The sequence below is a fragment of the Triticum aestivum genome, chromosome 7D (genome assembly GCF_018294505.1).
Source record: "Triticum aestivum cultivar Chinese Spring chromosome 7D, IWGSC CS RefSeq v2.1, whole genome shotgun sequence".
In the NCBI taxonomy this organism is placed as follows: domain Eukaryota; kingdom Viridiplantae; phylum Streptophyta; class Magnoliopsida; order Poales; family Poaceae; genus Triticum; species Triticum aestivum.
In genome coordinates this window covers 570,010,614-570,081,919 of record NC_057814.1, presented here as the reverse complement: position 1 = coordinate 570,081,919, position 71,306 = coordinate 570,010,614, and the positions used below count along the sequence as shown (strand labels likewise).

The following is a 71,306-nucleotide window of genomic DNA, read 5'->3' as shown; positions in this document are numbered from 1 at the left end:
CAACAATTATCGGTCAGTTTTGGTTGAGCCTAAGTTTTTGCTTCTTCACATGATATGTGCTATGCTTGGAATGTCATTTTATTTTGTTTTGTTGCTGTTTGAATAAAGTACTTAAGATCTAAAAAAATGAGAAAAAGTCTTCACATAGCTACCTAATTATTCAACTACTCATTGATCTTCACTTATATCTTTTTGGAGTAGTTTGTCATTTACTCTCATGCTTCACTAATATTATTTTGAGAGTCTTATAAATAGTATGGCAATTGAATTTAGTCATAATATGATGGGCATACAAGAGGGATATAATAAAAACTTTCATATAGAGCATTGAATATATGAGAAGTTTGATTCCTTGCATTTGTTTTGAGATATAAAGATGGTGATATTAGAGTCATGCTAGTGAGTAATTGTGGATTGGTAGAAATACTTGTGCTAAGGTTTGTGATTCCCGTAGCATGCACGTATGGTGAACCGTTATGTAATGAAGTCGGAGCATGATTTATTTTTTGATTGTCTTCCTTATGAGTGGCAGTTGAGGACGAGCGATGGTCTTTTCCTACCGATCTATCCCCCTAGGACGATGCGTATTAGTACTTTGCTTTGATGGCTAATAAATTTTTGCAATAAGTATGTGAGTTCTTTATGACTAATGTTGAGTCCATGGATTATACACGCTCTCACCCTTCCACCATTGCTAGCCTCTCTAGCACCGCGCAACTTTCACCGGTGCATTAAACCAAGCATATACCCTTCCTCAAAATAGCCACCATACCTACCTATTATGGAATTTCCATAGCCATTCCGAGATATATTGCCATGCAACTTCCACCGTTCCATTTATTATGACACATACCATCATTGTCATATTGCTTTGCATGATCATGTAGTTGGCATAGTATTTGTGGATTGGCCACCGTTCATATAATTTATACATGTCACTCTTGATCATTGCACATCCTGGTACACAACCGGAGGCATTCATATAGAGTCATATTTTGTTCTAGTATTGAGTTGCAATTCTTGAGTTGTAAGTAAATAAAAGTGTGATGATCATCATTATTACAGCATTGTCCCATGTGAGGAAAGGATGATGGAAGCTATGATTCCCTCACAAGTTGGGATGAGACTCCGGACTTAAAAAGAGAGGCCAAAGAGCCCAAAAAAAAAAGAGGCCAACGAGCCAAAACAAAAAAATGAGAGAAAAAGGGAGAAGGGACAATGTTACTATCCTTTTTCCACACGTGTGCTTCAAAGTAGCACCATGATCTTCATGATAGAAAGTCTCCTATTTTGTCACTTTTATATACTAGTGGGAATTTTTCATTATATAACTTGGCTTGTATATTCCAATGATGGGCTTCCTCAAATTGCCCTAGGTCTTCATGAGCAAGCAAGTTGGATACACACCCACTTAGTTTTCATTCTGAGCTTTCATACACTTATAGCTCTAGTGCATCCGTTGCATGGCAATCCCTACTCACTTGCATCGATATCAATTGATGGGCATCTCCATAGCCCATTAATCTGCCTAGTTGATGTGAGACTTTCTCCTTTTTGTCTTCTCCTCACAACCTACACCATATTCTACTTCACCTATAGTACTATATCCATGGCTCACACTCATGTATTGCGTGAAAGTTGAAAAGGCTTGAGAACATTAAAAGTATGAAACAATTGCTTGCCTTGTCATCGGGGTTGTGCATGATGAAATATTTTGTGTGATGAAGATAGAGCATAGCCAGACAATATGATTTTGTATGGATAACTTTCTTTGGTCATGTTATTTTGAGAAGACATGATTGCTTTATTAGTATGCTTGAAGTATTATTGTTTTCATGTCAATATTAAACTTTTGTGTTGAATCTTATGGATCTGAACATTGATGCCACAATAAAGAAGATTATATTGATAAATATGTTAGGTAGCATTCACACTTCATAAATTCTTTCTTTTATCATTTACCTACTCGAGGACGAGCGGGAATTAAGCTTGGGGATGTTGATACTTCTCCAACGTATCTATAATTTATGAAGTATTCATGCCATGTTTGTAACAATTTTATATGGTTTTGGTATGATTTTATTAGAACTAACCCGGACTGACGTTGTTTTCAGCAGAACTACCGTGGTGTCATTTTTTGTGCAGAAATAAAAGTTTTCAGAATGGGCTAAAAATTTACGGTGATTTTTCATGGACCAAAGGAGACCCCCGAAGCATCGGAGCTGGACCTGAAGAGTCCCAAGGAGTCCACAAGCCAGGGGGCGCGTCCTACCCCCAGGGCGCGCCTTGAGGGCTTGTGGGCCCCTCGGGCACCTCCCTGACTTGTTTCCGACACCAAAAATTCTTATAAATATATAAACCTCCGAAAAGAATCCTAGATCGGAAGTTCCGCCGCCGCAAGCCTCTGTCGCCACAAAAATACCAATCGGGAGCCTGTTCCGGCACCCTGCCGGAGGGGGAAACCATCACTGGAGGCCATCTTCAACATCCCGGCGGCCACCATGATGAGGAGGGAGTAGTTCACCCTCGGGCCTGAGGGTATGTACCAGTAGCTATGTGTTTGATCTCTCTCTCATGTTCTTGATTTGGCACGATCTTGATGTACCGCGAACTTTGTTACTATAGTTGAATCATATGGTGTTTCTCTCCCTCTACCTTCTTGTGATGCATTGAGTCTTGCTCTTTGAGGTTTCGTTATGTTGGATTGAGTATTGGATTTGAAAACACTTGATGTATGTCTTGTGATGGGATATCTGTGGTGACAATGTGATGTTCTATTGATTCACTTGATGTATGTTTTGGCTCTCAACTCGCAGATTCCCGAGGTGACATTGGGGTAATCTATGCATAGGGGTTGATGCACGTTTTCGTCCTACGTTCTTTGATAGAAACTTTGGAGTGATTCTTTGTTGCACGTTGAGGGATTGTTATATGATCCAATTATGTTATCATTGTTGAGAGACTTTGCACTAGTGAAAGTATGAACCCTAGGCCTTGTTTCCAAACATTGCAATACCGTTTTTGCTCACTTTTACTACTTGCTACCTTGCTGTTTTTTATATTTTCATATTAGAAAAACCTATATCTACTATCCATATTACACTTGTATCACCATCTCTTCGCCGAACTAGTGCACCTATACAATTTACCATTCTATTGGGTGTGTTGGGGACACAAGAGACTCTTTGTTATTTGGTTGCAGGGTTGTTGACAGAGCATCTTCATCCTACGCCTCCCACGGATTGATAAACCTTAGGTCATCCACTTGAGGGAGAATTGCTACTGTCCTACAAAACTCTGCACTTGGAGGCTCAACACGAGTCTACAAGAAGAAGGTTGATTTTTGTCTTATTGTGTTCTGAGGCTTGAATGAGTAAGATGCCATCCTATAGAGCAATCTTTGGAAGAACAGACCTATATTAGCTCGACTGCTGGTCACAGTTATGTGATAGGGTGATCTGCAGTAAGCTCGTGAATAGGTCAGGAGTGTGACTAATATGCTCCGCCCAAGGGGTCAACATTCGGCAGCCTAGTACCAATAAGACATTTAGTGAAACTTCTTTATGCAAACTAACAATTCAAGACATAACTCATTGTTCAGTTGTGAAGGAGTGTGGCTACTTGCTATAGGTGGATGTTCAACCTTAACTGGTCTCCACTGAAAATAATGGTATATCAAAACAGTGTTTGGAATAGAGGACAACACTTTGGGCCTTTGAGATCTGGTGGGGTATTGTTGAAATACAGGGTGGGTTTTAGGCCTATCCATCAATTTTAGACAGATCTCTAAGTGCCCATGTGGGTGTCATGGCTAGGTAGTGGGAAGTTTAGTACCACTTCGCTAATGGAGAAAGTTTTGGACCTCTTTTAAAAGGGATCCTCTTCCACATGCTATTGGATCTTGAGAAGAGGAGTGGTTCCCGTGCACTCCTCCTTCGCCACCCGCCTCGCTCGCCCGTGCGTCATGTTTCGTGATCAAGCCGAGCTCACACCTATGTCATGTGTGCGCTTAATTTTTGCCGGTCAAGAACGGATAATTATTTGGTCAGTAGTTACAATTCATTAGCGGACGCTCCATGAATCTGAGTGGATCGTGGATTGTTGCCAACTCGGACATGGGTCCAGCCCACATTTCCCTACTTGAATGCGCCTATATATTGGATGTGTCGGCAAACCTAGTCGTCACCCAGATCATATCACATCTGTCTCCTCGCACACACCGCCCACCGTCGTTCCTCTTGTGGCTATTGCTTCCGGCGATCCCATCCCGTCCACCACGTGCGCGGCTCAATGGGAGAGCAGGCCTCCGGAACCCTTCCCTTTGCGGTCCTGCACCGGGAGAAACCCAATTAGATTTTTGGGGAGTGTCTCATGCATGATTGCTCGCGGCTATTCGTCTTCGTCCACTTCTTTGTCTACGTCCTCATCGCCTTCTTAATCAACATCTCCACTGAAGCCGAGAAGCTCGCTGCCAAGAAGAAGGCCGTCGAGGACGCCGCCGCCACCGCCGTGGCTTCTATCTGGCCGACTGAAGGGTATAACTCGTTTAGGGCATCTCCAAAGCTGATCCGCAAATGTCCCCGGTATATATCTGTTTTTATGTCTGGACGTGGACCGCGGACATGACGCGGGAGGGAGTCATCCAAGGCTAAACACAAAGTATCCATTTGGGAGGAGAAAAAGTAGATGGGGATCATGCATGTGGTGAGATATTTATGATTTAGTGTCCGGTTGAGAGGAGAGAGAGAAGAGGGGGGGAGGGCATGCATGTGCGGCCGGGTGGAGAGAGAGAAGAGGAGGATTATGTATGTGATTGGTCAAATGCATGTCTAGACTCCATCAAAGCCCCCACGTTTGTCTCTTGGATACCGGAATCTGTACGTCCGGACTGCTAAGCTGACATACACAGGTCCCTGTTGAATGACAAAAATGGTCCGGACACTGTGGTCTGGACATATATTGAAGGTTTGAGGGTCCGCTTTGGACATGCCCTTATCATGCTCCTGTTTATTTTTGTGTTGGCCGTACTTGCTATTTGTGTGGATATTTCTGCAATGTGTGTAATATGTGCTTACGTGATCAAATATCAATATGTGTTTAATACTGTTAATGGCATGCTCATAATTTATTTTTGAAATATAATTTAGAAAAATTGCTAACATACTCAACAGGGAGGTCAACTCGAGTTTCACCCAAAGAAAAAATAAAGTCCAGTGCTCCTTGACTACCGCACAATCAAGTAATGAGAAGCCGAGACAAACTAATCGACGACAAGCTATGTAGCTGCATGGCCAGGCCATTGATCAAATGGCACGGCGCAGCTAGCACGTTGGCGGTCTGGGGAGTACTACAGCTGTCTAGAACGAGCTGGCGGCCGGCAACGAGGATGGCGAGAAGGATTCTTCGGCCGCTGAGCTCATAGTGGTAGTGATCTTCCTCCTCTTCACCAGGAACCGCTCCAGCGACCTCACGACGCCCTGCCCTCTCTTCACCTCCACGTCTTCCATCGCCCTCTTCGCCGTGCGTATGATAGCCCGCCCCTGTCCCTCCGCCGTCCCGCCTGCCTCGCCGCTGCTGCCCATCGCCGCCGAGCTTCTCCGGCAAACTATCTCTTCTCAAGAGAGAGGGGACCTGCTATTAGCTAGGGAGAAAGAAGCAAGAACGCCGTTGATAGGTGGCTGATGCAGGCTAAAAATTTTTAAATAATACATTTTTTATTAAATTACAGAAATATTACGCTGAAAAAAGAATTTTCAAAAATAATACACCGTTGGCCCGCTGCAGGCCGACTGAGCCCAGTCAGCCCACAGCAGGCCGACTGGTGGCCCATCAGCTTGCTGCTGGCCGATTGGGCTGTCGGCCACCAGATCAAGCCCAGTCGGCCTGCAGTTGGCCGACAGGGTCCAGTCGGCCTGCAGTTGGCTGATAGGCCTGCAGTGGGCCGACTAGGCTCAGTTGGCCTGCTGTGGGCCGACTGATGCATGCCACCATTTTTTTTCCGAATGATCGCTTGTTTTTTTTGTGCCACCCGTTTCCCGCCACCCGTTTCCCGTCACCCATTTCCCGCCACCCGTTTCCCGCCACCCGTTTCCCGCCACCCATTTCCCGCCAACCCTTTCCCGCCATACCGCAGTCGTTCTTTCCCGCCATTTTCTCCTCTCTACCTATAAAACCCCCTTCAGACGGAGGTGGATAAGCATTGCAGTGTGGTGTAGTTGAGATGTCCCATTATCCTTTCGATCGTAGTTTTCACCCTGGGATGAGCAGGACTCTTCTGAGGCTAGCTACCGATTTCAGGATGGATAATAGGATAGTTCCATGGGACGAACTCACCGGTAGTGACACCATAATGAATGAGTTGGCTCACCAATTATGTAGGTCTGGGTGGCCTAAAAGGACCTATGAGGAGGTACGTAAAGAACTTCTTAGGTTGCATGACATGTGGAAGAAGGTAGTGGTGCCGAAGAGTGAAACTTTCAGAAGGATTGCAGCAAATAATCCATGTTTATGGACTGAGGAGAGAGAGGACGAAGATGATATCTTCATGCCGCCGCTTCCGGGTTCTGCATCGTCGAAGGGCAAGAGTTCTTCATCATCGAAGGGCAAGGTTTCTGCATCGTCGAAGGGCAAGAGTTCTTCATCGTCGAAGGGCAAGAGTTCTGCATCGATCGAGGATGACGATGATGACTTCATGTAGTTTTTATGCTGTATGTTGTGAGTTCAGTTACGTACCATTACCAATTAGATGTAGTTCTATCTAGTTGTTTGTAATGTCTCGTTGAATGAATATTATGTTCTATCTAAATATGATGTTGTAGTTCGGATAACAGAGTACTAAAATAGAGTAGGCATATGTCTCGTACATAAGAACATAGTCATTTGTCTCATACATAGAATAGACATTAGTCTCACACAGAAATAGATGGTAATGTCTCTACTGATAGATAGAAGCGTCAGTGACGACGTCTGGCCTGGCGGAGAGGCGGATCTCGAATGACAAATTCATCACATATAACTCGGTTTCCTGTAGCAATGCAACTCAACAACCCTTTTCCATTCCCATTCGCTCAGCATTTCTTGAATCTTGCCATCATCAGTTATGTCAATCAATTTTCTTTCCCCAGGGCCATCTGACTGCTTCCTGCTGACGTAGTACACAAAATCGTCTTCCTTCAACCCTTGCTTCAACATGAATTTAGTCTTCAACCAATCAAAAGTGAGGTCCACTTCACTAACTTGCACAACACTTGGAGAAAAGCCTTGGACATGAACAATAGGGCTAAGCACCCACTGAGTACCCTTAGCCATCTGCAACACACAAATCGCATTGAGTACCTAACCTACCCCTTAGCCATACTACCGGAGCACCTACGAAAAATAAAATGTGGGCTGAAATATACCTTTGAAGCGTGCGTGCGAACGAAGAACGACGAACGGCGGCCACCAAACTGCCGGTGCTCCGCTTCCAACGAAGAACGACGAACAACAGCTTCACCTCCACCACACTGCCCCAACTTCACCACCACCACACTGCAATGCTTATCCACCTTCGTCTGAAGGGGGTTTTATAGGTAGAGAGGAGAAAATGGCGGGAAAGAACGACTGCGGTATGGCGGGAAAGGGTTGGTGGGAAATGGGAGGAGGGAAACGGGTGGCGGGAAACGGGTGGCGGGAAATAGGAGGAGGGAAACGGGTGGCGGGAAACGGGTGGCGGGAAACGGCTGGCGGGAAACGGGTGGCGGGAAATGGGAGGAGGGAAACGGGTGGCGGGAAGCGGGTGGCGGGAAAAAGTTGGCGCGAACATATGGCGGGAAAGGGTTCTTCATCATCGAAGGGCAAGGTTTCTGCATCGATCGAGGATGACGATGATGACTTCATGTAGTTTTTATGCTGTATGTTGTGAGTTCAGTTACGTACCATTTAATTTAGATGTAGTTCTATCTAATTGTTTGTAATGTCTCGTTGTATGAATATTATGTTCTATCTAAATATGATCTTATAGTTCCGATAACAGAGTACTAAAATAGAGTAGGCATATGTCTCGTACATGAGTACATAGTCATTTGTCTCATACATAGAATAGACATAAGTCTCACACAGAAATAGATGGTAATGTCTCTACTGATAGATAGAAGCGTCAGTGACGACGTCTGACCTGGCGGGGAGGCGGATCTGGAATCGGGACCCATCCCAACCTGTCGGGTGCCCTAATGTGACGAGGAGGAATCTCAGACTCTCCCTGGTCATGCTGTGTATCCTGTGTGGGGCCTGGTGGAGGATTCGAAAACATGTTCATCCACTGGGTGTGCTGCGACATCTGAGACTGTATGTTGTCCTCGGGATGTTGATCACTCCCCCACGTTGAAGGAAATATGCCCTAGAGGCAATAAAAAAGTTATTATTTATTTTCTTATATCATGATAAATGTTTATTATTCATGCTAGAATTGTATTAACCGGAAACATAATACATGTGTGAATACATAGACAAACAGAGTGTCACTAGTATGCCTCTACTTGACTAGCTCGTTAATCAAAGATGGTTATGTTTCCTAGCCATAGACATTTGTCATTTGATTAACGAGATCACCTCATTAGGAGAATGACGTGATTGACTTGACCCATTCCGTTAGCTTAGCACCCGATCGTTTAGTATGTTGCTATTGCTTTCTTCATGACTTATACATGTTCCTCTGACTATGAGATTATGCAACTCCCGTTTACCGGAGGAACACTTTGTGTGCTACCAAACGTCACAACGTAAATGGGTGATTATAAAGGTGCTCTACAGGTGTCTCCAAAGGTACTTGTTGGGTTGGCGTATTTCGAGATTAGGATTTGTCACTCCGATTGTCGGAGAGGTATATCTGGGCCCACTCAGTAATGCACATCACTATAAGCCTTGCAAGCATTGTGACTAATAAGTTAGTTGCGGGATGATGTGTTACGGAACGAGTAAAGAGACTTGCCGGTAACGAGATTGAACTAGGTATCAAGATACCGACGATCGAATCTCGGGCAAGTAACATACTGATGACAAAGGGAACAACGTATGTTGTTATGCGGTCTGGCCGATAAAGATCTTCGTAGAATATGTGGGAGCCAATATGGGCATCCAGGTCCCGCTATTGGTTATTGACCGGAGACGTGTCTTGGTCATGTCTACATAGTTCTCGAACCCGTAGGGTCCGCACGCTTAAAGTTACGATGACAGTTTTATTATGAGTTTATGTGTGTTGATGTACCGAAGGAGTTCGGAGTCCCGGATGAGATCGGGGACATGACGAGGATTCTCGAAATGGTCGAGACGTAAAGATCGATATATTGGACGACTATATTCGGACTTCGGAAAGGTTCCGAGTGATTCGGGTATTTTTCGAAGTACCGGAGAGTTACGGGAATACGTATTGGGCCTTATTGGGCCATACGGGAAAGAAGAAAAAGGGCCTCAAGGGTGGCCGCACCCCTCCCCTTGGTCTGGTCCGAATTGGACTAGGGAAGGGGGGCGCCCCCTTCCTTCCTTCTCTTTTTCCCTTCCTCTTTTTCTATTCCATATGGGAGGTGGAATCCTACTAGGACTAGGGAGTCCTAGTAGGACTCCACACTTGGTGCGCCCCCTCCTAGGGCCGGCCTCCTCCTCCCTTGCTCCTTTATATACGGGGGCAGGGGGCCACCCCAGAGACACAACAATTGATCCTTGATATCTTTTAGCCGTGTGCGGTGCCCCCTCCACCAAATTACACCTCGATAATATCATTGCGGAGCTTAGGCGAAGCCCTGCGTCGGTGGAACATCATCATCGTCACCACACCGTCGTGCTGACGAAACTCTCCCTCAACACTCGGCTGGATCGGAGTTCGAGGGACGTCATCGAGCTGAACGTGTGTAGAACTCGGAGGTGCCGTACGTTCGGTACTTGATCGGTCGGATCGTGAAGACGTACGACTACATCAACCGCGTTGTGATAACGCTTCCGCTGTCGGTCTACGAGGGTACGTGGACAACACTCTCCCCTCTCGTTGCTATGCATCACCATGATCTTGCGTGTGCGTAGGAAATTTTTTGAAATTACTACGTTCCCCAACACACGTATCATGTGATGCCGACATAGACGCCTGATATCCATAGGCTCCTACGCGATGGAACGTTTCATCATGAAGAATGAGGTCGCGTCAATTAATATTGAAAACAATAAATATGAAGACACATACCTGCTGGCTGTGACGTCTGCCCCGGCTCAAACACGAAACTGGACGAGGGACCGTGCTGCTGTGGCTGTGGAGATAACACGAAGCTCGACGAGGGACCGTGTTGCTGTGGCTGTGGAGAAAACACGAAGCTCGACGTGGGACCATAGTGCTGCGGGTGCCACGTAGAACTGCCAGGTTGGTCAGGACGTGGTGGCCTGGTTGTCGGCTGATGTGCTAGACGTGGACGTGGTTGATGTCGGTGCATGGAGTGACGCGGCTGCTCCTGCTGGTGCTGAACAACATCGGTTCTCCGGGTGCACGTGATAGCCTCGTACACAGTCCGTATCTTATTCTGAATTCTTTCCAAGAAGGGCTGTACCACTGGACGATGATGAAGAAGAGGTCCAGACGATAGTGATCGTCCAAAGGTGGTCACGTCGTCGTAGAGTTCGCGTATCAAGGTAGCCTGCAAATTTCCATGACGATTAATAATGTCTGTCTCTTGCACGTCAAAGTATGTGACAACATTACGTAAAGAAAATATATCTTACCGCGTACTGCCTAGAGCCCGAAGTATCATAGCTCGGGTACATATCCGACGGAGTAGGATCCGGTATCTCCTCTGGGTGGGAGTACTCAACAATGTGTAACCGTGTTCCGGTCATGTAGCGCCGCAAATAGAGATTGAATTCATCGAGATCGAAATTGTGATTCTCGTGCCATAGATTTGTGTTTGCTGTCTCCCATTCTATAACATACGGCTCTAGTCTAACTAGCCAGTCAGCAGTTGTCCTGTTCATGCCCTTCCTTGTCGTCCTAAAATTGTGGTGTGTGTTCAACAATTACCTAAAGCTTCGAATGGAGTACTATGAAAGATAATGCAACATTGAAAAACTGGTTAATACCTGTGGATGTGTGCTGGCACCGGGTTCTCTATAGGGGGAGGTAGCTCCAACTACAGAAGACCAAATTGCCTCATAACCCTCTGTTGTGCCATCTCCTCGACGAAGACATCGAAGATGATCTTAGATTTTGTCATCCAGTAATCTCGGTCCCTTGTGCATAGCACAGACATACCAGCAGGGTATCTCGCTTGTATGGCTGCTTCGTGTAGGGCTGCCAGATGACCCCGGTGTACGCATCGAACTGCTCGTTCAATGTTGTGTATGCCTTCCTGGTCTGATCACTAGCAAAGCGTCTCTGCAGAGAAGAAAAGTTAGTAGCCGCTAGCATCGAACTATCTCTTGTGCAGAAAAAGTTGCATTAAACTACAACACGGTGCATACCTCGCGACGAGTCCAACACAGACCGAAAGTAGGCATGTCGATGCCGTCAACATCAAACATGGCGTCTATAGGCTCATGAACACGTACATCTGGTCGCCCTATAGAGAACCTCTCCCACGAACACAGCTGTAGGACGCGACCAGACGCGCGAAAGGTAAAAGGCCGGCCCATTTCAACCTTCATCAGAGAACTTTTCAGTTAGTGTCTCCCATTTCAACCTTCTCCATGTGTGTCATGTAGCAAAGACCACCTCTCCAGAGGCTCATGCTCTATCCACTACTGAAGGTTTTAATCGACCTCCCGAGCCTTCTCCTAGTACCAGGTGGGTCAAAGCCTGGCAGGTCACATAGCCCAACAGGCTCCTCCTCCACGGCCGCTGTTCCTGTTGCCAACTGTGCAGCTACTGCTTCAACATGTGCCCTCACCGCTGCATCTCTTGCAGCTTTCCTGTCCCTCACGTGTCTCTGCGTGCACACATTAAGTCTGTCGCGTATCAAATTGTACTTCCATAACTGGTTCTGCTTGCAGAGTTTTTTGAACAGATTCATCAGGTTCTTATTTCTAAACTGCGAGAAGAAATTAGCCCCCAGATGGCGCATGCACCAACGGCTCTGCAAGTCCTGCCATGGAACTTGTTCCTCAGGGCCTGGGTTTGTCAGTGTCCTTATCGCACTGAGTATACCTGCATGCCTGTCATGAAGGATGCACACATTGGGCTTCTCCTTCACAACTGATATTTTCAACTGCCTGAAGAACCATGTCCAACTTTCAATGATCTCACTCTCCACAAAAGCAAATGCCAGTGGGACGACTTGATTTTGGCCGTCTTGACCTATGGCTGTCAGGATCTGACCCTTGTACTTGCCTGTGAGAAAAGTACCGTCAACACATATCACTGGTCGGCAATGCCTGAAAGCTTCGATGCATACACCGAAAGAGAAGAAGAGACGATGCAACACCCTCACAGTTGGGAACTCTGGCATGAACATGTCTTGGATATCGATATAGGTGCCTGGATTCCGCTGTTGCAGGGTGTGGAGGAGGTGGACAACAGAGTCATATGCATCAAAATAAGAACCAAATCTCCTCTCAAGCGCTGCATGCTTAGCCCTCCAAGCCTTGCCATAAGAAATTCTGTACTTGAACCTGGCGAAGACTTTACTCTGGACTGCCTTCACTTCCATAGCTTTGCCCTGCACTATCTCATCGTAAAACAATCGAGCAATAAGCGTGGATGAAAGGTTGGCATGATCTTGAGGGATGTAGGGAATAAGACAAGTGTGATTAACTAAGTCACTTATCACCCAACTTGTGCCATACTTAGGGAGAAAGCCGTGCACCCTGGCGGGACAATCTGCGTTCTTGCATACCATTGTCAGGAATTTCTGACTGGACACCTGAGCTGTGAAAACCCTTTGCGTGGACATTGCCCAATTAATTATTGCATCCTTCAGGGCTTGCTTGTTCGGATACATAGCACCCGTCGCAATATTGTTCTGGTGATATTGCCAGGCTGAATCATGTCCATCATTCACGGTCATTGCAGATGATAAGTCATGATTCCACCATGCAGGATTCGGGACCTCCTCTGCATTTTCTTCTTCATCTGACTCGTCAGAATCATCGGCATGACCCCTTTCAACATCGGTGTCTTCTTCTTCCATCTGGTTCTGCATGTGCCCATCTACCTCATCAGCGTCCACCTCGCCATTGTAATCATCATCGGCATTTCCTCCTTCTACCTGACTACTCTGCCCTGGTTCATAACCATAAGCATTTCCTCCTTCTACCTGACTGCTCTGTCCTTGTTCGTAACCATAAGCATTTCCTCCTTCTACCTGACTGCTCTGTCCTTCGTAGCCACCCTCGCCTTCATGTGCAGTGACCTCCTTCACGACGGGAAGCACTAAAGCAACAGGATTGCATCCCCTTCGTTCACAACCTTGTAACCACCGCACCCAATCGGAGTCTCCCTCTATTGGCCTCAAATAAAAGTAAATTTTTGAACTTGACCGTGTCCACAATGCATGAACACCGACGGTGTGTGTTTCAGTATCAAGACCTAAACTTGCCGCAATCCATTCTTTCAACTGACTAACAGACCATGTTTGTGGTGCGCTCATTGCCACCTCTATGTGAGTAAATTCACTCAGATCTGCTCCCAACTCATTTGTTTGGACAGTACCAGGACCATAGTAAAATCTCAATTTCACTACATCGGACATCTTGACTCACCTATTTTTTTTCAACAACAAAATACAAGTATTAAGCAACAACTTATTATCCCCACTAACAAATATTAGACATGCCTATATATTACCAGGACCATAGTAAATTTGACGATCAATATAATTTAATCTATGTGGACGATTATGATGAGTTGCTTGACTCTTGTTTTAATAATAATATAATAATAGATTATAGTTACGGTCCGTAATATAACCGACAAATATGATAATTCGGTTTATTTAAATAAATAGGCCCATGTTGATGTATTTTTTATTTTAATCTATTTTAAGAATAATTTAGAAAAAGGCATGCGTCTTTTTTCTAGGATCATGTAAAATTCTTCCTTGCAAAGAAGTTTTTATCCCAAGTTTTTTTGTTAGTAGGCCCACGTTGAGGCATTAGCGGGGTGCTATTGCTTGTTATGGGTTAAACTACAGCGTGGCAGTTTAAAAAAAACAGTGTGGCATTGAGACGTACTTTAGTTAATGGACTTTAGAAAATACGCAGAATAAAGGTTAGCGTGTAATCCGCTTCAATTTGGCATCGGATACGGACTAAAACGTTTTTTAACATGTAATTGTACTTTTCCCTTTTTTTGTTTGCTTGTTAGATTTTCATCACACTGACATGCTATGCACATGCCGACCCGAACTCTTTAAAAAAATCTTGTCTCTTCTTTCGAACTTTTTATTCATGTTTCCAACTTCTTATCACGCACCTGCGTACGTGTCAAGTATTAAGCAAATATTACGGACCTTTTTTCGGAACTACTACAAATACTTACACTACTAAATACTTGACATCCACATATAGTACGGATTATTACCGGAGCAACTACACATTTTTACACAACTAATTAGTTGACATCTAAATATATTTACGTATACTACCGGGGCAAATAACAATAATCGCACACCTAATTTATTTCACATCGAAACATATTAACAAATACTACCGGAGCACCTACGAAAAATAAAATGTGGGCTGAAATATATCCTTGAAGCGTGCGTGCGAACGACGAACGACGAACGAAGAACGACGAACGACGAACTGCCGGTGCTCCGCCTCCAACGAAGAACGACGAACAACAGCTTCACCTCCACCACACTGCCCCAACTTCACCACCACCACACTGCCCCAACTTCACCACCACCACCTCCACCAAAATGCTCACCACGACCACAACGAGCTACCCCATCAGTAGATCGAGACCTCTTTTGGCTGCCCTAAATGAGTTGAATTCATTCACGGTGCGAAAATCGCGAAAATCTTGCTCATTTAGGTGTATAAATGGATGACATTTTTCTGTAGAGAGAGGAGAAGGGAAGAACACAGAGAACAGAAGAAGAAACGAGCAAGGGGAGAAGAAGAAGGGAGGAAGGAGTGGATAAGGCACGGGCCGGCCAGGTGTGTCAGGTGGCAGCACCCTGTCGGCCAGCAGCTGGCCGATCGGCGCGCGGTAGGCCGACAGGGGCGCACCACACCGACAGCCCAGTCCCTCCCCCTCGCGACGTGGCCCGACCAACCAGAGGCCGCCGTGTGCCAGCCGGGCCTGCAGTCGGCCTGCTGCTAGCCGATCGGCCTGCTATGGGCCGATTAGGCCCAGTCGGCCTGCAGCGGGCCGACGGTGTATTATTTTTTAAAATAATATTTTCGACGTATTATTTCTGTAATTTAATAAAATAAATGTATTATTTAAAAAAATTAGCCTGATGCAATGTGAGACCTGCAGATCGACGAGGTTTTAAAGCTGATCTTCCCGTGTTCGGCATGCAGTTCGGCACACGTGCGCGCCAGTGCACGAACGTGTTTTTGCACACGTACAGCATGGTTTTATTTTGCGAAACCATCTGCTCGATCGGGCAAAGCCGCGTACGTTTGTCGCTGGCACATTGGGTCCACCGGCCAGTTCTGGTAGGAAGTGAAGAGAGCTTAATAGGGGAAAAGACCGTGTGGCTATGGCTAGCTTGCTTGGCCGAACTGAATCCCAATAAGGCTAAGAACATGCCATACATGCGCGTACTCGGCATGAGGAGCGTACTGAATTGATCTCAGCTGTAACAAACTCGAGAGAGAACTCCCTACGTTTGTGCTACGATCGAAGGCGGGCAAAGGCAACTTTTTGGTTTTGGTCCATGCACCCTTAGAGGAGGTCACGCTTGTTGGGCATATGTACGCACGAGAAAAAAAACAGACCGCCCCCTAAAAGCATCTACAGCCGGGCGCTCCAAACCCGTCTCAAAAATTCGGGCGGATGGTCCGGTCAGTGACCGGTCACAAAAAACTAACTCAGACAGGCTCCTCAAATGGGTCTCAAACGCCCGGATTGACCAGCACCCGTCATATCCCGTTCAAATCTAGGGTGGATAGGGGGGGCGTCGGTCACGTCGAACAGACACTATGGTCCCACACGGAATCGTCCGATGGACGTCTCCTTGGGTGAGGGTGTGAACGTCGTGTGGCGTTGCTCCGGCTCGCCGCCCGAGGCCAATTATGGCTATTTAAGCCGACAGGTGTCCCCAACCCTAGCCACATCCACCTCCTCCCTCTCCGTGCCGCCAGCCGAGCCCATCCACCTCTCTCCCGCTCCGCCGATCTTCCCACGCCCTTTGGCTTCGCCATGCTTCGACAAAAGAAGATCACATATGCTATGCTCACGCTAGAGCGCCGGTTCCGGATTGAGCAGGAGATCCCGGCGAGGCGCGCCGACCGCATCGATGCCTGCCTGCCTCTGGACTCGCCGGAGGAGGAGGAAGAGGAGAAGAAGCTGGCTCCTATGAAGGTGGAGGATCCGGAGGAGGACGGGGCGGAGCAGCTGGAGGAGGAGTTGGCGCTGGCTCCGAGCTTCAACATGGAGAACGCGAAGGAGGAGTTAGCGGTCGCCCAAGCGGCTGAGATGGCAGAGCAGGAGGCCATCCTGGAGTCCATCCAGGATGAGGCCCATGTGGAGGCCAACCGGCAGTTCATCCAGCAAGACCTGACGGTGACCAACGCGCTTTTCGAAGGGGTGGAAGCGGAGATGAAGGCGGAGGCCGACGCAGAGCAGCCAGAGGAGGTGGAGTTGCGGCTGCCTCCCATGTACTTGGGGCCGGACACGGAGATAATGGACATCTCCGACGAGAATTAGGGTAGTGTAGGTTTTACTTGATCTATGTAGTACGTGGACTTCATTGTTTGCATGCATTTGTATGGATCTAAGGTTTATAGTATGAGGTATCCAGATGCAATGCAGAGAAGCAAATTTAAGGGTGACCGATCACTGCCCGCGAAAGTGCCCAGATGCATCCGTGGTTGTTTGAGGGTCGGATTTGCTATCCGCGGATGTAGATGCTCTAAAAGGGTTCTATAGCTGACCAGAAGGCCTCTACCACCGTTGTTCACCTCCAGGATTGCCGGTGACGTCCTCTTGCAGCCCTTCTTCCCGGCCATCTCCGCACAGCCAGAGATCCCAAGGTCCAGCCATGGGCTGCTGCTAATGAACTCAGCCAACTCTAGTTAGTAATTTTTCGCATATGTATTTGGTGTTCCAATTAAGAGATGAATATATCATATTGTATGTTAGTCCTAATGATTTATTTTCAGCATTGGTATCTTGAGATAAGTGTTGGAACGCTAATAGGAAATCTGTTGACAATTACTCAAGCTGCGGGTTCAATCACTTAGGATTAATGATCCAGGTATGGAGCCGGTTAAAACCCAATGTTATTTTGTTAGCACTTCTTCATCGTGATTCGCCCTTATGTTCTTCAATTGAGCATCTATTGTCATAATTAAGTTACAATAAAGTTCTGTTAAAGGTTAATCTACCGTGTTAAGTCATAATCATGATTCGGTCGCGTGCTAATCAAGTCTTGGTAGCTTATAGCTCTTGGTTTATTCATAATATTTAAAAAAGCACTTGAGTTTCGGCTGAGCAAGAATTTTGAAGGAGGGAAACTATGCGTAGTCGACCCCAAACAAAATTCCCCAAATCCCATCGAAACCCTAAATGTAAATCCCTGAAAATGTTTGGGCTCGGGCTGCTCTCCTTATGAACGCCGCCTCCACAGCTCTCCTTTCATGGTCCTGCACAACCCCAGCTATGTAGAGTGTCGAGATCTTCCGTTGTCGGTGGGTCCTCGGCCCGGCCCATGACTGTTAGGCCCACGTGGTGAGTATCCCTAACCCAAGACACCATCAGTAGCCCCTATAGTTGTTAGATCTGATGCAACAACTTGCAATGACACTCAGCTAGTTGCTTGTACCAAGATTTTATTGTGAAACCCTTGTTTTAAACCATCCCCATATAGGTTTGTCAGATTCAGGATTCAAAGTCAGTCCCCATCAACTCATTACTCATCTCAGCTTATTTTCGTTGCAAATCTTCTCACATCCACCTCCTAAAGTTGCATTGTCAATGCTTATTTTCCATTTGTTTTAGAATATGACATATGCCATTACTTACCTCATAGAGGTCATGATGCTGGTGTTTAAATGGAACATTACTACACCACACATCTTCCAGTAAGTTAGTTAACGAAAGATATTGATTGGCTTCTGCTGAGGTTTTGGGTTCGATGGCAAGAGTGGCTTGTCTCAAATGTAAGCACTCGTGACTTTCACAATGAATTATCAAGGGCCAGACACACCCTAGTTATATTCTATAGGGAATGGTGAGCTTTATTACATGGTCATGCCCCTATTTTAATACAAGACACCATAGTTGAGGGCAATTATACATGTGCTACCCAAAAAATGTAATTCTTTGGACTCCAAGCATCTAATTAATCTTAACATCCTAAGGTGCAAAAGTGGATTTTGTGCCTAACATGACATTTGACCTTGAAACCTATACCAAAGAGATTGCGTTGAGATTTGTTCTGGATCACAAACTCAAATTCAAACACAAGAAAACAAACGACGGGGTTCACAAAGCAGAATGAACATCTGAACCATTGAGGATTAGCTAGGCACATGTTATTCCTACTCTAAGTTCTAATTGATATGACTAAAATAATGCACCATGGCATGAAAAAAACACTTAATTTCACGGTATACAAACTTCTGGTGAATTGTGTTGCGCTTGGCAATATTTTATTCTAGGCAAATCACTTTCACATGCTTCAATGGCAAACATATTGACCCCTTGTCAGAAAAGAGAAAAGGCAAGCAATTAAAATGGGTGTATCGAAGGTTTAAACTAAAAATAATGATATGCTTGTGGCATTAGAATTTAACAAATAGAACTAGATAGTGTACTACAAAGGACACACCTATAAGGAATCTATTTTCCTTCAACACATAAAGGTTGATGTTCCGGTGTAGTGGTTACTATTTATAAGCCTGTGGAGAATCTAGCTAGTCAAAATCTAGAAGACGGCCGGAGGCAGACAAACCATAGTCGCAACCATCTCGATCATACCAATCACTATGATAAAATTAAAACCCACTTCTAAACATTACAGTGCTCTCTTCTCTTCATAATTTGGAAGGCCTAACATGATGAAACCGGTGAAAGACATGCTTATGTTTCATAAGTACAACACTCTATAGTGCATATGAGCAATTAGCACTAAATACAACCCGAGTGACATCAATTGCATATATCTATTCTCCGGACATTAAAATATTCAAGTGTGTTGTGGTGAATAATGGATGGAGTTGGTATGAAGACATTAATTTGTATTCATGTTTTATCCGTAGACAATCTATTCCTTGTTGAGTTTTTCCTGAACATTATGTTTACTTGCGATGAATTTGGTGATATATCATCATGTGCTCCTGAACTAATTTATTTGCATTTTTGTGTATTTTCTTGGGTGTTCTTCATTATTCATTATCACGACCTCCGAGACACCCCCCCCCCCCCGCCCCCTAACACACTTTTTTTTACTTAATGGCGAACCAACTCATGGGAGCGGATACGCTTATCACAACACTACCTCTTACGTGTCCGTACTCGCGTGTGTAGAAGGGATAGCCCGGAGGTGCTGTGTTGGGTAAATATGTTAATCCAACTCTATCTAAAACTTTCCATCATATGCGACTATTACACACACTTCTCGGTAAAGAGCTGATGTATTAGTAATAATACAATTAGTTCACCAGCAATAACTCAAAAACATCCTATTTAGTCTACCTATAATTAATTAATACATGGCTTTCACATTTCGCTCTTAATCCTACTTCGGAAGTATCGAAACTGGTTGGACAAGGACAACACACCGGTATATGTATCATATACATCTATGAATCATCTAACTAAAAGAGTATCCACTTTGTAAATGTGTTAACCAGTCTAAACAAAGCATTCTCCCTTCAATATATACCAATGATGTCATATGAGTCATCATATAAAATGTTACGTTTGTCCCAAAATATAACAGTAACATATAAAATTGTAATTTTTTTTGCATAGTATTTACACCAATGCAACACAAATATGATGTCGACTTTTAAAAGCTGAAATATATCAATTCACAAATAGATGACACAGAAAACAGCACAGCCAAACTAACTTCACTACTTTAACAATCCATATATAAAGATATAGTTGGAAACTTATTGAACTAAAATCATATTACAAGATTTGTCATAAATCATTTCATGTTTTGTTATTTTATTTAACATATTCATATGGAATATAACACTCAAAGTTGCATTTGCAGATTGGACTCATATATATATATATATATATATATATATATATATATATATATATATATATATATATATAATATCATGCATTTTCAACGACAAAAAGTCATGCATTTTTAATGGCCTGAGTATATCCTTGGTTAGAGTGAGTATGAAAAGGTATTCCTTCTTGGTAGTAACTGGAAATTAAAATCACAATGAATGCTCAGGAAATCAATTTGCAGCCATGCATCTTGGTATATCCTGCACAAGCAGTTTGATATTCATGCTTTACGAGAATTAGGTATATCCTACATTAAAGGAGAACATATCCTTGTTATCTATCTATCAGAATCAGTCACTAGCATTTAATAGTGTGCACCCATCTACGTATACTCTATCTGCAGTTTGATACAAGAACTAGATGTGCCTACATTAAATGACAACATATCCAAGTTATCTTGAGGGTTCAGTTAATTAGCTTGCACCCATCTACGTATACTCTATCTGCAGTTTGATACAAGAACTAGATGTGCCTACATTAAATGACAACATATCCAAGTTATCTTGAGGGTTGAGTTAATTAAATGACCAAAGGGCGAACGAGTTTGCAACCCAATATATATAGAACCCAAGTGGTGTCGAATTATTGCATAAAACACATACTGATAATACCATTTCACATAAGAAGATGACCAGTGTTAAGGCAATAGGAGTTTTATGCTTCCTAGTCTTTGTGGCCCTCTCTTCATATCCACACCGTGCACAAGCAGATCACTGCGCCGCGGATAAAAGTAAGGTGATGAGGGAATGCTGGAGGAACATTGGGAAGAATGTTGGCGAGCACCCCCTTCTACACGGGAGCGTATGTTGCCAGGTGATAAGGGCAGCAACAGACATCCACTGCGTCTGTGATAAATTCACAACTGATGAACTGGCTAGGATCAGTCTAGCCAAATTTGCCATGGCTACACATGTATGCGGCAACGGGTTGCGTGCACACACTCACTGTGCAGGTTGGTAACCGTCATATTTCTATACATATACATATGTGTGCGTGTTTTCTCTTGCCATTATTTCTTATATATTTGCTCATGATTATCCTTATGATGCGAAAATTGAAAATCTCTTGTGCAGGTTACACAGTTCCTGTTATAACGCTACCTGCACCCCCACCTCCGGGCAGTACCTAGACGGCTAGACATTCATTGTAAGGACTGTCTGATAATGTGGAGAAATAAGTGAATAAAAAAAGGAATGATGTGGCATTTGCATAATGTGTTCTTTATTTGGATGCAAATAATAAAAGGAAAAGGGCCATGAACTCGTTGTTCTTTCTATTAGCCATGCTTGTAAGATTCAAAGACATGCCTGTCCGCATTCCACCGCAAAAAAAACAAAGCAAAAAACTAACATGTCCGCATTAATCCGATGAGATTAGAAAATAAGGAAATTGACAAGTTATGTTTGAGTACATGGGAAATGGATTTCATGACCCCCATAATTTTTACCAAGAGCGTGGCTCAATGGATGTCTTTGTCTGACATTGACTGCAAAGTTTTCCATAAGAAAATAGTAAACATATTCTATTTTTTTGGAACTGGAAGATTAATTTGTTGGCTAGGGAAATTAGTGTTTTCACGAGAAACAGGGTTGGAAATACGTTACCCCGCAAAAAAAAGGGTTGGAAATACGTTCTTCAATAACAAGGTCCTGAATACAAATTAGAACTTCAGAAAGTTGAGATTGCCAAATCACACTGTGCATATTGATTTGGAAAGCCCCCATTTCAGTAGGGGCATGTTAGGAGTCGCGGGTGGAGATGTCAAAGGTCCGTGAGCCAACTACTGCAATCAAATTCAACCAAATATACCTCTTCTAGGTCGACCTTTCGTACTATTATTGTAAAACAATATTTTCTTTTTGGTCCTGTTGGATGTTTTGGCTGTGTGCATGGTGCTATGCAGAGGCCGGGCATTTTTTCAGTGTGGTTGTATCAACTCGATATATCGATTGAATGAAATGTCCTTTATCAGTAAACCTCTTCTAGGCATGGGAGATGTTTGATCCATGAGATTATCCTGATGCTGTTGCAGCGAGGGATTAGTAGCAGACGTGGTTTGGAGTTGATTCCATCCGATGTTGAAGGAGGAGGAACCATGTCCTCCATTATGGATTCATTTCCCCGGCTTAGACTACTTGGACTAAGTGGTCTTGGGAACCTGCACAATATATGTGATTGCACTCTTGCATTCCCTAGTTTGCAGCGCTTGCTTTTGTACGATTCCCCTAGGCTTGTCAAATTGCCATCCGGGTTACACAAGGAAGAGCGTGTGCCCGTGATACTGGGTAGACAAGATTGGTGGGATCATGGAGATTTCCATGATATTTTATCGGCATTAAATCCTTATTAAGGCAGACAATGATTGATGCGTATGTATGTTAATGGAATGGTGGAGTTTACAGGTATAAATCACCACCATGTTTATATTTAGTTTAATTTCCCATATTTAACAACACTACAGATGTTTGTTTCACTTACGTAAGGTGATACCAGTGACAAACGGTGCTCGCAGTTCTATTTTGTCGTTTCAAGCAAAACAAATGAAGTGTGGATATGTAATATTTGGCCCAAGAAAATATTTTAATGATGTCATCATCCACATGAAAATTGAACTAACATTACCTTACATTTTTTTACTAACTGCTATATCTAACTTGATACACATCCAATGCAAATACTGCCATTCTTGCTCATCCATCTCTTTGGCTACATTGAAGAAACCAGCCAACCCAAGACATCCAACAAGATAGACTATTTATTTACATACGGCCATCTCCTGGCTGTCCCAATGACTGAGTTGCGGATTTGCTCCAGATTCAGCACTAGTAAGCGGGTCTCGAAGAAATAGCAGCCAGCCAACCAGGGCAGCCATTCACACATATGTTCTTTACTACTATAGTGACACGTTCTTATATTTTGGGACGGAGGGAGTAGTAATGATGGAACTATGTACAACCGAGATTCACAGAATAACTGGGCGTACAAATGTATACAGTGCCCATTACACCATGGCATATTGCAACATATGACTTATGTACTGCATATATGGTATGTGCTTCGTCATCAGTCACGCAGATTCTCACTGTGGCGGTACTGCATTTTGATCCAGTGTGTTGTAGGTGTAGTCGCTTGTGGAGTTCAATCCATACTAGAGGGCACACAGGAAGAAAAATGTGAATTAGTTTTCAAGAAGAAACACATGGCTGTTGGGATGTCAATACATTTACAACGTCGAACTAAGGGCATGATTGGTTAATATAATAAATTTGCCATGACTTTTTCGACATTCCGCATAAGGTTAATTGTCATAGACTTTCATGCTATATGATATGATTGTCAGGCATTCTTAGATTTTCACACTCGGAAACAATAATGAGCAACTGCAGCAAGACAACAAGACAACTCTTTACAAATTCATAATTTGCTTCTGCAATTTTTGCTTATTTAACTTTTGCAATCAACATGGTCCGCATGGGAATGGCTTTCAGCCAACTAGCTATTTAGCTTGTCTTTACAACTCAACAACATACAGTATGATTCAGTTAAAAATTGCAGGCTATAAAATATTTCTGCCCACCAGCTAGTCAATCATCATCATAACTTGCCAGAACTTAAGCTAACATACGATCCAACCTACAGAGAATGAAATGAACTGATACTCGGTCTACAAATGCTTGAACTACAGTGTGTGCTACAATCAGGTTATGTTTTAAATCCTGCACTACTCATGTACTCCCTCCATTCCTAAATATTTGTCTTTTAGAGATTTCAAATGGACTACCACATACGGATGTATATAGACATATTTTAGAGTGTAGATTCATTCATTTTGCTCCGTATGTAGTCACTTGTTGAAATCTCTAGAAAGACAACTATTTAGGAACGGAGGGAGTAGTAGAGTAAAAATAATTACAGCAAAGAAAAAGAGAAGTTGATAAGCGTCATGGCTAGAGGGTATCAAGAAACTGAGGGTCAAGACTTATGAGTAACTGTGGGTGTCGGTATAAAAGTACCCGACAGAAAAATCCTGGAAGAACTGAGACCAAAGAGCAAAATACATGCTTGCTTAATGGTTCCAAACATTCTTCAAGTTGCTAGGGAGAACAGTGTTGTGCAGACATAATGCATACAATTACGTTTTGCCTGAATAGTTCTCTATGGGGTTGTACCCATTCTTTTTCTTACAACAGGGTACTGTCCTTAACGATAGTGCACTCTTGCTTAGGTTACATAGTCACATCTGAAATCACCGTAAGTAAGTACTGCAGGCTAAAAAAAATCACCTTTTGCCTCATCGATGAGCTCCATAGGCCAGGGTGGGCACCTCTAGGATCGGCCGTGGTAGGGAGATAGGCTGGAGCACCTTGGGCAAGAAGCAGCGGCCTCCTTATGACAACAAAATCTTCGTCGCTGTCACAGTCCTCATTGGTGGGCGAAACCATGGCTCGTAGAGTAATTGCCAAGAAAAGCGAGAACACCTATACATACACGGATCAGATCCTCCTCCTCGATGCACAAAGGGAAACAGAGTGTGAAAGACCACTGGAGCAACCAACTTAAAAGGCTCGTGTACACTTGCTGTGCCGTTTGATTTGAGATGGAAATGCTTGTTCAGGTTTACCAAGAATAAGCATATACTAATTCTGGCAGAGTCACGCACCTGCGTGGCGACGGTAGCCAGAGCAGCCCATTTGCAGAGGTCGAGGTTGTTGTTGACAAAGGAGACGAGGTTCTCAAGCTCTCTGGTGCGGTCATACGGCAGATCCTGCAAGAATAATAGATGAACAAGAGGAATCGTCAGTGATCTGATTTGATCAGATGGAACTATTACTGACAGGGGCATGAATGGGTGCCCACCTGCATCCAGTGCTCGTTGAGGAGGAGGTGGCCGGCCACGGCAGCTTCCAGCAGCATCATCGCCATGGCCAAGATGGTATACTGGAACAATTGTTGTCAACATCAGTAGCAGTGATGCAGAAATGAACCAATAGGAAGGGAGAGGTATGTTAAAGAAAAAAAGGATATGGGTTGTGGTGGTGCGTGGGTGTGGGTCTTACGAAGCAGAGGCAGCACCCGCTGTTGACCTCAGCGGCGACGTACCCCGCGAGGAGGATGGCGCAGTAGAGGAGGCCGGCGGCCATGACGACGCACGCGAACCTGCAAAAAGTTGAATCAGGCATAACATTTTCTTTTGGTTGCTCTAATATGACAGAATCAATACCAGAAGTCTACTCAAAAGAAAATATTTTTTCCTGAATTCTTATGACTGTGTGCTCTGTAATCACAAAACAGAAGAAACCGTCCAACATCTGCTTTGGGATTGCTCTTTTGCTCATTTATTTATGCTGGGATCAGATCTCTCCAAACAGACTTGGAGGTATCTCTGTTTTCTATGAGGTGTTGTTTACCCTTCAAACTTTTCCCCAGAAGATTGCTATGGACATTGTGATTATGGGCTGTTGGAACATTCGGATGCAGAGGAATGGGGAAATCTTCAAAAATGAGGTTCCAGGGGCTATTTCCTGGAAATATGGCCTGAAGCAGGATCTTCTTCTAGTCAAGCACGGAACTAAGGCAAGGAATGTGGAGTGCCTTGACCAATGGATTGACTCTTTCTCCTAAGCTTCTCTAAGTGCCTCTGATTTATATTTTTATCATGTTAGAAATAACAGGCATTGGACAGATTTTGTAGCGAGCTATTCTGTTTTCTTTATTTGTTTTTTTTTGTACATATCCTATAATGAATGAAAAAAAAAGTTGAATCAGGCAGACAGTACAGCTACGCATACACAAGTGGGAAGGGAAGTGGGTCGGAACGGAGGAAGGCGAGGAACACAATACCAGAGGTCTGGGAGGAGGTGGTCGAAGTGCAGCTCGTGGTGCCGCGCCCAGCGGGAGAGGATGGAGGCGGCGTAGAGCACGGCGGAGACGGCGGCGGAGACGGCGGCGAAGACCTGGAGGAAGGCGAGGAACTTGAGCAGGAATCCCAGGAAGCAGCGCGCGCACCCGCCGCCGCCGCCGCCGTTCCTCCCGGGGCGGCTGCCGCGAGCCATCGCCGGCGGGTTGGGGATTTGGGATTTGGGATTTGGATTTGGGTTGAGAGAAGAAGTAGAGGAAGCGAAGCTAAGGTGGATTTGGCTGGATGATTGAAAAGGGAGCGGCCAGCTGGAGGTGGACCAACGAAGGCAGCAAGGCAGCAAAGCAAATGGGAGAGCTGACACGCTGCAAGAAAAGCTCGAGGCTCGTGAGCCGCTCGAGATCGACTCCTATTTTAGCTTGACTCGAGATCGAGTCGAAAAGAAATGAGCTGAGTATGAATACTTTATGTAGCTCGATTAAGAAACGAGCCGATCTTGAGCCAATATTGGCTCGCTCGATTTTAGCTCGATAGCTCGATATTATATAAATATACTAAATAATCTTCATATCTATTGCCAAGAATTAGGATCATTCTTTTTTGTATATGCTCTGTACGATTTTTAGCTTCACTTTACCTACTAGCAAACATGGAAATTAAGCATGGAGAAAATTTATTCTCATCACGTGGGCAACCGTGTGTTCAATATTTTGTTATTTTGGTCAATGTTTGAGAGCTGGCGCACCTTCATCGCCTTCTATCCATGATTTCTTGTTATTAAATACTAGTCTTCATTTGAGAAAGAATAAGTCGAATTTATAGAATTTTTTTGTTGTGTTGTGGTCTATCTTGCTTTAAAATTTTCCTTTAAATAATTTTAAAAATCATCTTATTTAGCTCGAAACTAGCTCGAGATCGTTACAAGCTGAGCACGAGCTACTTTCTGCAGCTCGACCTTGAGCTTCGCACATTTTAAGCTCGCTCGAATTTTAGTATAAGTTGAGCTGAGCCTAGGCCAACTCGCTCGAACTCGACTCGTTTGCAGCCCTAGAAACGCCACACCAACAACACGTGGGCCCTCTTCTGTCTCTGTAGCGTGGGCCACGCATGTTGCAGAAAACTCGTCCTGTCCAGGTCGTCCTGCCGTTAGTTAGTTGTAGCTACTCGTGTATGAGATACTCCCTCCGTTTTAAAATAGATGACCCAACTTTGTATTAACTTTACTATAAAGTTGAGTCATCTATTTTGGAACGGAGGGAGTATATGATATAAAAAAAATATTATTAAAAACTTCTTTCACATACGAATTCGATGGTATGAAACATGCATGTCACATATTATTGTGCTAACTAGTGGTCAAAGGTTACCTTAAAAAACGTATTAGGCCCTATATAAATGGAAGAAGGGAGTAACCATCTTTGGTGTTTTTTTGTAGAGCATCTCTGAGAGCTCCTAATCAGCGCTTATAGCGCTGGCTACTCTCCCTAACCACCCGGAACACAACCCTTTTGTGATTACTTGCTCCCTTTTCTTTTCCTCTTTTTGTTCTTTCTCTTATTTTTATTTTCTTTTCTATTCTTTTCTTTTCTTAGATTTGTGAACATTTTTCCAAAATCCGTAAAAAATTGAATTGATGAACTGTTTTCAACATCAATGTACTTTTTTCAAAATTGATGAATATTTTCTTCCAAATTAATGAAGTTTTATTAAAAAATTATGAACTTTTCTAAAAAATAATAATAAACTTTTTAAAAATTTGATGAACATTTTTCCAAAAATAGATGAACTTTATTCAAAATTGATGATTTTTTTCAAAATCAACGAACTTTTTCCATTTCTCATGAACCCTTTTAAATTTTAATTTTTTAATTTGATGAATTTCTTTTAAAATAATTAATACTGGTATATATATAGTATATGTCTAGTGTTGTACTAGAAGAAGGCTTAAATAGCGTGCTTTCCTGATATTGAACTTTTTTGCAGTTTTCTCTTTCTGTTTGCTTTCCTTCAGCAGGTTTTTTTGCGAGAAAAACTTTCACTCTATTCTTGAAACATCATGGCAGTAGAAGGAACGTCAAAAGTAACAAAAATTACATCGAAGTCCGTAGACCACCTACGACCGACTACAAGCACTCGAAGGAGCCGAAGGCGCGCCGCCGTCATCGTCCCTCCTTCATCAGAGGCCGACAAACCTTGTTGTAGTAGGCAGTCGGGAAGTCATCGTGCTAAGGCCCCAGAAGAAGAGCGCAACAGAACAACAACATCACTGCTGAAAAAAGCGTAGATCGGAAGAATCCAACCAGTAGACACACGAACACAGATGAAGAAAGACCGGATCCAAAGAGAGCCATCGAAGACAAACACCGACCGAATCCCGCAAGATTCACCGGAGACACACCTCCACACGCCCTCCAATGATGCTAGCCGCACCATCAGAACGGGGCTAGACGGGAAGAACCTTATTTCATCTTCAGAAAGCCGTTGCTGCCTCATCTTTCTAAGCAGGACACAAACCTTAAAAAGACTCGAAAAGACATCTAACAACGAACGAGGAGCCCTTCCACCGGCAAGACCAAGATCCACCATGCACCCATAGCCCTAAGGCCACATGAGGCGAGGCGGATCCGTGGCGGCACAGGCAAGAGGCAGTTGGAAGACCTCTCACCCACTAGGAATCATAGGTCGTGCGCTGCCCTAAGGAAACGTCCAATTCAGCCCTCAGTTCTTCAGCAGGTTGCTGGGCTGCCCCGCTAAACTTCCCCCAGCGAGCGCCTGTAGCGCTAACGGGCATGTATAGCACCAAATAGGAGCTCCCTTGCTCGCTCGCACGCTAGAAAGATGCATCGCTCGCTTGTTAACCGGTTGACTGGTTGACCATTGAATTTGGGAAATATATAAATATTAATATTTGTAAATATTAAAAAACTCATTGATTGTTGACTTGACTGTTGGTCTTTCCAAAAACATTCTGAGTTTGAAAAAGTTCGTGTATTTCAAATACTTCACGAACTTAAAAAAATCATGAATTTTAAAAAGTTCGTGAAATTGAAAAATAATCACGTCTTCCGTGAATTAGTAAAATGTTCACAATCTTGAGGGAAAATATTTCATAAATTTTAAAAACATATTTCAGGGAAAAAATTCATGAATTTTTGAAAAAAAATCTCGAATTTCAAAAAGTTAACGAATTTAGAAAAATAATTCATGAATTTAATAATAGTTCGAGAATTTGAAAAATTTAAGGAATTTTAGAAAAAAAATGTTCACAAAAAATAAATAAAAAGTTTGCCGGTTTGAAAAAAATAACCACGGATTCAAAAAACATTCATGAATTTGAAAAAAATCACGCCTTGAAAAAGTTTCATGAATTTTTAAAAGGAGAAAAAATAAAAAAGGAAAAGGAAAAGGAAAAAAAAGAAAATAAAAATGATAAAAAAGAGAAAAAAAATAAACCCGATCTAATAAACCAGAAAACAAATAACATGAAAAAAAAATCCGCCCAGTAAGCTTCTAGAAGTTTTCGAAAACCGGGCTAGAACGTGCCTTATGGGCCGGCCCATTACGATTGAAGGGATGGAAGGGAGTTTTAGCTTCACGTTCCCCTTCCCGTAAGAGGTAGAAGCGAAGGCAACCGCAGTTCCTCATGTGCTTGCCGGTGACCCCCGCCGATTCCCTCTCCTCCGGTGACCGCTCCAACGATGGGAGCGGTAGGGAACCGTAGAACCTTGTGTCGGTCTTGTGCATAGGGTAAGACTTAGGGTTTTGAGCGCTGGTGTGTGGATGGTGGAGGGATGGCGAATAATCTCTACCTTAAGTCGTTCCCTATCCCAGTGATTCGGTTGTAAGCGAGTTGGTGGTGTGCTCCTCTCGCCGGTTAGCGGTGAGATTTTATATTTGGTTTGCGTTTGCTTGCCGTTGTGCTGTATAGCGACGGTGCGGAATTTGTCTTCCACCAGATCCCTTCCAATGGGGGTTTCTCCTTTGTCGCCTTTGATCTGGGCAGACGGTTGTTGTATGACACCAGTCCGTTGCCTTTTTCATCAACGGTGAGGGAGGTGTGATGATGCTTTCTGTGGTGCGTCCTTCCGGCCTCTTCTCTGGTACGTTGGCCCGATGGGGTGTAGCTCGAAGGCTTCCCGTGTGTGAAAGGTACATCTATGGATTTCAAGCTCACACCGACTTCAGGTGGAAGCGGCTGCAGCGGCAGCAGTGGCACGCCCTCAACTTGCGATGGAGTGTGTGGTTGGTCGGCTCCTCAATTGCTGATATGTCTTAATATATCTATAATTTTTTATTGTTTCATACTATTGTATTATCACTGTTTTACGTTTTATACGTCATTTTATATTATTTTCTGAACTAATCTATTAATTTAGTGCCTAGTGCCAGTTTCTATTTTTTGCATGTTTGTGGTTTAGCGGAAAAACCATACCTACAGAAGTCCAAACATAATGAAAATTTGCGTGAAATGTTTATGGAAAATATGCAGCAATAGAAGCTTCAGGAGGGAGCCAGAAGTGGGTTGTGAGTCCCACAAGCCCAGCCCCCTCCCTCCCTCCCCCCCCCCCCCCGCCTTGGGGCCACGCCATGCAGGTTTTTGGTGGCGCTGTGTAACGCCCACGATGCGGCTATATCTCCCACGTGTCGAGGCACGACTTAGAGGCATAACCGCATTGTAGGTATTGTCGCAAGAAGGGTCATCTTCACACAATCCCATGTAATGAATAAGAATGGGATAACGAGAGTTGGCTTACAATCGTCACTTCACACAATACATAAATTAATTCATACATCATCCAAAATCCACACATAGACCGACTACGGTCAAAATCCAAATGAAAGGAAGATAACCCCAAATGCTAGATCCCCGATCGTCCCAACTGGGCTCCACTACTGATCATACGGAAACGAAACATAGTAACGACCACGTTCCTCGTCGAACTCCCACTTGAGCTCGGTTGCGTCATCTGCACTGGTATCGTCGGCACCTGCAACTGTTTTGGTAGAATCTGTGAGTCACGAGGACTCAGCAATTTCACACCCGCGAGATCAAGACTAGTTAAGCTTATCGGAAAGGATGGGGTAATGAGGTGGAGCTGCAGCAAGCACTAAGCATATATGGTAGCTAGCATACGCAAATAAGAGCAAGAAGAGGAGCAACGCAACGGTCGCGAAGCTAGAAATGATCAAGAAGTGATCCTGAAACTACTTACGTTCATTCATAACCTGAACCGTGTTCACTTCCCGGACTCCGCCGAAAAGAGACCATCACGGCTACACACACGGTTGATGTATTTTAATTAAGTCAAGTACCAAGTTCTCCACAACCGGACATTAACAAATTCCCATCTGCCACATAACCGCGGGCACGGCTTTCGAAAGATAAAACCCTGCAGGGGTGTCCCAACTTAGCCCATTATAAGCTCTCACGGTCAATGAAGGATAAACCTTCTCCCGGGAAGACCCGATCAGTCTCGAAATCCCGGTTTACAAGACATTTCGACAATGGTAAAACAAGACCAGCAAAGCCGCCCGAATGTGCCGACAAATCCCGATAGGAGCTGCACATATCTCGTTCTCAGGGCACACCGGATGAGCCAGACGTCGGGTTGGCATAGACCCTGGTTGCCCAGGGGGCGCCGGACATCGCTCGGTTTGGGCCAGCACTCGAAGGAGCACTGGTCCGGGGGTTTAAAATAAAGATGACCCTCGGGCTCGCGAAAACCCAAGGGAAAAAGGCTTAGGTAGGCAACTGTAAAACCAAGGTTGGGCCTTGCTGGAGGAGTTTTATTCAAGGCGAACTGTCAAGGGGGTCCCATAAATCACCCAACCGCGTAAGGAACGCAAACTCAAGGAACATAATACCGGTATGACGGAAATTAAGACGGCAAGAGTGGAACAAAACACCAGGCATAAGGCCGAGCCTTCCACCCTTTACCAAATATATATATATGCATTAATTAAATAAGAGATATTGTGATATTCCAAAAATATCCATGTTCCAACATGGAACCAACTTCAACTTCACCTGCAACTAGCAACGCTATAAGAGGGCTGAGCAAAAGCGGTAACTTAGCCGAACAACGGTTTGCTAGGAAAGGATGGTTAGAGGCTTGACATGGCAATATGGGAGGCATGATATAGCAAGTGGTGGGTAGCGCAGCATAGCAATAGAACGAACAACTAGCAAAGCAAAGATAGAAGTGATTTCGAGGGTATGGTCATCTTGCCTGCAAGGTTCTCAGAGTTATCGAAAGCTTGATTCTCGTAAGCGTACTCAACAGGTTCCTCGTTCACGAACTCGTCTCCCGGCTCTACCCACAACAAGAACACAAGCAATGGAACCACAATCAATCACGGGAAATGCACAAGCAACATGATGCATTACATGCATGATATGCGAGATGTGATATGCGATGCATATGCGTGCTCCGGAAGAAAAAGGATGAACATGGCATCCACTTGGCAAACCAAGTATGCCACTGGAAAGATGAGATGATTTCGGTCGAAATCGATATAAAGATCACCGGAAACGGATGCACGGTTTGCAAATGGCGAGCAAAACAAGAATGACACGATTCTGCGATTAACAGCATGATAGCACTTAGAATACATCAATTAACTATGCTACAGCACCCCAACATAGCAACAAAGCATATGGCAGTGATCTACAGGAGATGCTTGACAAAAGATGAACAGTGAGCTACAGATATATCACAATATAACAGGTTCAAACAAGCATGGCAAAAGTGCAAAAGTTATCAGCTTCACAGACTTGGTGAAAATACTGAACATGGCTGAAACAGCATCAGGTAGCAATATTCAGAGCAAGCAAAACACCTGCTACAGGAACTTATCATAGCGAAACAAGGCATGGCATGAATCTACTAAATGCATAGAACAAAAATCCCTTACTGACCATGAGCCAAAAAGGATCAGAAGATATGATGGCACCCATGTAAACATAGCAAGTTTTGTTAACAGGTTTCAGACTTACCAGAAAACAGAGCATGGCATTAACAGAATTATGAAGGCATCTTTGTGAGCTCGATTCACTCATTACAAAGCAATGCATGACAAAACAAGCATATCTACAGCAAGATGGCATGTTCATCAAGCTAACCATGGCAAGATCAAGTTCATAGCATGTATGGATCAACTAGAACAACCTTGGCAAAATTGAATATCATGTTAACATTCTGCCAGGAACATTTTATAGCAAAAGTAGAGCAAGATTGAGAAATGCTAGAGCACTCCAATATTTGCAAACAGGGGCATGGATGGATAGAGCACAACTATATCTACAAAACATCCTTACTGAACATACTCAAAAGAAGCATGGATCTCACTGTAGACACATGGATACATGGCAACAAAATAACAGCAGGTAAAAGACTTGGCAAAATCCCAAGTCCCTGAAAACAGAAACATCACGAAGCCTAGTTTGCATGCTTGTGCTAGTCACCATATAGATCACCAAAATACATGGCATACACCTATGTAAAGATGGCATGGCATAGATTAAAACACCTGTAGAGCTCATGCCTATAAGATGCACACATCAAATGCAACAAAAATAACAAAACATCAAGTTCTGATAAGAAACAGCAGTAAACATCATATAGCACTCTTGCACTAGAGATTTGGGCATCAAGATGAACTCAAACGAGCATGGCACAATAGAACAAAATGAAGAGCATCTCGTGATGAACATTTCGATATATCATGCACGCAAAATGGAGTAATATGCAATGAGATATACCATGATGAACAGAGCAACATAAAGTACGCAGAACGGGACTTGGAGGAATTTCAGGGTTCAACCTCTCCAGATCTAGGGTTGCTGGCACGGAAGCCGAGGCGGGGCGGCTCACCGGAGTTGCGCTCGGGGAGGTCGGAGAAGACGCCGGCGGGGACGGGGCCGACCGGAGGAGGCGGATCCGGCGCCGGCGGATGGAGGGAGCGGCGGCTCGGGCGGCGCGCGGAGGGAGCTCAGGACGGCGAGGACGGCGGCTCGCCGGCGATGATGCGGGCGGCGGCGTCCACGCGCGCGGCCGGCGGGCTGCGTCGGCGGCCGGGGAAGGCGCGGGCGGCGGCGACCACGCGCGCGGAGGGACGCGGGCGGCGCACGGGAGGCGGGCCGCGGGGGCCAGGCACGGGCCTCGCGGGCTTAGGCGGGGGAGGCGACGGCGCGACAAGTGGCGCGGCCCGGTTGGCTCTGAGCGGCGGCGGCGATGTGTCCGACCGGACCGGGACGTGTCCGGCGGCGGAGAGGGAGCGGGCTAGGGTTTTTGGACTGCGGGATTTCGGGGAGGCTCACATATTTATAGCTAGAGGGAGCTAGGAGACTCCAAATGGAGTGCGATTGTCGCCCACACGATCATGATCGAACGATCGAGAGCATGGAGGGGACTTAGATGGGTTATTGGGCTGTTTGGAGGGGTGTTTGGCTGCAACACTCAAAAGGCCTTTGCGGTTACCTGGTTAACCGTTGGAGCATCAAACGACCTCCAAATGGAACGAAACTTGACAGGTGGTCTACCGGTGGTGTACCAAGGCCACTTGGCAAAACTCGGTCCATTCCGAGAACGTTTAACACCCGCTCACGAAAAGAGACAAGAGGGGTGCGCCGGTGCATGTGGGAGTGTCGGATTGCAAAACGGACAACTGGGAAAATGCTCGGATGCATGAGACGAAGACGTATGCAAATGAGATGCACATGACGACATGATATGAGATGCATGACATGAACAAAATGCAAAACGAAAAACAAAACCCGACCACGAAGGGAATATCATAACACAGCCGAAAATGGCAAGAGTTGGAGTTACAAATATGGAAAGTTACATCCGGGGTGTTACACGCTGCCGCTCGTACAACTCAACAAGCAGTCTAAACCACCAACGATGTGACTGATAAACACCAACGAATATACCAGCCATTAATGGCGCGTCCGCCCCCTCAGATTCCCACCAGCGAGCCATAGGATGCCTACCATACCGCACGCCGTCCCCGGCAATAAAAGACAGGCGAGGAGGCATCCCCATCGCAACCCTAACCCTAGTCACCGCCTCCTCCTCTCCCACACCCTTGCCTCTATGCGTTGAGCTCACCGCCTCAATGTTGTCGTGTCGTGCCCGCGGGCTATTGGCTCAACATGCTGGACGACAACAACTAGCCGTCCCAAACACTATGCGCCGGCGGTGCCTCCAACTGGGTTACCAATTGTGTAGATTTTATTCCTTGTGCTGCACTAGGGCGGCCACTGGAGCATTCTGCTCCCACCGTGGCCCGCCTGGCATTGGCAGCAGCAATGGACCGAGCGCCATCGTCCCCGTGGATGAGCTCGACTTCGACGTGGGCCTCGACGAGCTCGATGATGAGGACGAGGACTAAACGATGTCGGCTAGTAGTAGCTAGCAATGTCGAATATCGGCACAACATATGTTTACTATTTTGCAAATGTAGCTTAATGATATTTAAAATTGCAAATTATATGTTAATGCCACGAATTTTAGCCATATTATAAGTACTCGAATGTAGTTTGTGTTAATCAACTTTAGTCTCTGTTTGATTGCCTAAAAACTATCAATTTCAAACAAAAGCCAAAAAGATAAGAATTTCTTTTATAAGACGCATTATGATAACCCGAATTGGCACGTGGTCTTAGCGACCTTCAGAATACTAAGAATTTGATAACAACGAACAGTCGCTGGGTCAGCATGGCAAATTAAACTATTTTGTGCCAAATTATGTGTTGCTGGGATAGCAATTTCTTTTAGCAAACATGGAGATCCGCCATGTTCAGTTTTTCGGGAGGATTTGTCGTGGTTGTGAAGGAAATTGCCGTCCTTACGACAACATAGATTGCTTAAAAATTTCTGATCCTCACCCAACAAACGTCAGACTTTTAACATTTCTGAATTATAGAATGCGCTGCACATGCATTATGATGACTGCTAATAGGCCAACTCTGCGGCTAAAGTTGCTCTCATGAAAGCTCGCGTTGATTAGTAGTTTAGTACTCCCTTCGTCCCGAATTACTTGTCACAATGGATAAAAATAAATATATCTAAAACTAAAAATACGTATTGATACATTCATTTCTGCGACAAGTAATTCAGGACGGAGGGAGCTACTACAAGTGAAGTAACCTAGATGGGTTAATTAGTCGCCCGCCTCACCCCATCTCACGTAACCAGGAGGGTTGGGGGCGCCCCCCTAGGGCTTCCCACCTTCCGGCTTGGGGGGAAAGTCACCCTAGGGGAGATCCCATCTACCCTGGCCGCCGCCCCCCTAGGGAAAACCCTAGGGGCGCCACCCCCTCCCTTCCCCTATATATAGAGAGGTAGAGAGAGGGCAGCCGCACCCCCTTGAGCACATCTCCACGCGACGCGCTGCCTCTCCTCTCCCTCGCATCCCTCTTCTTCTCCGTAGTGCTTAGCAAAGCTCTGCTGAGATTTCTCCACCCCCACCGCCACCACGCCGTCGTGCTGCCGGAGGACTCAAGCTACTACTTCACCATCGCTCGCTGGATCAAGGAGGTGAAGGCGTCATCAAGCCGTACGTGTGTTGAACACGAAGGTGCCGTCCGTTCGGCACTTGGATCGGGAGTTCGCGGGACGGATCGTGATAGGATCGCGAAGACGTTTGACTACATCAACCGCGTTTCTTAACGCTTCCGCTTAGCGATCTACAAGGGTATATAGATCCAATCTCTCCTCTCGTAGATGGTCATCTCCTAGATTGGATCTTGGTGAGCGTAGGAAATTTTTGTTTCCCATGCAGCGTTCCCCAACAGCATCCTGCTCCCACCGCGGCCCGCGTGGCATTGGCAACAACAATGGACCGAGCGCCATCGTCCCCGTGGACGAGCCCATCCTCGTCGGGGTGGCCCACCGGCCGACACCTGGTACGACTCCTCCTCGGGCGAAGAGGAGGATGCTATCGCCTCCCTCTTCCCCGCCCACGTTGAGCCCGAGCCTGAGGACCCAATCAAGATCGTGCTCCCGCAAAGCAGAGGAGCATCGGCGCCAATGCTCCCCCTCCTAGCCGACGAGCTAGAGGAAAAGTAGTGAGCTCATTGCTCACCACTCCATCGAGGAGGCCAAGCGCATGAATGAGCTTGACTATTGCTGGAGGTTCAGTTTGTCGCTCGACTCCGGCATGGGCCTCGACGAGCTCGATAATGAGGACGAGGACTAAACGATGTCAGCTAGTAGTAGCTAGCAATGTCGAATATCGGCACAACATATGTTTACTATTTTGCAAATATAGCTTAACAACATTTAAAATTGCAAATTATAAGTTAATGCAATGAATTTTAGCCCTATTATAGGTACTCGAATGAAGTTTGTTGTTAATCAACTTTAGTCTCTGTTTGATTGCCCAAAAACTATCAATGTCAAACAGAAGCCAAAAAAAAAGAATTTCTTTTATAAGACACCTTATGATAACCTGAGTTGGCACGTGGTCTTGGCGGCCTTCAAAATACTAAGAATTCAATAACCAGCAAACAGTCACTGGGTCAGCATGGCAAATTAAACTATTTTGTGCCAAATTATGTGTTGCTGGGATTGCAATTTCTTTTAGCAAACATGGAAATCCGCCATGTTCAGTTTATCGGGAGGATTTGTCGTGGTTGTGAAGGAAATTGCCGTCCTTACGACAACATAGATTGCTCAACTTCTGATTTGCCATCCTTACTCAACGAACGTCAGATTTTTAACATTTCTGAATTATAGAATCCGCTTCACACACATAATGATGGCTGCTGATTTGGCAACTCTGCGGCTAAAGTTGCTTTATGAAAACTCGGGTTGGTTAGTACTCCATCCGTATTTTAGTGATCTAAACGCTCTTATATTAGTTTACAGAGGGAGTAATTTAGTACTCCCTCCATTCCGAATTATTTGTCACAATGGATAGAAATGAATACATTTATTTATGTGACAAGTAATTCAAAACTGAGGGAGCTACAAGTAAAGTAACCTAGATAGGTTAACGAGTCGCCGGCTTGCCGCTAAATGACAGCTCCGGCGAAAGGTCCGATGCCGACAAATAAGTACCAGCTCGAAATAAGAAAGCATTTCCTTCAAATTAATAGGATTATTAGTAGCATAACACGTGTTAGAAGGCAGGTACATCCTCTGTTGTGTTGTGTTCATGGGGAGCAGTAAAGCAATAGGATAATGGAGCCGTCCAGATCAAATCCAAATCCATGGCCGGCCGGGCCGCGTCCCCTCTCCGTACTCGCACTTCCACACGCACCCTTCTTGACTTCACCGCTACATTAGGAGGACTGACTACCCCTAGGCGTCAAGTTCATCTGAATATAGATTCTGATGATGCATTCGTCTCCATGCTCAGCCTACATTTAGGAGTACACCACTGCTAGGCGCCGAGCGTTGTTCATCTGTCCGATGATGCTAGCCCACGGCCAAGAAGACGAGCAGGGCAGCACCACGGTGGTGGCGGTGGTGTGCCTCCAGGCGCAGCGCGTCGCCGGCCTGCCCGCCTCCGTTGGCCAGATCGAGCTAACATGCCGTCTTGTTCAGCATCCTCCTCACGTCCATCCTCTTGATGATCTTGAGGATGATGATGATGGAGTGGGTGATTGTCATGAAGCAACGGCGGCTCAGCGTGCCTCTGCCTCCGTCTCCAGCGGCAGCGGCGACTTCCGCAGCCAGGTGCTCCTGCTCCACTGTGGCGCCATCACCCCCTCCCTCAGAGCCGTCCTCACCGTCTCCTTGACCCTGAGACACCCAGGACAACGGCACCATCAGCAGCAGCAGCAGCAGCACCTCCAGGTCCACCTTGGCGCTGAGCGGCCGGGCGTCCTCACCTACCCGCTCACCGGCGCCGCGGCTGGGGGCCTGCTCACCCTCGCGCTCCACCGCAAGCTGCTCTCGCTGCCACCACCTTCTACCGCCACTAGCTGCTGCCTGCCGCTGCCAGCATGCTGCCGCCAGCGACGGCGGGGGATCAACACCACCAACAAGAGCCACAACCAGCAGCAGCAGCAGCAGCATGGCATCCAGTACGACTCTGGTGACGAGTCGTCGTCTGGCTTCATCATCATTGAGAAGGAGCTCAGGCGGCCGCCCTCCGAGAGCCTGCCCACCGCCGCCACCGACAGCAACATTGACCAAGACAACATGAAACTGGATCAAGAAGAACTGGACAGGGTCGAGGACGAGTTCCTGGCCATGCTCGAGCTGTCAGCCGGCACCACCACCTGTGTCGAGCTCGACTTCGACCTCGACCTGCACCTATACTTGGACAAACTCGTCAGGGAAGCCGAGGCCGAGCTTGGCAATGCCAGCACCACTCATCTTCCCAACCTGCTGCTGCATCCCATGTGAATTACTGATGCAAACAGGCAAAATTAAGATGCCAGTTTTCTGAATCTCATGTGCACTTTCTTTTTTCTGAAGCATACAGTTTCTAGCTGAATGTAATGTGCATTTTGGATCTAGCTGATTCGCAGTCCCCCTCCCACCTTTGCTAACCAGTCAATCAACTCTACTCTACTCTACTGCGCTGGAGTATGTAACAAGAGATTAATAGGCAGGAACCCAAGTAGTAGTAGCGAAAATTAAGGCACACCGACATGTCTCTGAATCCCAGCTCCATTATAATCAGATCACTAGCCACTATACAGTAATAATAATAACAGTATTGTACAACAACTGATCTTGCTGAAAAAACCAAACCCCAGTATGTAGCCATACGAAATAATTCACTTCTGTTGATCTAAAGCCAGATCCATCCAAGGCCACAGCTGGTATTTCTCTGTATACCTATTCAGACTTCAGAGTAGGCTCACCAAAATAAGGCTCTTCTTCACTTGTATTTCTCCATTATGCGCCGGGCTTCTTCGGCGGGGTCGTCCGACGGAGGACTGTCTCCTTCATCCACACTCCTGGAGCCCTCTTTTGGGTTCATCGCCAGGAAGGCGAAGTATATAAGCCCCATCATCGCCTGCCACCATCAAACCAATCATCAATCTGACTTGAGAAACCACAGAAAGTTGCAGCAAGGGATACAACAGGGCAAGCAAATTCTGATTATTAAACATTCTTGAGATGTACCAAACATATAAATTAGTGATATTGAGCATTGTGCACGACACATTGCTAATTAAGAGTTGTCAGCTGAGTCATGCCAAGAACGTGGGGTACATACCAGTACAAACAATGCGGTGGAAATGACGGACTTGAGCAGAAAAAGGGCGACAGACACGGCAACAAATGTCACGCCTATCCTAGCAATTGGGCGTGGAACTGAACCCTGTCGCACATCAGAACAGAAGGCCAAACTAGTTCAGTTTCAAAAGCCAACCAACCACACTCCAGCGTATTTTTCTGACAGAAGTAAAATTCAGTGGAATGAAGTGACATACATACTAAATGGGTAAGCAAGAGTGACATACTGGGACAAGAGCACTTCCAGCATCCACGGCTTCCTTACCGACCCTCCATGTTGTTTGAACAGCTGTAGTGATATGCAGGAGTGTTAGATAAAATAGATATTTGGAATTTCATCATGAAAGAGAGAAAAACAAGGCCACAGAGCATTAGCACTAGCAGGAACAGGGTACAACACAAAGGCATCCTTGGAAAAATAAGCACCAATTCATGAGGTGTGAATGCATGTGGATACATATCATGGTACTGGTACACACACACACACACACACACACCACATATATACAGTCAGAAAATTACAGCTGGGACAGAGGGAACTAATTAAGTGGTGATACCACACCCTGAAATGAACAAGACCACTCCATGTGTATCATGAAAAGAAGCTAGGAGCATATGCGCATATTTGGGTGTGCTGTACGTGTTGAGTTTGTAGAAGTATTAGTTTCAGACTTTGAGTGAGAACATATAAATTTCGCTTAATTTCTTACCTGGAAGTCGAGACAACGCAAAAAAAGAAAAAAGGATTGTGTGCCAATGCATTGATAGGAAAAGAAGGGTTTGTACACTACAGACCCATGTAATACATGTTCAGTATAAGAAGTGGGATGGGAGTTAACATGAACTTGCATGAGAGCTAAATTTCCAGTTTCTGCTCAAACAACAAACAATAGGCAGCAGGCTTACTCGCGCTGGTATATACTCCCTCCGTTCCAAATTACTCGTCGTGGTTTTAGTTCAAATTTGAACTAAAACCACGACGAGTAATTTGGAACAGAGGGAGTATATAACAAATAATCCCCAAACAAACAAATAAACAATACGGAGATGAGATTCATTCAGCACAATTAATTCAGTGACATGGAATCGATTCAGAATCTTCTTGGGTCGTAGTAACAAACAATCCCAAATACAAATACACAGAAGCACTAGATGCAAACAGATTAGATAATTAATCAAATTAAGGAAGGAGAGGAGGGGAGGGGAGATACCTTTGGAGAGGTTGGACTGCGCGGAGGCGACGACCAGGAGCCGCGAGTTTGAGCGGAGAAGCCGCATGCTAGGGGAAGGGCGGCGTGCGGCGGCTGACCAGCACCAACTCAGGGGACGGTGAGGGGTAATAGGCATGGCGGCTGGGAGGAGTCGGGCGGCGGCGGGAGCCATGGCGATGCGGTGGTGACCTCCCGTCCCCAAATTCAGAGGAGAAGGCAGGCCAGGCGAGAGTGTATCCACCAGATGCAACGACGCATACTGGGCCATTGGATGTCAAACGAAGGGATACGATGGAGCTAATGCGTGGCCTCATGCCACATTTACACAAGGAACCTATTTTTTTCTTTCTTTTTTTGAACTTACATTACATAAGGAACCTCTTAGCTGCAGCTGATCTCTACTCCTAAATCTCTACTCGGGGCTAGTTCGAAATCCCTCCGCTCCACAACTCAGCTCCCGGAGCAGGCGGAGCTGCAATTGAAAATAACGGAGCAGAGAAACAAATGCTCCGCAGATCCTCGTATTTTCTCGAAGTTGGTGGATTGCCGAACAGGCATCTAATCTCTACTCCTAGTTTCTCCTCATCGGTTTATTTTTGTCTGGTTTTTTTTGCCTCACCCACGCTGGGTTTTTTCATCAATCTTTTATCCAACTGAACCCTACCTCTCGTTATTTTTTCTCGATACACCAAGAATCGCTCCACCAAGCCCCTTGTCTCTCTTGGTCCTCTTCTCTAGGGTTCCAAGACGGCTGCCTGCGTCGCCCACATGCGTCCTCTCCTCACTCTCTTCCTCCCGACCCAACTAGGGTTCCATCTACATCTACCCCCTGCTACGGTAGATCGCTAAGCAGCAGTGTGACGACCCATGGTGGTCGATCGATTTTGCACCCGTGGCCATTGGAGGAGGCGCACCAACAATAAAGTGTGCTCTTTGGCGGAGGCATGGAGATGCAGTGGGCAGTTTCCACCTGGACCTTTCAAGCCATGGCCTTCCCAGTCTCCTCTTCATGCACCATGCGATACCGCCGCCCACGGTCCCCAGTTTCCTTGCTTGTGGTAGCCTCCCGATCCTCTTCTCAACGCGTTGCGGCCTCTTCATGCGAAATAGGACGACGAATGCGCTCTTGTTTGGATTCAAATGGTTGGGAGTGTTCTTTCGTACAGCGACGAGCGTTGGAGGGCACCGCCAGGAGCCTCAGCTCTTGTGACATCTCTTTCTAGATGCACATCGACGGTTCTGCATCTCAGGTACGCCATTTTTCACAGGGAAAGAAGATTATTTTCTCCTCAACTAGGATCTTGTTTGATTAACACCAGTTTAGTTTTAGGGGTTTCCTAGACATGGCTTTGCAGCTAATTGCATGAGTGAGCGGTTCATATATTATTTTTATCAAGTCGCACAATTTTTTGGTTAGGATAGAAGGGTAAATGCATTGGTTGGTTGCTTCCAACGAACATGGTGGCGTATCAGTTGCATGCCCAACAACAGACATCATGTTTTTTATTTCGTGGTAATGAACGAATGTATGTTACAATGTGATAATGGTTCAGAAGACATCATATCTGCCTTCTTGGCTAGGGGGCGGCGCACGCCTCCTCCCCCTTGATGGTGGTGGCAAATCAACATGAAAACGGGAGAGGGAATCAGGGTGGAGAGCGGGGGGGGGGGGGGGGGGGGGGAGGTTGACGGGGGACTCCTCATTGGTGGTTAGAGGGGAAGAGCGATGTGAAGGAGAGATGACACCAAGGGGAAGTTGAATTGGGCTTCATCCGGTTTCAAATGAGAGGGCTCCAACAAGAAATGTCACTCTACGACGAAAACCGAGTGGGAAGTCCAACAAGAAAAGGGAAGGATGCGTCGTGGGGTGATTTTTTTATGTTGGATGTGCGTGTTGGAGATAACATGATGGATAATCAGGACAACCACATCCCCCCATATGGTCTAGATTTGGGGGAGCTCGGGCTATCCAAATGGTTGTATTATGGGAAGCACGTTGCCTGCCCGTTTGATATTCGAACATGCCTGAGCGTATGAGGAAGAAATGAGCTTTGCCCTTGAAAACAACCTTAATCATTTGTTTGATTCATCTATATGCATTGTAACCCGTAGCAACGCACGAGACGTTCTACTAGTTGTACCAATTTGCTTCCCAACCCAAATATCTGTAGGTAAACAATTTTATCAGGCTGGCCGGCGGAACGCTCAGCCGGTTGCGCATGGTTCGTTCGATTGAAATAGATCTTGTGGTCTGTGTGTGGTCATATCTGCTGACCTCCACTGCTCCTCTTCCTTATCTCTTGACGAATGAAGGAGCAACACACACAACAGCCTGACTGGGCCGGCCCACTAGCAGGCACAGTAGCGGGGGTTTTGCACTATGGCGGCAAATCTACAGTAGTGTCTTGGTTCACTATGGGCGTGTTTGGTTGCCCGCATGCAGCCCAACCAGGCCCGCGCGGGATGTACGCGGCCTGTTTGGTAGCCCGCATACACTATTGGGTCTGCACCGCACGCTTCTTAAAGCACCTCAGGGCCTGGCTCACTGGGAACGCACGAATCGGCAGTTTCTTCAGGGCCAGGCCCGAGCGGTGCACGTGGGCGGGCGCAGCTGCACGCGCGCGGCCACCCTCGAGAAGCCGCCTTGCTTCCCGAAGCACCGACAGTTATTAGCCTCACCGCCCCTCACCGCTCCCTCTCCCCACTCTTCCCCACTCTCCCAACTCTCACCGGCGGCGGCGGATCGGAGCAGAGGAAGAAGACCACCGGACTCCATCACCGGCGGCGGCGGATTGGAGCAGAGGAAGAAGACCACCGGACTCCACCAATGGCGGTAATCACTTATCTCTCTTCGACATGCACGCTAGATTCGATCCACGGCGATAGATTTGATCCACGGCGGAGGGGAATGGGGAATAGAGGTAGATAAGCATAGGGGTAGTTCATACTAGTTCATAACAGTTCATACGAGTTCATACATGCAAGATCGAAATGCATAAGGTAGATTTCGGGATTGGGGGATAGGGGAATAGGGGGAAAGGGGGTACACAACGGACACCGGCTGACCGCGGCGGCCATCACCGGCGTGCGGAGCGGCTGGTCGAGCTGCTGGCCTTCATCTTCTTCTTCATCGCCGTGCGGGCCGGCGGGTCGTCCTCGTCGTCCTCGGCGGAGTCGAGGTCGATCTGCCAGGTAGGACGGACTGGCTCCGGCGCCCTAGCTGGCATGTGCACCGCCTCTTCTTCCTCCTCCTTAGGCTCCCCGCCGATGACCGCCGGCGGCGCGATAGCCGTCTCCCAGTACACTGCGGCACGACGGTCATTTGGAGCCCAGTAGGTCTTGTACTTGCACCACTTCTTCCTCTGTTTAGGGTCGTCGGAGACGGCCTGATTCATGGCCCAGCGAATGATGTCAACTGCCATCGCGCCCTTCGTTGGGTCAGGAATCAGCGTCTTCAGCTCTTCTTTAATGGCCTTCATGAGCACGGCATTAGATTCGTTCTGCATGTCCGGCATGGAGCCGAAGTTCGAGCACACCTCCATGGTGTTCTCGAACTTGGTCCGGTCACCAGCCGTCCACCCGAGGAAGAAGGCCCTCTAGCCAATACCCCAAGGGAAGGGGTTGGCGTTGGCGTTGGAGCTAGAGCTCATGGCGATGGGGAGGAGGAAGGTTGATAGTGAGAGAAGAGGGGGTGGGTAAATAGTGGTGGGCAGGGTGAGTAAATATAGGGGGGATGGAGAGGAGGAGAAGAGTGACAGTCATGCCGTTTTAACTACAAGCTCTTGAATTAGCCATGAACTCTGTGCAATGCCTGACTCCATGACTTGTGTGCAGATCGAGGACATGGAGGTGCTCCCGGCCGTTGACAGCAAGGGCAAGCAGCCCCTTCATCCAATGTCCGACGACGTTGAGCTGCCGCCCACCGCCGAGGAAGACCCGAAGACGCCTGAGGGTGGTGACGACGAGGGCATGGAGGAGCTCCCTAGCAACAAGCGCCGCAACTACGGCCACTACCATCAGGAGGATGGCCCAACTCACTTCTGCAAGGTCATCCTTGCACCGAAGCTTGAGTGCATCCCCATGCCCCTGGACTTCACCAAGCACTTCGTCGCGGGGCCGACGGAGTTCAATCTCAGGAACAACACCGGATGCTCCTGGAAGGTGACGGTCAAGCTGATGAACGGCAGGGTGACCCTGGATCAGGGTTGGGCCACCTACGCAACCGTTCATCAGATCAAGATCGGCTACATGGTGACGTTCAAGCTCCTCACTCCCGACACCCTCAAGGTCATCATCTTCGACGACGATGGCACTGAGGTCGTCAGCAAGTGCGGGAAGCACGGCGAAGCCTTCGCCGCCAAGGAGTAGGGCCGGGCCACCTCTTTCGAGCGTACTATCGAGTCTGCTTTGAACATGTTTATGGTTTATGCGTTGAACTGTTATATCTGTGGTACTGCTTATATCTGAATTATGCTAGTTGATACTCTGTTTATACTCTGTTGTGCTTGCCAAAGTGTGGTGGTAACCTCACCAACTACCAAAGAGGTTACCACACATCAGGCCTTGCATACAATCAAACACCATGCCTTGAGTTTGTGGACTAACATGCAGGCAACCAAACACCAGACAGCGTGATTCAGCCCATGCAGGTAAGAGGGCATGCAGGCAACCAAACGACATGCATATGGTGCATTTGAGGCTGCATTTGCATAGCCAGGTTGGGTGGAGAAGTGTATGCAATGCGGGTACTGTAGCGCACGGCAACCAAACACGCCCTCTGGTGGCCGGTAGCGATTCATTTTTTCTTTTTATTTTTGTTATTATTATGAACAAGTTTTAAGAACACACTTTTTCGAATTTTCAAAATTTTGTGAATCTAAACATTTTTTTGCAATTTGTGAACAAACCTTAAAAATGTGTATTTTTTGAAATTCTATTTTTAAAGAAAATATTTTTGGAAATTCCTAAACAATTAAATAAAACACGAACAATTTTTTGAATTTGTGAACAAATTTGAAAAGTAGAAAGATTTTGGAAAACCACATTGTTTGAAATTCCCGAATATTTTTGGGAGACACAATTTTTTTAATTCATGTAAAATTGGTAAAAACTAGAACAATTTTTGAAAAGCATGAATATTTTTGAAGTTATGAAATAATTTTTGAAAAAGGAATATTTATTTGAAAAAAGTGTTCTTAAAATTTCTGATATTTTAAATTAGGTAAAAATATTAGAAATTCATGAACATTTTTTAAATAGAAAACTAAATAAAAAAGGAAACGAAAATAGAAAAAATAAAAACGAAAATAGAAAAGGTAAAAAAGGGGAAAAAAGAAAATGCCAAAAATCCAATAAAATACCTGGTTTAGGAACCTTCAGAGAAGGTTATTTAAACCAGTAACCGGAATGGGACCTTCCAGACGGTTCCCATAACCGAAACGTAACGCAGTGAGCGGCACATAGGATTTAGGAGTCTGAGCTAAATAGTCCGAGCTGTCGTTTAAAAAGCGCGAGCTGTCCAATGACCAACTGACGCTTTTGGCGAATACAAAATGCGCATGCCATTAGAGCATTTTCAACAAACGTGCTAGAGAAGCCGCGCCCTGAAAAAACCGACTATTTAGCGTGTTCCAACAAGCACGCAAAAGTTTGGCACGTGTAACAAATCAGCGCGCGGGTGCCCGCCTACCGTCACCCTTTCCCTTCCCACGCCTTCTTTCCCGCCTCTTCCGGTGCCCCGCCGTCGTCCCGCCTTCTGCACCGCCTTTTCTAGCGCCCCGTCACCGCTGCACCTTCTCCCCTATGTCTTCCAGCGCCCAGCCATGCCGCCGCGCCCCCGCAGCAGCACAGGTTTCCGCGCCGTCCGCCCCCGCCCCTTCGGCGTGTATTACGCGGAGATCCGCTCCGGCGATACACGTCTTGGGCTCGGAACGTTCGAGACCACCCACGAGGCCATCTGCGCGTACGACGCGACGGTGTGGCGCCTCGGGAGGCCACGGGCGCAGATGAACGTGCAGATGCACGAGCAGGCGCAGGAACTCGTGCCTCCCCCGCGACTAATCACCGAGGAGGATCGCCGCATCCAGCGAAGGCGGGAGCGCCGCCTCCTCATCGCCGAGGCGGATGAGCACGCCATGGTGGTGTGGCGCAAGCGTTTCCCGTAGGATGTCGGTGCCGAGAACGAGTTCTGGATGCAGAGGAGGGCGGAGCGAGCCACGCGTTGGGCAGACAAGCGTGAGCGGAAGGCACTGACGGAAGCCCAGTGCGACCTGGGACCTGCATCGACCTGGGACGAGGAAGATCCTCGGTGGGCCGACGCGTTTACATCGTCGGACTACACCACCGAGGAGGACGACGAGTAGTTTATCTAGTATATTTGCACCGTAGCATCATTTTTATCTAGTTTTATTTGCATCGTATGGATAGCTTGTGGTGTGGGGCTTGAATTTATTATGCTATGAATTTGAACTATGTGTTTTTTTATATTTTTCGATGTGTTGCTTCAATTTTTTCCAAGCACCGGCTGCTCGCTCGCGTTAGATTTTACAGCGCCTGATGGCGCTATAGCGACGCGCTAAATTTTACGGCGCCTGGTAAAGCAAACACTCTCTTGTGTGCTAAAATACGCTATTTCGACGCTAAAACAATTTAGCACCCCGCGCACACAGTGCCTCTGTTGAAGATGCTCTTAACTTAGCTACATGAAGAAAAAAAGGCCAGTGTTGCTTCTTCCTTGAGTACCGTACAAGCAAATTAATTGCCAAGCCGGTGATCAAATGGCATGACGTAACAGCTAGCTATCGGGGGGCGAGGGGCCTACAGATACAGCTAGCTAAAAGCTGACGGCCGGAGACGACGACGACGAGGAGGAGGATTCTTGGGCCGTGGCGACCGTAGTGGTAGTCTTCCTCCTCTTCCCCATGAACCGCTCCAGCGACCTCACGACGCCCTTCCCTCCTGTTTTCGCCTGCTCGTCTTCCAGAGCCCTCTTCGCCGTGCGTATGATCGCCCTCCCCTGCTCCTTCGTCGACGCAACATCTGCTGCCTCGCCGCCGTTGCCCATCACTGCTTTCTCCGGCTCCGGCACGGTAGGGCAAACTCTCTTCTTAATTATTCGTCTCGATCTTGGAGAGAGAGAGAGAGACAGGGAAACTCGATACAGAGAGAAGCAAGAAAAGCAGAGGACAAATGGGTTGATGCAGTCAGAGACCCGTGGATCGATCGATGGGTTTTAAGGCTCAACTTTCTCGGTTCGGCATGCAGTTTGGCACACGTGCGCGCGGGCGAGCGTAAGGATGACCGTGTGTTTTTAAGCACGTTCGACAAACGTACGCACGGCCGCCGTATGGTGTTTCCCTTTGTTTTGCGGCGGCGCGATCTCTGCTCGATCGGGTAAGGCCGCGTGCTCCTGCGTCGCTGTCACGTCGGGCCCGCCGGCTTAGTTCTGGCAAGGACTGAAGCGTGAGCTTAATCGGGGAGAAGACCGTGCGTGTAGTGTGTAGTGAAGCTAGCCTGGCCGAACTCAATCAGTAGAAGGCTAGGTAGCTAGATCATGCCTTACATGCGTGTGCTTGAGCCGGCATGAGGAGCACATGCCAAATTAAGGTTTAGGAGTTCTTCCAGATTTTGATCAAATGGATCGACGGTGTAGGTTGATCATATATTGAACTAGGCATCTAGCTAGCGAGCTATGACGCTGTTCAGGGCATCTCCAACCGCAAACCACAAAATTTCTCATGTCTTCATCCGTGGACGGGGGGCCAAGCTGCGAACATGGATGCCGGAGACACCCACCCTGCCCGCATATATTTCAAACTCTTTTTAAAAAAATCAGATGAAATCATGCAAACACAGCGGATTTCATACAAACCGGACAAAAACATTTACATTTTAGACATATTTTAACAAAACTATGTGCATGTTCGGCCACGCAGAGCTCCATTTCCACTACTCTGATACACTACGCTAGTCTATGGCCTGCCGTGGCAGATTCCTTTGTCTTCCTCATGTCCGGCAGCCCGCTCATCAGACTGCCGGGAGCCCCGGGGTGTATATTTTTTCGCATTATCTTCCCTATGTCCGGCTGCGCCGCTCATCGGAGTGACAAAGAGGGTAATTCAATCGGAGGGGCATAGGGCTCCTCCATTTCTGTGGAGCCCAGACAGGGGCCTGTGATGGTATGAGATAAAGAACCAAATAGGTCACCGGCTATGCAAACCAGCGATGCGCCGGCGGTAGCCTTCCTGGGACCCAAGTGGCGGCAGCCTCCCATGTTCTACTTTCCCTCGATTTTGGCGGCGGACGCGGACGCTCTAGCCACCAACTCATCGCTCTCCACGTACCCGGCTTATTTTTCTACTGGCAGGGCGCGGTTACGCGTGCGTTGACATCGGATGGCGCGGTCGCAGGCACGGTACGACACAGTGCCGTCCACTGCAGCGACGATGCCTGTGTCGACGTACTCCCCCCTGTGCCGGCCTGGAGCAACTCGCTACTCCTCCGCGAGCTGGCTTGGAGCGGCGAGTTGCTGAACCAGGCCCGACTTGGAGCGGCAACTTGCTCTGTCGGGCTAGGTGAGGGAGGTGCAGCAACGAGCTGCCTCGCTCATATCCAGCGGGCTCGCGGGCCACCCAATCGGCTTTTATACCGGAGAACTGCTCTTCCTACTCAGCGGATGTCATCGAAAGGTGGAGAAAATTGTAGGAGGAGATGGGGAGTGGCAGAGTGGTGCGATTCTTGCCCGGCGTCTGGCCTCCTTTAAACAGCGGGCAGACGGGGAGAGCTTGCTTGGCGTTGTATTTAATGCCACCCTCTCGTGAACGGACGTGTAACCGGAGTAGATTTCTCGGCTTCCATGTAGGTTTAATGGAGGCGTTTGAATGCAGTGAGGAGACGTGTTCTGCCGGCGTGCAGTGGGCGGCGCCCGGCTGGCACGCCGCTTCAATGGCAGAGGCAATGAGAGGTCGCGTCTGCCCTAAGACATCTTGAATGTGGAGCGGCCACTCTACAAAGGCATGAATGCGGGCAGCTGGTGCCAGACGGGAACTCACACGGGCGAGGGATGAGGTGGTTTGGATGAGCTAGAGCGGTCAGAAGCGGGCGTGGGTGCTATCCAAACGCCCGCAAGGCCCCCCACATTTGTCTCCGGTTTACGGGTGACAGTACGTCCGGACCGCCTTACGAACCGATGCAAACCCGCGTTGAATGTCATAACACGTCCAAATCATGCGGTTTGAGGGTCACCGTTGAAGATGCCCTTACACTCTCGAAACATTTCCATATGACGCAGTTTGTAGATAGCCCTGTATGTAATCTGGACAATGCTGCTTGCACGTAAGTACAAGGGATCCACCAAAAGCACGTAAGTACAAGGGATCCTACTAAATGTACCCTACGTAAACCTTGCAACCAAACATTCAAAAAAGAGATGCCCAGTGATTTCTATCACAACAGGAAAAAGGTGGAAAAATTCCCATGCCACTTCAACATGTTGTCCTCGGTAGTTATTCTCTCCATTCACAAATATAAAATGTTTAGCATATTTTAGACTACATATAGACTGAAAGCCACACAATGCCATGATTTATTAAGGGACAATTATGCAAGAAACCCATCGACAAGTACAAGCAAAACCATGCCGAACAAGACTCCACCACCAAACACAAACTAATACCTGAGAGTCGAGAGGAACCTGCGTAGTGTAGGGAAGCTCCTCGACAACGTCTACAAGAAGGAGATGACGACCGAGTGCATCAAACAGTACCGGCACCGGCCTTCGTTGAGAAAAAGCTTTCACCCAGAGCACCTCACATCACCACCCCACCGAACCCCATGGGAGGGGATCCAGCCCATGCCAACAGCAACCACAACCTAGCCCCATCGAACCATGGTTTTTCTTTGCGGTGAACCAATCGACAAATCCTTTGAGAAAGGGGAATGACATTCAAGGATGCCTTTGTTGCGAGTACCGACCTTCATCAGCCAATGCTTTCGCCCAGAGTCCAACACGCTCCACCTCGATGAGCCTCATGGGAGGAGGCTTAGTCACCAATGAACCCAAGAAAGCCGTGCAGAACCAAGCCGGAAAAGCCGGTGAAAAGCCAGGCAAGCTGGAACATCGCTTTCCCCCACCACAACGCCTCACCCACTGCACCATACGCACCATGACACAAGGAGATCTGTCCATAGGCAACCCACACCGCCACAACCACCTGCAGCCCACCGCCGCCACCACCACGCGCCAAATCGTTGACCCTAGCATTAACACGTCGCTGAATTACCGCCCGAAGCCAACCTTGCCACAACACACCATCCACATACAATAGTAGAAAAAAAGCCTATTGTCCCGGTTCGTGAGGGCCTTCTGTCCCGGTTTGTGAACCGGGACTAAAAGGTCGTTACTAATGCCCTTAGCCTTTAGTTCCGGTTATTACATGAACCGGGACAGAAGGTCCTCCACGTGGCCGCTGCGGCCAGCCCAGGACGGGGGGCCTTTGGTCCCGGTTGGTGACACCAACCGGGACCAATATGCATCCACGCGTCAGCATCTGGCTGGAGCTGAGGTTTTTTTTGAAAGGGGTTGATTTAGGGGTTTTGGGGGTTAATTTAGGTTGTTATTAGGTAGCTATTAGAGAGAAGTGTCCTCTCTTATACCTCCGTGCTTGGTTTACCAACGCTACGTACTGCTATGCCTAAACATGGCTTAGATTGAAGTGAAGGCAACATGTGGTGCATGTCGAAAGTAATACTAATCCTAACTTGATCAAGTTTGGATTGTACTACTTTTGACATGCACCACATGCATGTTGCCTTCACTTCAATCCAATCCATGTTCATTTCACCCGCTGATATATAATAACTTTTCATGCGCGCATCATGCATCATCATATATAATAACAAGTCCTACTAATCATCATCTTACAACTTCTACTCGTTATTAATAACAAGTCATACGATCATCATCCTCATAGTCATCGAACCAACCCTACTTAATTGTTCTTAGCACATGATCATCAGTATTAGGTAGGACCGAAATACCCTCTTTAAGGTAAAATAGCATAAAACAATATAGACCCTGACTCTCTATTATGGAGAATGGAGATCATTCTGTCTCCAATTCTTGCGCTTCGCTTCCTTTTGCTTCCAAGAACCTCCTTGCGACTGTCCATACATTTTTTCCATTCTTTGATTTGCATGTCCCCACTTCTTTTAGAAATCTGGTATGGACAGTTGAGATTCGTAGGATGACCTGGTTGTATGTTCAAAACATCAAGCCTACCATTCTGATACATCAAATGAGGCACACAATCCTCTGGGATTATCTGTTGAAAAACATAGTAATATTTCATAGTTAGCAATGATGTACTAGTTTTAGAAGTATGCAAAATATGCACGGATGTCGTAATAGTAAGAAATCTTACCAGGGTATCTCCATAGTAGTTACCGTAGTTCAACACGTGCACTAGTGGCACGTATTGACCATAATGTGGAGGAGTTTTACAATAGATATTGTAATTCTCAAGGTCAGTACAAAATCCGACCAGATGAGTTTTCTCCTTATAAGTTAACTCAGAGCCATCGGTGTAGTAGGTTCTGTCTACCATGTTCCGCACATTGTTTGAACAATCAAAATAAGCTGTCAATGAAAATAAGCTGTCAACTATTTTGAAATGAACAATATAAATTAGCTAATAACTATGTTTGAGAAACTCACACAGCGGTAGAATTAGAGGCGTATCAACAAGGACCCAAATGTCCATATTGTCTTGCTCGATGTCAGGATCACCAAGATCCATGGTGACAAGCATACCCTCATCAAAACCATACATCTTGCAAAATGCTTCCCAATTTTTGCAACCAAAATGGGTTACGCTATCAGAATTATACAGATTTACTTCAAAATCTATATCATGATGGGTCCTTAGGTGAATTTTCTTTGTTTCCATACTTTCATGGTCTTCAAAACCCACCCTCTCCAAGACGTAGCGTCTTGCATGGCATGGGATAAGCTAGCCGAATTGTAAAAGATGAAAAGTACACGTTGAAATAGTTGAAGTCGTGCTTAATTACGAAAAAATAACACTTGTCGTCGTTGCGTACCATTTCAACATCGAAGGTCTCCTCCAGCTTAATACTGAAGTGCCGATCTTCGTCCAGGTGAGGCCTGTCGCACTGACCTCGGTCGTCGTGGCACCAGTCGCACTCCCCCGGGAGACTTTCATCGTCCGAGTACGAAATTTCCTATGTTCATAATTCAAATATTAAACGTCTACAATTAAATATATGTACTAAAAAACCTAAGTTAGATCATTATTATTCATCACGGGTTGACTATCAATTTGTCGAGTCTTTTCTTGAAAACTCTCAGCTCACGTGGTGTATACATTCGACCGTTGGTGATGGTCGCTCCTCCATTTGTCCCCGAGTGCATTACACCAAAATGTCTAGCACACGGGAACAAAGGAGAAGCGACCCCCACGACAACAGTCGGGATTCTTCGTCCTCTCATATATATATGGTGGAACTCTCCCTCACTGATTCCTCTCTGACATTTACGACCGTCCGTGATGGTAGCTCCTCCTTTCGTTCTCGAGTGCATTACACCAAATTGTCTAGCACACGGGAACGAAGGAGAAGCTACCCCCACGACAACAGTCGGGATTCTTCGTCCTCTCATATATGATGGAGACTCGACAGACTTACAGTCAACCCGAAATATCGTTTAATTATCTTTCTAAAAGAGGATTTGGCTGGTCTCACCTCGATGTCGGAGGGGGGCGGTGACGGGGACGACGGCGGGGATGATGGAGGGGCCGGGGGCTCCTAGATTTCTGCGAAAACAAAAACCCTATAAGCTATCAACTAATCATAGTGCTCTCCAATTTTAGCATTCAAAGTAGGAGTAGTTTTCCACTTTGAGCATTCAATAAGCAAAATCAAATCACAAAATAAAGTAGTATTCAAATTAGGATGCATTCAATTATAAGCAAAACTACATCATCTCCATGCGTCCGTACATCGTCGAATATTATCACTAATACACCTCGAATACTATCATACATATAGCATCGCTAGTACAGCTAGAACAGTAGCGCCCGACGGGTATCGGCGCGGGCGGTGGACACCCAAAGGGACGGAACCATCACAGGATCATAGCTCCAGTGAGATCCCTGAAGAACCTGCCAGGTATTGTCGAACCTGCCCTCCAACGCAACCATGTAGCGACGGACGTGCTGGTCCTCCTCGCTGACACGGTGACGTACCACCTCCGCGGTGTCCGGAAGCCTCGGCACCGTCACTGGCCCACGCGACCGCCACCAAACAAGGATCGGGTCAACGACGGGCTGGCTCCTCACCAACCTACGCCCACCGGAAGGTAGCACCTCCCAAAACCAGCCCGGCGGAGCCCAGTCCCGGACATGGCCCCTCTGATCAAGCCGGCCTCCTCCGCCGAGTCGACGACGAGGATGCGGGATAGGCATCGTCGACGTCGATGCGGGAATAATTGCTTTAACTAAAAAACAAACTAGTTCTATTAATTTCCTTGCTAAAAATAAACTACTTCTATAGTAAAATAAACTAGTTTTGTTAAATCAACTAGTTCAACTACTAATTAAGCACTTACTATAAATAAAATAAAGTAGTTTTATTAATTAATCAACTAGTTCAACTACTAAGCACTTACTATAAATAAATAAAATAAAGTAGCTCTTACTAAAAATAAACTACTTCTATATATAGTAAAATTTAATAAAATAGTTTTATTAATTAATCAACTAGTTCAACTACTAAGCACTTACTATAAATATATAAAATAAAGTAGTTCTTACTAAAAATAAACTACTTCTATATATAGTAAAATTTAATAAAATAGTTTTATTAAATCAACTAGTTCAATTACTAAGCACTAACCTAAAGTCGATATCTACTAATAATTAACCTCAATAAAAAATTAATACATATATGAAAAAACGTATAGAAACAAAAAAATTCTGTGAACATTATATTCATACATACATAGCCACATCCATTCATCATATAGCTACCACATACATACATATATATATATACATTATATATATAAAAAAATGCAATGAACAAAAAAATAATACAAATTATATGAAAAAAATAAACAGAGCCGTGGCGTGGCGGCGGCTCACATCGGGCGATGGAGGGCGACGGCGTGGGCGGCGGAGGGCGACGGCGTGGGTGGCGGAGGGCGACGGCGACCGCGGCGGGCCGGGGGCGGAGGGCGACGACGACGGTGACGTACGGGCGACACGGCTCGGGGGCGCGCGGCGGAGGGCGACGGCGACGGCGGCGGGGGGCGGAGGACGACGGCGACGGGCGACGGCGTGGGCTCGGGGGCACGGGCGACGGCGACGACGGCGGGGCAGCCTGGCGGCGTAGATCGAGCTCGCGGCGTCGTCGGGCGGGGGGAAACTGGCGATGGAAATCTGAAAATTTCCTAAGTGCTGGCTTATATAGCAAAGGCTTTGGTCCCGGTTCGACGCACAAACCGGGACCAATGCCACCTTTAGTCCCGGTTGGTGGCACCAACCGGGACCAAATGCCTCTTTTCACCAGCCCAAAGGGCGGGAAGCAGAGGGCTTTGGTCCCGGTTGGTGGCACCAACCGGGTCTAAAGGATGGGCATTGGTTCCGGTTGGTGCCACCAACCGGGACCAAAGGGGAGCGTTGGTTCCGGTTGGAGCCACCAACCGGGACTAATGTGCTGGCGCGGTGCGGTGGGAAGTTTAGTCCCACCTCGCTAGCTGAGAGAGCTCAGCACCTGTTTATAAGCTGCGTTGCAGCTCAGGTGCTGAGCTCCTCTCTAATATGCAGGCAGTACATGCCTACCCTTGTCACTGCCATGTTGGGCCTATTGGGCCTGCGGGCCTGCATCCTGGCCCATGTGCAGATGGGTTTCTAGTCGTATGCAGGCCGTGTGGCCCATTAGGCGGCATCTTTTTTCTAGTATTTTTTTGTTTCTTGAATTATTTATTTTCTTTTGATTTTTGCTTTATTTTTTATTCTTTTTTCTTTTAGCTCAGAATAATTATAAACTTTCTGTTACTCCATTAGTTTCCAAATTTGAATAGTTTAAATTTTAATTCTTTACGAAAATACTAGAGGTTTATAAAAGCTTTTTAGTTGATTCCTTTTGCTATTAGAGTTTATAAAAGCATTTCAAATGAATTCTAAAAAGGTTGAAAGTTTGCATGGTATCATCATTTCATCCACATAGCATGTTCAAGAAAGTTGAGAGGGTTACGCCAAAAACTGGATGCACTTCGTGTACAAAACGGACAATCTCTTTCAAAGTATCAGGATTTCATACGGAAACTCGTCTGTTAGAAAGGGATTTCATTTTTTTAAACTTATTTGAACTCCTGACTTTTGGCGTGTTCAAAATGCACCATTCAAAGCCACATCATCATTTTTCAATCCTTTCTGACTTCATTTGTTATTTTTCATGCATTTACTAATTATTTTGAGCTATAAGACCCTAAAATTGAAAAGCATTTCAAATGAACTCTGAAAAGGTTGAAAGTTGGCATGGTATCATCATTTCATCCACATAGCATGTGCAAGAAAGTTGAGAGGGTTACGGCAAAAACTGGATGCACTTCGTGTACAAAACGGACAATCTCTTTCAAAGTATCAGGATTTCATCCGGAAACTCGTCTGTTACAAAAGGATTTCATTTTTTAAAACTTATTTGAACTCCTGACTTTTTGTGTGTTCAAAATGCACCATTCAAAGCCACATCATCATTTTTCAATCCTTTCTGACTTCATTTGTTATTTTCATGCGTTTAGTAATTATTTTGAGCTATAAGACCCTAAAATTGAAAAGCATTTCAAATGAACTCTGAAAAGGTTGAAAGTTGGCATGGTATCATCATTTGACCCACATAGCATGTGCAAGAAAGTTGAGAGGGTTACGGCAAAAACTGGATGCACTTCGTGTATAAAACGGACAATCTCTTTCAAAGTATCAGGATTTCATCCGGAAACTCGTCTGTTACAAAGGGATTTCATTTTTTAAAACTTATTTGAACTCCTGACTTTTTGTGTGTTCAAAATGCACCATTCAAAGCCACATCATCATTTTTCAGTCCTTTCTGACTTCATTTGTTATTTTTCATGCATTTACTAATTATTTTGAGCTATAAGACCCTAAAATTGAAAAGCATTTCAAATGAACTCTGAAAAAAGTTGAAAGTTGGCATGGTACCATCATTTCATCTACATAGCATGTGCAAGAAAGTTGAGAGGGTTACGGCAAAAACTGGATGCACTTCGTGTACAAAACGGACAATCTCTTTCAAAGTATCAGGATTTCATCCGGAAACTCGTCTGTTACAAAGGGATTTCATTTTTTAAAACTTATTTGAACTCCTGACTTTGTGTGTGTTCAAAATGCACCATTCAAAGCCACATCATCATTTTTCAGTCCTTTCTGACTTCATTTGTTATTTTTCATGCATTTACTAATTATTTTGAGCGATAAGACCCTAAAATTGAAAAGTATTTCGAATAAACTCTGAAAAGGTTGAAAGTTGGCATGGTATCATCATTTCATCCACATAGCATGTGCAAAAAGTTGAGAGGGTTACGGCAAAAACTGGATGCACTTCGTGTACAAAACGGACAATCTTTTTCAAAGTATCAGGATTTCATCCGGAAACTCGTCTGCTATAAAAGGATTTCATTTTCTAGAACTTATTTGAACTCCTGACTTTTTGTGTGTTCAAAATGCACCATTCAAAGCCACATCATCATTTTTCAATCCTTTCTGACTTTATTTGTTATTTTTCATGCATTTACTAATTATTTTGAGATATAAGACTCTAAAATTGAAAAGCATTTCAAATGAACTCTGAAAAGGTTGAAAGTTGGCATGGTATCATCATTTCATTCACATAGCATGTGCAAGAAAGTTGAGAGGGTTACGGCAAAAACTGGATGCACTTCGTGTACAAAACGGACAATCTCTTTCAAAGTTGAGAGGGACGGGCTTATAAACCGGTGTGAGCGCCCTTTGGTTGGCGAGGTGGGACTAAACTCTGGCCGCAACGAGGACCAACCCTGTAGTCCCGGTTTGTGGCACAAACCGGGACTAATAGTCATGGGCCAGGGGCGAGGCGCATTGGTCCCGGTTCGTGCCTTGAACCAGGACCAAATGGTCCAGACGAATCGGGACCAGTGGCCCACGTGGCCCGGCCGGCCCCCTGGGCTCACGAACCGGGACTAATGCACCCCATGGGTTCCGGTTCGCGCGGAACCGGGACTAATGGGCTGGCCAGGCCCAGGTCTGCCCACCGTGTCGCCACCACGTGTTTGCGCCCCACACGAACAAGGGGCCTGTGTAGCATTCCGCCAACAATAGCACTTGGTCGCACCGCTGCAGGCCCCGGATAGCCAGCTCCGACGCTGGAGTGAGCAGACCGGGTGCTGCCTAGATCCGTGCCCTCGAACCCGCACACAGGTAGCCACAACTGTCGCTAAGCTGTAACATAACATGCCTGTGCTTGCAGACGCAACCCCCCGCCTCTTCGGCTGCCCCATGGTACCACCACTCCCACACACAGTAGACAACAACCCGAGGCTGACACTGCGTCGCCATGGACGGATCCAACTCACACACACCATCGCGCCAGATCCACGCGGGCGCCTCCCAAAGAGATGCCCCGCCGGTACCATCCATGGAGCCTAACCGGGCTTTGCAGACGGGCTCCTCAGGCGACGGCGAGCTCAAGGAGAGGAGGGCGTGGGAAGATGTCGACCCCCCGTGTCGCCAGAGAGAGAGGCGACACGACAGTTATAAGTGTGGTTCCTCAGTGACACTGTACAACATTTTTTTTCATTTGTCTAGATACACAGATACATCCGTATCTAGACAAATCTACTACAAGAATTTTGAGACGGAGGTAATATATCATAGTGGCCAGGATATTGATATAAATAAAAAGTGGTGTATTACCAGTTTACCACGCCACACATCTTCCGATAAATTAGGTATCTAAAGATTAGGATTTAGGGCCTCCACTGAGGTTTTGGGTCCGGCAACAGGAATCTCTTGTCTCGAATGTAAGCATTCATGACTTCCATAACAAATGATCAAGGGGGATGAAGGGTTATCGAGGAGAGCGGCTCCTATGCTTAGCTACGTGAGGGATAGCTTGATCTTATTTGAAGCTTTGCTTGCGATGAACAACAAGCAAGCAAGAATGGTCACTTGCAATGTGAGTATGTATGCTGAATGGTAGGAACTAGGAGTGCAATCAACACACATGTAGGATTAGAAGTTACCGAATGTGGGTGGGGCGACCGGCCTGCTCTCTCCCTGACAACGCTGGAGTATGATTCTACCGCCGGAGAAGGTGATGTTTTCTTTTGTTCGGCACACATGTGAAACACGTATAGCGGTATAGGTAGTGTTTCTACACTCGTGTGAGAGGCACCTATTGTGCCACACACATTATATTTTGTTGTGGGGCACAATTTACTTAGTCAGATAAAGTTATTGCGCATGTATAACGACATCGCTGCTACCTTGGGCCTACCCGCTAGTCCTGGTAAGAAGCGTGAGCTTAATGAGGGAAAACGAGACAAGTGATGACTACTTTTTTTGCAGCTTGGCCGAACTGAAACTAGATAGCACATGCACGAGCAGCACATGATAAAAAAGTTTTAAGGTTTAAGAACATCTCTAGCATATCCAGTAAAAGGCCTCGGTCCTTATAATAACTATCAGTTTTCGTGTACATGACAACATAGTTGTCAGGCTAGTAGTGGTCTTCCTTTCGCTCCTTTGGGTTCAAAATATAAAATGACTAACAATATTTCCAGCAAATTGTGTTTGTCAACTAACCATGTACACTTCCATGACATCAATATACATATAGGTTTTCCTGCCAGAAAAGGTAACCCATTTGTAATTCAAGCATCCAATTGTACTAGACCGAAGGGTCCCAAGCCAACCAACTCTCAACATACTCAACAGAAAATTGGATTTTTTTCCAGTTAATCGGATCCATCGTCCATGGTAGATAAAATAAGTACGAGAAATCTGTGTTGTGGTTCAAGGAAATTAGGCGAAAGGAAAAGAAGCTTAATTAAATCTAGGACAAAACAATTTCTGATAGATCAAATTCTAGGAACAACTAACCTAGCCTAGTTAATTACAAGATCTTGCAAGGCTGAGGATGTTCTGGAATCCTCACTATCGCATCGAATGTCCATCCCTGCCGCCGTAGTCGAGGTCTAATATGACCGCCTCTATATGAGTAACCGCTCCAGCAACCTCAAGAGCGATGGGGATCGCCGCTGCCCTGGCGGCGGCCTCATCCAACACCTGGAGAAAGCTAAGGATGGTCACATGTTGCAATACAATTTCATCTAGATCACATATCTTTCCCTAACAATAAAGAAGCTATTGCTTCTGGCGGTACATCATTAAAATTGTCCTCAAAGTTGCAAAATTTTACCACCAATGCCAAAGTGACAAAAGACCGTTTTGCAGAGTATGCCCCAGCCTGGGCCGGCCCGTGCACAGGGACCCACTATACTGCGCTGTGCGCGATGTGGAAGACATGGTGCGCCCATTTGGGCCGGCCCATGTGCGGGTGCCTGTTTTTCTAATTTATTTTTTATATTTTTTTCTGATTCATTTTTACTTTTTGTACTCTAAATAATTTGGAAATTCAAAAGGTTTTGAAATTTAGAAAACTGATATATTTCAAATAAAATGTTCAAGAAAACATAAAATGTTTGTGAATTCAAAAAATGATCCGGATTTTTCTAAAAATGTTTGCATATTAAAAAATGTTCGCAATTAAAAAAATATGTTTATAAATAAAAAAGTCCATGATTTTGAAAAAAGTCCGTGTATTAAAAATTATTAAGAAATTGAACAAAAGATTTTCTAATTCAATTTTTTATGCATTTTAGAAAATGTCCTAAATTTTTTAAAATAGATTGCCAATTACAATAGAGTTTATTGATTCAAAAGAAAATGCTGAAAAATTGTTCACAATATAAAAAAATGTACACAATTTAAAAAAATGTTTGTAAATAGTGAAAAAAGTTAATGAATTTAAAAAATGTTCACAAATTTGTAAAAATGTTCACAAATGATCGAAGGTACGTAGTTAAACAGTAGTGCTTCTGAGTCTTTGTGACTATATACCCCTGTGAATTTTGAAAAATCGAGAAAACGCAAAACTTTTGCGTTTGATTGCATTGAAAGGATGGGGAAAAGTTACAGTCCTCCTAGGAGGTTAGTTTTACAGTACATCATACAACTCAGTGAACATCCTAGGATTGGTGCAGAACAATCCGCAGGCCTTGTGCCCCTGCCTTAGCCCAGCATCGGATCTCACCCCTGATCTCGTTGAGGAGCCCAGCGATGGAAGGCATCGCGTTGTCGAAGACACATTCACTGATTTGACAATTTAGCCGGACATAGCGCCTATCACTGATTTGATGTCATTGGCGATGTTCTTGGCATCTGCTGCAATATCAGCCAATCCCCTCCTTCCTAACCCAGCGCAGTAGAGCCCATTTTCACCTTTCTAGTGATTCGGATATTCTTTGATGGGCAGTCCATTGCAATTTAACATGTTCTCACCGTTCTAGGATAAAAAAATAACATAGAGCTTGTTAGTAGATTTAACAATTGTTGCGCCAAGGAAACAAACTCAGACATATTCAAACCTTGAGCCATATATTTGCTGTGCTTTTGTATCCACTTGCAATCACAATCGCGTCAAATGATATCTTATTACGGCACTGAAATTCAACTATATCGCCCATGATCTTACTAGTACTCCCTTGTACCTGTAGGAGATGATTAGAATATTGATAACTTGGCATATGAAGACAACATATGTTATGAAATTTATGTCATGTCAAGGATATACTTACATTGATGATACCTTTTTTGATTAACCCAACAGTGCCAACATCAATAACAGCGGATCGGCCGGTTTCTGACTTGAGGATCATTGGACCCATTTTTGGCCTTCTGATGCCATACCTCGATAGGTCTCCAAATATTAAATTCGCCGCCATCACAAGGAGGTTATCGACTAGATTCAATGGAAGACGGCGAGCAAGTGTCATCCCCGACCGGATTAGTTCCTTTGTCATTATATGAATCTGGAACCACAAAACATGTCACATATCTTTTGAAGCCTGCATCATAAAATAAAATTTCATAGAATCATCTTCTTTGAAGAGTTATTTTTTCGGTGTAGTTCGTCTAATTATTTAGTTGTCTGTGCATGTTATAAAATAGTCTATCGCTCTATAACATGAAAAACTTTCTAGTAACAACTCTGAAAAATTGCATCCTTCTAGTGGTGACTATAATAAGAAATTGCCCTGTACCCACTGAAAATATATAGTGCCCGTAGGGTGGGGGTGGGGGGGGATCCCCTAGTGTTTCCAGGTCAAAAAATAATATATAGTGCGTGTACATACCGGGCTTCGTATAACGATTAAAGTATTGGCACCATGGACCGCAAGGTCATAAGCAATTTCCATTCCAGAGTTGCCAAATCCAACGACCAATACATTCATGCCAGAGTAGCTCTTGCCTGACTTGTAGCTTGAGGAGTGGATGACATCACCCGGAAAACTTTGAAGTCCGGGGATCATTGGAATATTCTCCGCACTATTCTCACCACTTGCCATGACAAAAAACTTTGCTATAAACCTGACTATTGTGCTCTTTGCCATGTCATGTGCCACGATGGACCAACATTTTTCGTCGTTGTCAAATGTGGATGACTCCACACTAGTGAGATACTTGGGTTTAATATTGAAACGCTCAACATAGTCATCCAAGTACTTCACAAACAAGGTTTTTGGTATGTATGTTGGCGCATCTAGTGGGTATGACATGTGTGGCAACTCACAGAACTCCTTTGCAAGATGCAGCTTGAGGCGATCGTAGGTGCGGTAGCGCCAAAGCGACGTGCTGCAACTTTCACGGTCGACAATGACATAGGGAATTGAGAATTGGCTAAGGCATGATGCTATTGCAAGGCCTGCTGGCCCAGCGCCAACAATCAACACTACAACATTCTCCATTTCAAAGAGAATAGTTGACAAAGTTATGGGATGGGTGTAATGGTAGGCTAGAGTGTTTGATTGTTTGCTCGATGAATCTTTGGATGCATATGTGGGCATATATATACAGGTATGTTTCATGTGTCAATCTATTTAGAATGCGGAATGAAAAAGGTAAATATTTATTGACGCCTTATCCTGGTGTGTGTACTAGTATTCCATCTAAATATTGAACCGTTGGTGTGAAAGCATGTCCTGATACATTATAGGGATACAAAATAGCCAGGAAACGCACTCTTGATCAATTGTTTTTTTGGAAACTTATCAACCGGCTTTGGATATGTTTAGACTAAAATCTCTTTAGAATTTCTTTCCATTCCTGTTGTCATCAACGAAAATTCATATAGAATAAGTATATGTTCAGTATATACTCCCTCCGTCCCGAATTACTTGTCGCAGAAATGAATGTATCTAGACGTATTTTTAGTTCTAGATACATCCATTTCTATCCATTTTCAGGATGGGGAATACTTGCATGCTAATTAAGATTCAAGAAAGATTGTCCTCCGTTGAGGTTTTGGGTCTGGCAACATGAGTGTCTTGTCTCGAATGTTAGCATTCATGACTTCCATAACAAATGATCAAGGGGGGTCAAGGGTTACCGAGGAGAGCGGCTCCTATGCTTAGCTCCATGAGGGATGGCTTGATATTATTTGAAGCTTTGCTTCCGATGAACAACAAGCAAGCAAGAATGGTCACTTGCAATGTGAGTATGTATGCTGAACGTGGAATGCGATCAACACACATGTAGGATTAGAAGTTAACGAATGTGGGTGGGGCGACCGACCTGCTCTCTCCCTGACAACGCTGGAGTATGATTTTACCGCCGGAGAAAGTGATATTTTCTTTTGTTCGGCACACATGTGAAACACATGTCGGGGAACGCAGTAATTTCAAATTTTTTCCTACGCACACGCAAGATCCATCTAGGTGATGCATAGCAACGAGCGGGAGAGTGTGTCCATGTACCCTCGTAGACCGAAAGCGGAAGCGTTAAGTAACGCGGTTGATGTAGTCGAATGTCGGTGTGGAACGACATCTATGGGATCACAAGAATCCCTATTACGGTTGCCGGGGCGCAGGGTTGCGAGAAGAGTAGGATTAGTAATCAGCACAAGGATCGTTTATCCAGATTCGGGCCGCGAGGATGCGTAAAACCCTAGTCCTGCTTTGGTGGGTGTATTTCAGAGAGTTCTTGAGCTCTCGAACTAGCTATGATGAGTGCGTGGTTCGAAAGAGCCGAATCCTTCTCAAGTATGCCATGGGCCTCCTTTTATAGTCGAAAGGGGCTGCCACAGTGGCATACAGGAGGTGGAAAGGCGTACAGTATTACGAGCTTATCGCTCATATTACAGGACAAGACGCATTTAATGCGCCGCTGAGGTGTCCCCTAGCTTTATCGGGGACGGGGGCGAGGCCCGTCCCGTCCGTCGCTGCTCCTCCTCGCTTCGACACGTGCCCCGGCCAGTGATGCGTGCGGCGCCATGTAGGCAGGCAGGCAGCTAAGGTGGCACGGTGGTGGAGCCTCCACAAAGATCTGCATGCCGCCACGAAGGTGCCTGTTGAGTTCGCCTGGGAGCTGCATGTTGCCACGCAGGTGCCCGCTCAGCTGGTTGAGCTGGCAGCTGCATGCGAACGGCGGTGGAGACTTGGTTGGTGCGGGCCTGGTAGTGGTCCTGCTGGCGTCCTCGGCGAGGGCCTTGACGGGTGGCCCGGCAAGGGTCTTGCCGTGGTGCGCTGTCGTCCCCGGCAAGGATCTTGCCGGGGGTCTGGTGGCCTTCCTCGGCAAGGATCTTGCCGAGGATCGTCGTCTTCTAATCCTCTTCTCATATTGAGTGTTCCTTGTCTTCACAAAGATCTGCATGCCACCATGGAGGTGCCTCCCGAGCCCTGGCCCAACGTGATTGATGGTGCTGGAAACTGTGGGCTCAAGGGTGATGTGCTCCGCTGGTGTTGGACGGGCCGCCCCGGCAAGAGTCTTACCGGGGCCGCTGAGGCTGCCCCGGCAAGGGTCTTGCTGGGGGAACCCGCTTCGTCCCTCTGCTCTTTGTGGTCTTAGCCTTGGCATTACTCTGGCTGACTCGGGCTTCGGTTTTACCTCGGTTCACCTCCCCTGCCTCGTCAAGTGCGGCCGTGGCGCGTGGCTCCGACTGCCCGTGCACAAGTAAAGGGGTCGAAAGGAGAGCCCCTACTTTCGTACACCGACAGGAGCCCCCGGGCCTGGGCCACACATAAGCGCGACACATTGTTGGGCCAGGCCCAAAACGGTGCGCGGGCAGGCGGGGCGGTTTTTACCGTGGTAAAACTTTTCGTGCGCTGCGCTTCCCACGACCCGTGTTGAATGCGCGACGTGGGGGGGTGCGCGTGACGTGGGCGGCATGCGTGGGGCGGTTCCCGCACACATGCGTCACATCGCAGTAAATGGGCAGCGCGACGCGCACCTTCCCCATAAAAAGGGATAACCGCGGGCGCACTGTTCCTTTTACCCTTCGCGCAACCCCAATCTCGGAAGCCTCCGTTCGCCTTCCTCTTCTTCCCCAAGCTTCGCTCTTACTCGTCACCATTGCGTTCCCGCCGTCCTCTGTTTCTTGCCCCCTCCCTCAGCCGCCATGGCGCCAAAATCCACCAAGGGCAAGGGAGTGGCCAAGGATGCCGGAGCGGCGGAGCCGTCGGAGAGTGCGCTGGCGGTGCAGCGGACGCAGTCCGCCTTCTTCCCCTCGACAGTTGACGTGTTCGAGCTTCGGGAAGCCTTCAAGCCCCTGTGGGGGGTGAAGACGGGGGGAGAGAAGTCGGGGCATCCAGCCACGCGCGTCATCCCCGCCAACTGCGCCGAGGCGGCCCCAAATTGGTACCCCTTCTTTGTCGACTATTTTTCCTGCGGGCTTTGTCCTCCCTTCTCCGATTTCTTCAGCGACATCATGCACACCTTTGGCTTCCGCCTCTTGGATTTTACCCCGAATGCGGTGGCGTGCATGGCCCTTTTCGCGCACCTCTGCGAGGGTTTCACTGGGGTGCAACACAACACAGCGCTCTTCCGCCATTACTTCTTCCCTCGGATCCAGACGGGAGGCGCCATTTCTGGTTGCATCACCTGGATCCCAAGGTCCAAGGGAGCGTACCCGGATGGCGCCATGAAGGAGAGGTGGGAAGAATGGCGGGGCCGATGGTGCTGGATCAAAGAGAAGGACCTGCCAACGTTCTGCGAAGTTCGCCGGGTGCCGCCGGTCCGCAGAAGCGATTGGAGCGACGTCGACACCGCCGACGAGAAGCTCACGGTCGCCACCACCAGGATCCTTCGGCTCACCGAGGCCAGGCTCACCCTTGAGATGATCGGGGCGGGCTTCATCCGCCGCTGGATCGCTCCACTGCACAACAAGGGGAGGCCAGCCTGGCTCTTCACGAACCCCGCCGACATAAGGCGGCTTCGTCCCGGCCTCGACCAGAACTTCACAGTGATGGGGCATGCCCATTTCTGCCAGCGGCTCTTCCAGCTCGATGTGGGCCGCGGCGGCGAGGTCGAGCGGACCAGCAAGGTCGCGAGGGCCGCCGCGAAGGCCGGCAAGGTCTTCAAGGGGCCTCTGTTCAAGCTGCCGGCGGGAGTGGTCCCGCTGTGCAATAATTCGCACCGGACCGAGATCATCGCCATGATGCCGGACTGCAACGCGCATGGCCCTAACCCAAGCTGGAAGGAGCCGGAGAACGTCGAGGTGCAGCAGTTCTTTGACACTCTACACGAGGGGTACATCAACACCGACGCCAAGCGGCTGCTTGTCCAGGACAGCACCCAGGCGGAACTGGACTACATCGCCACAAGGGCGAGGGAGGCGCAGCTTGCCGATGAGGCCGGTAGCGCCGGTGGTGTGGAGGACAGGGCCGCGACGGCCGCGGAGGAGGAGGAGCTCGCCCGATGGGCGGCGGCCGCCGGGGAAGCCAGCAGCACCGGCACCGAGGCTCCTCTGGTTGAGGACGCAGCCAACGAGTCGTCGTCGGAGGAGGCCGGGGCTGTTGACCCTCCGGCCACGGGGAGAGGGCGAGTCCTGCGGCCGGCCACCTCTGGCGAGCCGGTGCGGCCCGTCAGGGCCGCGCGGCGGCCAAAGTCCCCGGAGGAGTCCGCGCGTCAGACGAGGGCCGCGGCGGCGAAGAAGGTGGTGAAGGCCGCGGCAGCAAGGAAGAAGGCATCTGCTTCTTCTTTGTCCAAGCGCACGCAGACTCCGCCCTCCTCCCCTCCTCCGGTAGATGCCGACGCGGGGGTCACTTTCGACTTCGGATCCCTCGGCCCGAGGAGGAAGAGGAAAACAGCAGAGGAGGAGGTGGACGACGAGTAAGTATCTGGTTTCTTCCTGTCATCTCTGTCTCCTCAATCTTTGTCGCTTGTCTTGACTTGCTTTCATCTTTGCAGGGACGCGGAGACGCTGGCCCAAAGGGTGAAGAGTGCCAAGATCTCGGCGGGCGGCCAGCCCCCGGCTGGTACTTCAAGGGCGCCACTGGTGGTGTTGAGCAGCCCGGACAGCAGCCCCCGGCACAGCCCCCAGCGTAAGCTCACTACTCTCCCCTCGTCGACATGTGTCAGGGGTACGATACTTTGGTGCTGACCTTGCCGGGTATGCAGGAGGAGAGCGGCAGCAGGAGGAGCCGCAGAGGGCTACTCCCAACACACCGCCCCCATCGACCACGCCGCCCCAAGGGGCGTCCTCGGTAAGGGCGCCAAGCACCGAGCCCACGCACATGGAGGAGGAGGAGGAGAACTTGGGCGCTGGCGGCTTTGCCTCGACGCCAAATGTTGGCGGGGAGGGGACTTCTTCTTCCCAGCCTGGCACTGGCGCTGGTAAGTCGCTCGCCTTTCGTCCCTGTTCCTTTTTCTTTTTTGCTGACCCTTGGTCTTGGCCTTGCCTCACTCCTTTCTTCGGTGTCCAGATTCCTCCTCGGTGAACCCAGAGGACGTGGACGCCATCATCGAGGACGTCGCCAAGGCCTCCGAGGCGGACGCCGAGAAGATCGCCGCCGAGGAGGCCGCCAAGGGCGCTGCTGAGGATGCCGCAAGGGGCCTGCCGGGGAGGCCAGCAAGGCCACCGCTGAGGAGACCGGCAAGGGGCCTGCCGGGGAGGCCGGTAGGGCCGCTGCCGAGGAGGAGGAGGAGGAGGAGGTGGCTGATGACCAGCCTTCCTCCTCTACTGCTTTCGGCTCCGGCAAGTACCTGAGGTGAGTGACGACTTGTTCGTCCACCTTCCAGGCGCGTCGAGCACCAGGACACCCGTCGAGGGAGAGGTGTTCGACAACGAAGTGCTTGCCGCCGCCGGGCTTGAGGTCGTCGACGAGCCGAGCGTTGGTAGCGATGGCTCGCAGGAAGAGCGGCTCCTCCACGCCATGGGTGCCAGCTTCCGGAAGCTCCAGGCGCTCCATCGCGCCCGCCTGGACAAGGCTAAGTCCAGGACGGCGGTGGTGGAGAAGGCAGAGGCGGACCTCCAGAAGCGCGTTGCCGAGACGCAGGACTGGTTCCTCCAGGCTCACAAGGAGCTGAAGGCCGCCCAGGGCGAGCTGGCCAAGCGCGACGTGGAGCTCACCATGAAGCTTGCCGACATCGAGAAGGCCCAAGAGACGATGAAGAACTTGGCCGCTGCCGCCGAAGCTGCCCGGACCCAGCACGAGGCTGCACTGAACTCCCAGGAGGAGGACCTCGCCGCGCGCGAGGAGAAGCTTGCCGCTACGCTTCGCGGCAAGGATGAAGAGGTGGAGAAGCTTGTCTTGCAGCGGACCCGTGAGCTGGAGCAGAGGCACCAAGAGGCGCTCGATGCCCATGCCCTAGTCCACGCTGGCAAGGTGAAGGAGCTGGAGGTGGAGCGGGATGGGCTAAAGGAGCAGGTCCTGAAGCTGTCCCATGAGAAGGACACGCTCAACGGCGCTCTGACGGAGGCGCAGGGCACGGCCATCAGCAAGGCCGGGGAGCTCTCCGAGGCCATCAAGTCCATCAAGGACCTCACACTGAAGCTGGAGGGCCTCGAGGGGATGCTCACGGAGGCCAAAGCCCGGGAGGGGACCCTGGCCAGGGAGCTGGAGACCGAGAAGCAGCTGCAGAAGAACGAGGCCGCCGAGCACAAGGATTTCAAGGAGGGCGTGAACCGCTGGATCGGCCGCCTCGAGGACGTCCCCGACAGGATCACCACGCAGCTGGCTACCATGGGGATGCCAAACATGAGGTACGCCCCAGAGCGCAGCGGGACCACCAATGCCAAGCTGACCGTGTTCTTTGAGTGCGTTCTCGAGGCCTTGGAGCAGCTTCACGCCAACCGGGCGGCCTCGCTGGCCGATGAGGCCCGGAGGCTTTGCCAGGGCGCCATGACCAAGGTTCTCACCAAGGTGGCATACTGGTACCCCGACCTCGACTTCGACGCCGCGCTGGAGAGCTTGCCGGAGGATACTGACCTCGCGCCGCTCAGGGAGCGCATAAAGCCCATCATCAGCCGTGTCGGCGGAATTCTGAGGGTGGAGGGCCAGCGCCGGGATTAGGCACCCCTTTTTTTATCATCGTTGCAGGTTCATGTCCAAGACAGTTTCTATCTTTAGTTAGAACCGCATCAACAATTTGATGTGATATAACTCTGCAGTACTCTCGATTTATGCATGTTATTTTCCCGTTCGATTTTTCCTTGTATGTCCACCCTATGTAACTGGGTAGGCTTGCCGGCGCGTAAACCCAGGGCGACGTCTTGGGGACAGATCCCCATTGGCCTGCCGGGTGTGCTTGCTGCCGGGCGAACCACCTTACTGCCCTTAGCGCGGCCGCCCGAACTGTCGAGCTTGACTCGAGTCAGAGTTGAGAGCATTGCCAAGTGGGGAAGGCTACCCCGCCACTCTCGACGCGGCCGCTTTGAGCTGTTGAGCCGACTCGAAACAGAACAAGGGCGTTGCCAATCGCGGGAGGGCCCCTTTGCGTGCAGGTTTTCCATACATATGCAAGATCTCCGAGGATGATAATCTTATGTATAAAAGGAAATAACTCAAGGCTCTGAACAACTTAGCTTTTCTGTCGCCGCGCTGGCATCCTTCGCGTTCGCAGGCGGCGCTCTTTTCTCCCGGCCGCCTCCTTCTTGGGAGCCATGGCGATGAAGAACTGCTAGGCTAACTACCAGACCAGATTCTCACAATTGCGCCCCCTACCTGGCGCGCCAAAGATGTCGGTGTGGAACGACACCTATGGGATCACAAGAATCCCTACTACGGTTGCCGGGGCGCAGGGTTGCGAGAAGAGCAGGATTAGTAATCAGCACAAGGATCGTTTACCCAGGTTCGGGCCGCGAGGATGTGTAAAACCCTAGTCCTGCTTTGGTGGGTGTATTTCAGAGAGTTCTTGAGCTCTCGAACTAGCTATGGTGAGTGCGTGGTTCAAAAGAGCCGAATCCTTCTCTAGTATGCCATGGGCCTCCTTTTATAGTTGAAAGGGGCTGCCACATTGGCATACAGGAGGTGGAAAGGCGTACAGTATTACGAGCTTATCACTCGTATTACAGGA

At 47.1% G+C, this 71,306-nt stretch overlaps 4 protein-coding genes across 4 annotated transcripts; 1 reads left to right on the top strand and 3 right to left on the bottom strand.

Moving 5' to 3' along the window:
- Positions 1 to 20,968: 20,968 nt before the first annotated feature.
- LOC123163836 (uncharacterized) lies at positions 20,969 to 21,622 on the top strand. The gene is made up of 2 exons (XM_044581218.1): positions 20,969 to 21,335; positions 21,457 to 21,622. Exons 1-2 carry the CDS (start codon positions 21,011 to 21,013, stop codon positions 21,510 to 21,512), a joined length of 381 nt encoding a protein of 126 aa, XP_044437153.1. The 5' UTR covers positions 20,969 to 21,010; the 3' UTR covers positions 21,513 to 21,622.
- A 1,337-nt stretch (positions 21,623 to 22,959) lies between these two features.
- LOC123166523 (tetraspanin-18) lies at positions 22,960 to 26,586 on the bottom strand. The gene is made up of 6 exons (XM_044584329.1): positions 26,225 to 26,586; positions 25,441 to 25,540; positions 25,241 to 25,321; positions 25,044 to 25,148; positions 24,667 to 24,861; positions 22,960 to 23,531 (listed from the first exon to the last, which is right to left on the bottom strand). Exons 1-6 carry the CDS (start codon positions 26,434 to 26,436, stop codon positions 23,463 to 23,465), a joined length of 762 nt encoding a protein of 253 aa, XP_044440264.1. The 5' UTR covers positions 26,437 to 26,586; the 3' UTR covers positions 22,960 to 23,462.
- Positions 26,587 to 39,853: 13,267 nt separating this feature from the next.
- On the bottom strand, positions 39,854 to 41,949 carry LOC123169676 (uncharacterized). Its single transcript, XM_044587555.1, has 4 exons — positions 41,659 to 41,949; positions 40,675 to 40,736; positions 40,428 to 40,532; positions 39,854 to 40,223 (listed from the first exon to the last, which is right to left on the bottom strand). The coding sequence occupies exons 1-4, from the start codon at positions 41,924 to 41,926 to the stop codon at positions 40,086 to 40,088; spliced, it is 573 nt and encodes a 190-aa protein (XP_044443490.1). The 5' UTR covers positions 41,927 to 41,949; the 3' UTR covers positions 39,854 to 40,085.
- An 18,938-nt stretch (positions 41,950 to 60,887) lies between these two features.
- Positions 60,888 to 63,760, bottom strand: LOC123168865 (probable indole-3-pyruvate monooxygenase YUCCA10). Its single transcript, XM_044586727.1, has 4 exons — positions 63,188 to 63,760; positions 62,591 to 62,824; positions 62,381 to 62,503; positions 60,888 to 61,019 (listed from the first exon to the last, which is right to left on the bottom strand). Exons 1-4 carry the CDS (start codon positions 63,758 to 63,760, stop codon positions 60,888 to 60,890), a joined length of 1,062 nt encoding a protein of 353 aa, XP_044442662.1.
- Positions 63,761 to 71,306: the final 7,546 nt, after the last annotated feature.

What these genes read in the sequence shown, in the direction of transcription:
- LOC123169676 (XM_044587555.1), bottom strand. Translation starts at nt 41,926, where the DNA reads ATGGCCCAGTATGCGTCGTTGCATCTGGTGGATACACTCTCGCCTGGC. An exon ending in GCAGTCCAACCTCTCCAAAG is followed by an intron (nt 40,737 to 41,658) that starts GTATCTCCCCTC and finishes ATATCACTACAG; the next exon opens with CTGTTCAAACAACATGGAGG. An exon ending in CCACCGCATTGTTTGTACTG is followed by an intron (nt 40,224 to 40,427) that starts GTATGTACCCCA and finishes TGATGGTGGCAG; the next exon opens with GCGATGATGGGGCTTATATA.
- LOC123168865 (XM_044586727.1), bottom strand. Translation starts at nt 63,760, where the DNA reads ATGGAGAATGTTGTAGTGTTGATTGTTGGCGCTGGGCCAGCAGGCCTT. An exon ending in TCAAAAAAGGTATCATCAAT is followed by an intron (nt 62,504 to 62,590) that starts GTAAGTATATCC and finishes CATCTCCTACAG; the next exon opens with GTACAAGGGAGTACTAGTAA. An exon ending in CAGCAAATATATGGCTCAAG is followed by an intron (nt 61,020 to 62,380) that starts GTTTGAATATGT and finishes AGCTTTCTCCAG; the next exon opens with GTGTTGGATGAGGCCGCCGC.
- LOC123163836 (XM_044581218.1), top strand. Translation starts at nt 21,011, where the DNA reads ATGACCAGTGTTAAGGCAATAGGAGTTTTATGCTTCCTAGTCTTTGTG. An exon ending in TGCACACACTCACTGTGCAG is followed by an intron (nt 21,336 to 21,456) that starts GTTGGTAACCGT and finishes TCTCTTGTGCAG; the next exon opens with GTTACACAGTTCCTGTTATA.
- LOC123166523 (XM_044584329.1), bottom strand. Translation starts at nt 26,436, where the DNA reads ATGGCTCGCGGCAGCCGCCCCGGGAGGAACGGCGGCGGCGGCGGCGGG. An exon ending in CACCTCCTCCCAGACCTCTG is followed by an intron (nt 25,541 to 26,224) that starts GTATTGTGTTCC and finishes AACTTTTTGCAG; the next exon opens with GTTCGCGTGCGTCGTCATGG. An exon ending in GCTCATCGATGAGGCAAAAG is followed by an intron (nt 23,532 to 24,666) that starts GTGATTTTTTTT and finishes TGTGCCCTCTAG; the next exon opens with TATGGATTGAACTCCACAAG.